The sequence below is a fragment of the Lepisma saccharinum genome, chromosome 6, assembly GCF_977018435.1.
Source record: "Lepisma saccharinum chromosome 6, izLepSacc3.1, whole genome shotgun sequence".
NCBI classification, from domain to species: domain Eukaryota; kingdom Metazoa; phylum Arthropoda; class Insecta; order Zygentoma; family Lepismatidae; genus Lepisma; species Lepisma saccharinum.
Window position 1 is genome coordinate 40,783,419 of NC_139234.1, and position 72,089 is coordinate 40,855,507.

At 37.4% G+C, this 72,089-nt stretch overlaps 5 protein-coding genes across 6 annotated transcripts; 3 read left to right on the top strand and 2 right to left on the bottom strand.

Annotated features, from left to right (window-relative positions):
• Positions 1–2,971: 2,971 nt before the first annotated feature.
• LOC145989351 (uncharacterized) lies at positions 2,972–11,238 on the top strand. The gene is made up of 3 exons (XM_083124684.1): positions 2,972–3,328; positions 7,966–8,267; positions 10,953–11,238. Exons 1-2 carry the CDS (start codon positions 2,986–2,988, stop codon positions 8,250–8,252), a joined length of 630 nt encoding a protein of 209 aa, XP_082980810.1. The 5' UTR covers positions 2,972–2,985; the 3' UTR covers positions 8,253–8,267; positions 10,953–11,238.
• Positions 11,239–17,116: 5,878 nt separating this feature from the next.
• On the top strand, positions 17,117–27,216 carry LOC145989352 (uncharacterized). Its single transcript, XM_083124685.1, has 3 exons — positions 17,117–17,455; positions 18,387–18,653; positions 27,190–27,216. Exons 1-2 carry the CDS (start codon positions 17,137–17,139, stop codon positions 18,635–18,637), a joined length of 570 nt encoding a protein of 189 aa, XP_082980811.1. The 5' UTR covers positions 17,117–17,136; the 3' UTR covers positions 18,638–18,653; positions 27,190–27,216.
• A 6,088-nt stretch (positions 27,217–33,304) lies between these two features.
• On the top strand, positions 33,305–37,236 carry LOC145989353 (uncharacterized). Its single transcript, XM_083124686.1, has 3 exons — positions 33,305–33,671; positions 34,800–35,069; positions 37,054–37,236. Exons 1-2 carry the CDS (start codon positions 33,320–33,322, stop codon positions 35,027–35,029), a joined length of 582 nt encoding a protein of 193 aa, XP_082980812.1. The 5' UTR covers positions 33,305–33,319; the 3' UTR covers positions 35,030–35,069; positions 37,054–37,236.
• Positions 37,237–37,503: 267 nt separating this feature from the next.
• LOC145989354 (uncharacterized) lies at positions 37,504–59,689 on the bottom strand. 2 transcript variants are annotated; one of them, XM_083124688.1, is made up of 3 exons: positions 59,324–59,689; positions 57,936–58,225; positions 37,504–37,718 (listed from the first exon to the last, which is right to left on the bottom strand). In XM_083124688.1, the coding sequence occupies exons 1-2, from the start codon at positions 59,676–59,678 to the stop codon at positions 57,978–57,980; spliced, it is 603 nt and encodes a 200-aa protein (XP_082980814.1). In that variant the 5' UTR covers positions 59,679–59,689; the 3' UTR covers positions 37,504–37,718; positions 57,936–57,977. The 2 variants fall into 2 exon arrangements, with proteins under 2 accessions (XP_082980814.1, XP_082980813.1); XM_083124687.1 differs by lacking the exon at positions 37,504–37,718 and adding an exon at positions 56,761–57,078.
• Positions 59,690–61,346: 1,657 nt separating this feature from the next.
• On the bottom strand, positions 61,347–61,802 carry LOC145989053 (protein GVQW3-like). Its single transcript, XM_083124351.1, has one exon. The coding sequence runs from the start codon at positions 61,800–61,802 to the stop codon at positions 61,347–61,349; it is 456 nt and encodes a 151-aa protein (XP_082980477.1).
• Between the last annotated feature and the right edge of the window lie 10,287 nt (positions 61,803–72,089).

Consider the following 72,089-nt stretch of genomic DNA (forward strand, 5'->3'; position numbering starts at 1 on the left):
TGGCTCTGTTTGACCGCAAGATCCTTTGTAGGTAAGCCCGGCAACTGAGGGTCACTGCCATAAAGGCGGTCCCCGCGCCAGGAGATATCACGATTTCACTGTAAATCTAATCCCAGAAATGTTCTGGTGTCCAAATTAAGCGTGAAAGAAGGCCACAATGATTGAATGATTGATTTATTTTACTTCGCTTTTGTTCCACTTCTGGAAAATCGTAAAGATGAGAAATAATAGAGATGAAACTGAAGATTGATTGATTGATTGATTGAGTTAGCGTTTTAAGTCCACTTGATGCACATTAAGGCTAATCGGGACTGGACCCACAGTTTAAAATGCGATCCGAACCACTATCTGGCTCCACCGGGTATCGAACCCGGGACTCCTCGATTACAAGACGACGACGCTACCACTGCGCCATCGGCGAGGCACTATTAAACTGAAAAACGACTATCTCGAACACATATGAATATAACACAACACAAGCTCCAAGGAGGATATGGTACATGTGCTGTGAGTCCAGACGACAGAGCCTCATTACTCTGCAAAAAGCAGCCATTGGACGTGAGGTTGAGTTTTTAGTGCCCTCCGAGCAAGTCGCCCCTTACTCTCGAAAAAATGTCCGGTTAATGAAGTCCAGTTGAACTCCCCATATTAATCTCTGAATGGCTTTTAATGCCCTAATGTCTACATTAGGTCTAGTTCAAGTCCAGATCTTACCTTATTCACAATATATTTGAACGAAATAGAAATATCCAGATGTCGTTACTTTTATGTTCAAACATATTATTATATATCCAGAATGTTAATCGATCTAAATACGAACTCAATGGATATCTCTATGGATAGATATCCAAAAGGTATGAAGTAGTTGTCCACTTAATATTTCCGAATATCTGATGGATATCTAGAACTTCCACATGAATATCTAAGCCTAATAGATATTTTGTTTTAAATACTTTGTACAATTGTACTAAATATATGTTTTACATGTCCTACTAATTAACCAATTCCTCTTGTGTTGTATTCATAATTGTAATGGGACCACTTTCGGCTACATTTAATTTTAATTTTCTTTCTTATTCGAAAATCAACTTTGACTAAATTACGATATGATGTTGAACGTTAAAAGGTCTCAATGTAGTGCGAATTTCAGATTTTTTTTCTATATCCCTCCTCCAATTTGTGTTACAGAGCGTCAAGCTTTCGATTTTTTATTTTTTTTTTATTTTCGAGCGCTTACAGAAAAATATGTTTAAAAATTTTGCGGACTTACCTGTGACCTCACTCATAGCTATCATTAGAATGATTATTGAGGTGCTTTTTCACCTTCGTGATTATTTTGTGGCGATGTGGTTAGCTCGGCGAGCTACGACGCCAGGGGTCCCTGTTCAATTCCCGACATGAGAATGGGTGTTCTTGGTGAGCGTACTTTCATCGATTTCATCATGTCATCACCAGAGATGTCCAGTCTCAGTTTCAGCCTCGGCCTCCAGGAGCCTTGCGAGGCTGAGGCCGTGTGAGGCCGATGCCCAGTTGAAGTTCGGAGGCCGACCTTGAGCTTGGATGAAGAGGCTGTGTTGGAGCTCGGAGGCTGAGATGTAGTTCAGAGGCTGAGGCCGAGATGGAGTTCGGAGACTGAGGCCGACCTTGAGCTTGGAGGCTGCGGTCCTGTGAGGCAGGAGGCCGAGTTGTACGTCGGAGGCTGAGATGTAGTTCAGAGGGTGAGGGCGACCTTGAGCTTGGTGGCTGAGACCCTGTGAGGCCAGAGGCTGAGTTGGAGGTCGGAGGCTGAGATGTAGTTCAGAGAGTGAGGCCGAGATGGAGTTCGGAGGCTGAGGCCTACCTTGATCTTGGAGGCTGAGGTCTACCTTGATCTTGGAGGCTGAGGCCCTGCGAGGTCGGAGGCTGAGTTGGAGGTCGGAGGCTGAGTTGGAGGTCGGAGGCTGAGGCCGACCTTGAGCTTGGAGGTTGAGACCCTGTGAGCCCGGAGGCCGACCTTAAACTCGGAGGCCGGCCCTCGCGAGGCCGAAGACAAATGGCCATATCTGGTCATCACCCACCCTCGTCGTCGTCACGCTTAGCCAAAGTAGACAGAAAAGCGACGCTGAATAACATTTTTTGTTAATATAAATATTTTGTGCCCCAAAGATGAACAATTATAGGTAATAAAAGAAGGTAAAGGTAGTCTTGTGCATGTGCACACATCCCATGACGCCATATGGGGTGATCTGGAGGTAGAGCTCGTCATATTCTTGATCTCGGCCATAGTTGAGATGATGTGATCAGCATCACCTTTAATCTCAGGTGCTTAATGATAAAAGGCTGGGTGGGCTAAGAGCCACGCAGAAACAGAGAAATGACTGGAAAAGATGAACAATTTTGAAAAAAATATTCATCTGATTCATTTTAATATATCTTTGAAGTTACTAATCTGCGAGAAAAAGTGGTGATAAAAAATGTGACAAAGCTACAAAAAACCTTTGTCGAGATCACAGTTTGAGGGAATTGAACGCACACTCAACCGAATGCGAATCCGTAGCTTCAACCACTCATCCGGTGTCTAGATGCTAATGAATGCAGTTCCGTTGAATACCCAAAAGGTAAACATGTGAATAATTAGTGCATAATTTACATTTATATGTGTCTTATGAATTATTTCCCGTTATTTCCAAAGAACATCCAAGATTACGCTGTCCTTCAGACACTTGCCCTCGTGAACTAAATCCGTTAAATCAGGTTTATAAGCTTCTTAATTCACTTCTATGTTTAGAATCGAGGACAACAGCCTGAAATAAGCATGTACTATCGTCCAAGATTGTAGAAGGCATAACTACAACACGGAGTCCATATTTTATATTTAAACGACTTGAACCTTTTTTTGATGTAGATTGTCGCACATGGTTGGACATTAGAAAGGAATATCATTGAACTATAAAAAGACAAGTTGAATAAACGCTAGCATCATTCAATTCACAGCCACCAGCAAGTATGTTTCGCATGAAGGTCTTGGTAGCGTTCTCGGCGCTTGCAGTGGCAATTGCAAATGGCGGAAGTGTGGGAGACAAAATGGCGTCTTCCGGAAGGCAACTCACAGACTGCTTGGCCGATGGCGATTTGACTTGCATGCAGGATAGTTTCTTCAGCGGCCTTCGCACGCTGTTGCAGAAGAAGTCCTTGGATGTGGTGAAGGGTGTGAGGGTGGAGTACACTGGTGACGAGACTACAAAGAATGAAGTTGCTAAAGCTCTTGAGAAGAAAGACTGGAAGAGCTTGCTCTCCGATGTTTTCCCGAAGCTTGTGAACAAGGTTGCTCTGAGCCTTGCACTTGGACGTAAGTATTATGCCTTGCACTTTAAACTTCTGTGAAGTTCTTGATCTGTTGAGCACAGTTTCGTCTACTCTATCCCGGAAATCTATGGAGTAAGTGAACGATTGGATTGGATTGGATTGATTTGGTGTTTAAAGTCCACTTTATGCGCAGTAAGGCTAATCGGGACTGGGCCTACAGTTTAAAGTGGGATCCGAACCACTATGTGCACAGGTAACGAACCCAGGACCCCTTCTCTGCGGAAGTAGTGACTTGAGAGGGCTGGACCAATGAATGCATAAGAGGCAGTGGCGGCGATTGGTTCCAAAACTGAGGGGGAGCAAAGACAGTTTACTTTCCCTCGTAGATAAAGTTTATCATAGTGCGGGGGCAAAAGTGGGAAAACGTGGGGGCAACTGCCCCCCTAACCCGCTCTAATCGCCGACACTGATGCACTGAAGTAAGTGCATGAAGAGGAAAATGTGGCTGCAGCTAGCAGCTGTTACCGTACTGCTTAACCCCACCCACTCGCTTTCTCCCCTTCTCTCCCGTTATACGCAGCCTTTCTCCACAGACTCCCTGGACAGAATATAACATTAGGGTGGTATTTCCGGGGGGCATGAGGGGGTATTACTCCGTCTTTTTCAACATCCCGAAACATCACACTGAGATTATATTACTTGTACTGCATTGCTTACAAGTGGGCCACCCAGGAAGGTTATATGAGAAGGGACCTTATCAGTGGCGAAGCAAAGTTTTCTGTGCACGCTTTCCCCTCAAGTAAAATATCCACGTGAAAAAGAATGAAGGATACTATAACATCGAGATGCCAGAAAGGAATACAGACGCGCAATCGTTAGATACTCCCTCTCCCCAAGCCACAACGGACAAGACATTAACTTTTACCTCAATACGATACATCCTGCCTCCCCCTATAAGATTGCCTGAATACATTAGTCACTTCTAGTATTAGTAGTCGAATGTGAATGACTTTACATTGAATCTTTTTGTGACGTATTTGGGATAAAACCCCACCCAACTCTAATTCGAAAACAGGATTGTTTACTATTCTTTCAACAACTTCCCAAAATAAAAGTTTTTGAATAAATGTAACTTCTTCTTCCTCTTGCAAGTCTGGGTAATCAAAGCCCGTCCTGCGATTACAAACATTGATCATTCTATCGCCGATATGGTCTTCCTAAATTTCTTTTTCCTTTTAGCCTGTAATTTAATAATTTTCAAGGCAAAGGGCTATCTGGCATACTCAGAACATGTTGATTCCACTTTGATATTTTTTTTAATTTCTTACACCGTTGCTTCAACCTTCCATTTATTCCGGATTTCTCTACTTCTGATATTGTCTGCTAAGGTTACTCCACTTAAAACCGACAAAAATGTCATTTCTGATTTATTGTAGTTTTATCATGTTGACGAAGAGTCAACTTAAATGCTTTAAAAAACACGTGGATATAGATGCACACGTAAATTTTAGTAATCAGATGTAGATTGCAGTACAAGGTGAAGTACAGCCGGCTGTTACTATAGTGGAACCAGGAGCAAAACAACCTGCGCAGACCCGCGACTGCTGTGCACCGTACTCCCGCGAGTAAGGGTGGGGGAGAGTGGACCATGCTTCCTTATGGCCAGAGGTGGAGGGAAGAAGGGAAAGTTGCGCGGGGACTTTTCGTCCCAAGGTTTTTTCCTTGTGGTCGATCTATACAACGTGGTTTCAGTGGCTAAGCATGTGCACTTTAGTAAGCAAAAAATACAATATATCATGCACGGAATATTTGGCCGCATGAAATAAAGAATCCTGGCTGCTTCATTGGTAGTACAGTATTTCCAATATCCTCTTCTAGATATTTATCTGAGAGATTAATATCACTCTGATTTAGTTTCCAGAAGATACCTCCGAAACATACCATATAAGTTAGTATACAAGTCTATATCCAAATATGGGGAGACAAGGTGACAAGGTATTTGGGGTGGAAGTTAATATCTTGTCCTTTGTGGCTGTAAATTTTCAATTAACGTATAGTTGGTACTCACTGTTTCTGATTGTTATGTACAGTTTCATTTTAATTGTAATAATTATGAAATTTCATGCGAAACAAATAGCTTTAAATGGCAATTTCAAGTTAAGAGGGGTAAAAATTAAAACAATAGGATTATCCAGCTCCCGAAGGAAATAAGACGCTCCTAATTTCTAACCAAATTGTCCAAGTGTATATAACGACATGATTTTGTATTTTTATAGGAATTATACCGTTATAGAAGAGCTATGATAGACAGGTATTCAGAACAACTCAAATTCTGATCCTCAAACTACTTCCTATTCGATATGTGTAAAATAATAAAATGTTTAAAATTTGAAGAAATATCACTGAAAAAAATACTAGAAAAATAGATAATATCTATGTTGAACACCTTCAGAATATGAAGCTCCACCTATTGGGTACAAAAGTGAAAAATGTTCATTTTCAGTGCACCAAGTACAGAAGTATAATATACTTTAGTGATAGTGAAGTGTGAAGTAGAGTATTTAACGGAGGACTATGAGGACTATGTGGTAAATATCCACCCAGAGAAATACTAATAAGGATAGGGCACTTGGGAAATGAAGTTTGGGATGAGACTTCGTGTAGTGGCAGCGTACCCTATAGGCATTGATATTTCAAGGTAGTAGCACGCACTAGTCAGCTATTTCCGAGAAGAAGGGCTTCAAAGTTTCGAAAGTTTACAATCAGCACGATCACAAGATCATAAGATGGCAAGTTTTTAAAGATAAAAATTATGGAAGAAATTGGAAAGAAAGATCTATCGAAAGACAATCCGATCGAGTACAAAACTAAATGATTCGTAATATTATAAATTCCTCTGGCCATCTTTATCAGCAGTGCCTGGAAGAGAATGACCATTACTTCGAACACTTAGGTAAAGGTAAAGTTCTCCGGGTTCGTTCCGCCGTGCCATGAAGACACATATGGGAGAGGGTCCAAGGTAGGTTCACACGCATTCACAATCTCGGTGACTTACGGAGACGATGCGATCAGTACCGCGCTTCGACCGCCTTTACCTCCAGGTTTGATCACAGGTAACCTTTCTATTAGAGGCTCGGCAAACAACCAGACAGGCATTGTGTGGATCACCACCTACCGGTAATCGAACGCTGGTCTCCTGTGTGACAGTCAAATACCATACCGATCTACATTTTTTTTTAAAAAAAGGTTAACGAAACATGCTCCTTTCATTACCTGATGGTGGGCCTCCCAGATGACGGAGTGTCTTAGCCTTGTAATCAAGGGGTCCCGGCTTCGATACCCGGTGAAGGCACATAGTGGTTCGGATTCCACTTTAAACTGTAGGTCCAGTCCCGATTAGCCTTACTGTGCATAAAGTGGACTTAAAACACCAATTCATCAATATCATCATCATTTCCTGATGGTAAGAGACCAGTGGGAAGGTCAAGACGAAGATGGAGGGATAACGTTGAAATGGACCTAAAGGAGTTGTGAGTTGGTGTTTTAAGTTCCCTTTATGTACAGTAAGGCTAATCGCGACTGGACTTACAGTTTAAAGTGGGATCCGAACCACTATGTGCCTCCACCGAGAATCGAACCCAGGATCCCTTGATTAAAAGGCGACTACGCTACCACTCCGCCATCGGGGAGGCCATGGACCTAAATGAAATCGGTAAGATTGGAAAAGAGTGAATAGATCTCGCTCAGGATAGGGACAGATGCAAGACCTGTGTTGCTGCAGCCATAAACCTTCGCTAGAGAATTACTTAACACCTTTCATTACAATTTGCGAACACCGTATGCACAATGTGTGTTATTATAAACATATATTGATGAATGAACTTTTCTTGTTTAACTCGTAGTGAAGATCCGTTTCCTTGACTTCTATCTGGATTGCTGGTTCTTGTAATAGCGTATGGCTGTGGTTGTGTCCTTGATTACTTCTGCAAACTGTCGCCTGAAGTTCGGTCTGAGTTGGTGGTTCGGTACAGAACCGGTGTGTTGGTCCTGAAAAGGGCCGACTTGGGGTTTTGATCATGTAAAGGGCTCTTTTGCTGTAACAATTTGAATTGTTAACTTTGTCTGTAATGTTATGTCTTTGTCTCTCTAGATTAGTCATGCTTCGATGACATTGGCGTTGAAGTTTCTTGATGTTGTACTGTCACACCTTAATATATATATTTACACACACATAATTTGCGAGATTTCGAAGTAAGAGAACCTGAGAGGGCACCTTATTATGGGGTCCTCTTATTTTGCCATGTACGTAGTTTTCAAGCCATGTATTGTTTGAAATCCATGCAATATAATTTCATAATGAGCTGGGTTCACACATTTCTAGCAAATCTAACACACGTACATTTGTGCTGCCATCTGTAATGCTTGATGGGATCTAATTCACACACTGTTTATGATCATTTTCAACTCTTCGGGGAACTTTCAAGAGCTGACTCAAAATTATCCCAGGGCATTTTCTTTCATAATTTATACTGCATTTTGGATGATTTTTTTGTCGGAGACTCGAGGAACGTTTATCAGAGTGAAAAGGCGTGTATTCTAACGTAGTTCTCCGATACGACCATTCTGTCAACACACATATACAGGCTGTTTATGTATTAATATCTTTGTATTTCCTTGCAGGTGGTCACAAGGAGAGATTGATTCTTCCCTTGCTGGCTTTCGGAGGAATGTTCGCCTTCCTGATCACCCTTGGTGTGATCGCCGCCAAATTCCTCGCTTTCAAAGCCCTCTTGGTTGGCAAAATCTCACTGGTTCTGGCAGCCATCACTGGTCTTGCAAAGGTGTTCAACCAAAACAAAGGTGTGCCAGGGGGTTACGCCCGCATCGACAACTTCGGAGGTGCAGACCATCCGATGTACAACTACATCTCCAATGCCAAGAGAAGACGCTCGTGGGTTCCCGCTTGAAGCTGAAATAATTAGGTATGTTTTCAATGGAAATTTTAATGTGAAGTCTAAACTTATAAGGTTCCTTGGTGTAGTATAATATGGCGAAGAGGTCGTCTTAGATTAAGGACTAGGTAAGTTCTAGGTAGGGATGTTACCTTTAGGAGCTTTCGTCACTGTCATCTCATCTTCAGTACTGAAGTGGTGAAAGGTTTTTCGGGATAAGAATTACATTAATTCTGGAGAAGATTTTGAAGTTTCTAGAGTGAAGGTCACTCTCATCTTCAGTAATGAAGTGAAGATGACGACTAGGTGAGTTTTGAAGGGGAATATGAGCTTTAGGGACTTACGTCACTCTGATCTTCAGGAATATGTGAAGAAGGGGTTCCTTTGGGATGACAATTAGGTGAGTTCTAGGTAGTAATGTGATCTTTAGAGAGCTTACGTTACTCCAATCCTTAGGAATGAGGTCAAGAAGAGGGTATTTCGGAGACGATTTTAAACTTTCTGGAGTGTCACCCTCATCTTCAGGAACGAAATGAGGAAGATGCTCTTTCGGGAAGTCGACTACGTAAGTTTTGAAGAAAAATGAGATATTTCAGGAGCTAACTTCAACCTCATTTTCAGGAAAGAAGTGAAGAAGTCTGCTGATATAAGGACCAGGTGTGTTCAGGTGAAGATCGAAAGCTTTTGAGAGTTGACGTAACTATCGTCTTTGGGATAGAAAAGTTGTAGGGGAAGTCACTAGAACGATAAATAATATCAAGTTCATCAATAGAAACTAGACAAAATAAGTGACGCTAGATTTAGAATGTTTTAAGTAACTCTTCAGAATTTAGCTGCAGAGCTTCTTCGTCTTATTTGACCTGTTACTCAACAATTCCATTATTGTGTGCCTGATATATTGAATTATCTTGTAATCAAGAGTCACGTGTTTTGATTCATGCTGAAGGGCCGTTTTAATCCTTCAGACCACATCTACGAACTTAGCCCGCCTATTCATTAAAATTGTCCCACACCGTGGTCGTGGGTTCGAGTCTCCTTGAGGAAGCGTAACAACTTCTCTCCTGAGATTTCAGCCTGTGAATGGGAGTGTAAGTAGAATCACCCAGTTATGGAAACCTACATCAACGACTGAGGGGTTCGTCGTGCTGACCACATGTCACCCGGTAACTGGTTCTATGATCGCCCACCTCTGCTGAGCCATGTGCAAGTGAGGCAGGCAGTCTGTAGGTAGGGCCTTGCATCAAGGGTTATTTATTTATTTTTTCACGTTCAAATTATACAATGTTTGATTCGTATTAGGTTTAGGCAATATGTTAATGGGTGCGAATAGCGTCAGTGCTAAGGCACCCAATATTATAATTTCAATCAATGATTCGATTCGTGAGTAACAGTGCAGTGTGATATTGTAATCGTGGTAGAAGGAACAGGTATGTGCTTCCATGAATGGAAGGTTGCCTTCTCCTCTCTCAACGCAGCAGCTTAACAACTCCTGCTCTGCTGCTTGCCCTTGACGTGTAGTATGCAGCAGGGATGATCGCACAGTGGTAAGCGCAACACGGAAGCTAGTTGCCCAAGTCTGGTGTAGTTATATCCGCGACAAATGAAGCTGCTAGCTTGGAAAAAGAGAATGTATAAGATATCAACCATTAGCTTATCAGCTCTGCGCGTAGTTACGTTTGAACAATTAACAAAATATAAGATTACGCCCCCCACCCCCACCTGTTCTCTCGATATCGACGCTTATGCTATTAACCCTGTGTGCTAATAGTGATTCCAATCAAAGCTAGATCTGCGTGCACAACAATGAGACAAGTTCTTAACAATTAAGTCTTGGAAAAAACAATGAATTAGTTCATCTTTCCCCTTTCATAACTACTTATAAACTTATTTAATAATTTTAATTAACATTCCATAATATTCCTACAAAACTGAAAGAAGAAGGAAAAACTGATATACTGGTTACGAATCAAGTTTTCAAATTTATATAAATTTGAGCCGAAAACTGGTTCGTCTTACGATGATGCTGGATAGAATTCTAGAAGTACAGTATTTGACTGTGAAGTTAATGTAGTAATCATTATGTAATACCTATGATTATGAAATCCTATTCAATCCACAAATATTATCGTATAATTTGCATTTGAATTTTCATAATTGATTACAAATTTATCTACGTTTATGAAGGAAAACAGCTCCATTATACAAGTAGTAGTTTTCTTAATTCTTTTAGAATAACTAAATGTACATTTCTGCCTTTCAGATATACGTTATTACTGTACTTTATAAAGTTATAAACACAAATTTGACAGAATAACCACAAAATATGACGTAGACAAAAATTCTTACGTCTTTTTAATTAATCTCTATCATTTTGAGTAAGATATAAAAAAAACAAAAGTAAAAACATATTACGTAAGTATGTGTCTGCCATCTAGTGACTCAATTTCTATCACCTCTCTACATAGCCCGTTCTGTTTAAGTTGTAAATAGAAGTGCTGAACGTTAATTAGTATTTGTTAATAATTATATTTCTTTCGTTTTGCCTCAAAATATTATAAAACAGAGACTTGATCATTTTTCAATTACATTACGTACATTTGTTTTGTTACAGTTTCAAAGTATTAAATAGGTAATTTATCACTATACAAGCGAGATATAAATGTTATCATATTTATAATGAATATTATAATATTTTCAACTTTTTCTCTGTTCCAGGTTATGTGCCAAATCAATTTTAACGAGCAGTGAATAGAAGAATAGAATTTCTAGTGCTTTTCAGAGTACTACAAGTTCAGTACAATAGAATACGCTACTAGTGCTTTCACACATGTTTTTAATTTATTACTATACTGCCTTGTAAAATTACTTCTCTGTCGTAAACAGGCATGTACAATGTCAATCAAAACCATGCAATAGTAAGTGTCGGTATTGATTCTTTGTGTGGTTATGTGATGTTATGTTACGCTACAATGTATATTACGTATTGAAGTAAATAATAAAACCTATATATTTTCTAGAAGTGTGTATCTCATTTTTACCACACAGGGTGTTTCGAAATTTCTATTACGGACTCCTGGGCTTGTAGAGAACATTGAACAGAAACTACTGTCCGAAAACGCGCTAGGTAACAAGTACAACAAAAATCAAATCAAGTGATAAGAAAGAAAATAAATAGAAAGAACAATTCATGCGTATGCAGTGTGAAAGATTCATGACATCCTTGTACAAACAAATGTTTCAAGGTTGCCTGTATGGTAGACACTCTACTCGACCCTTCGTGAGGGGCCACATGAAGAGCCTTCTTTACAATAATCCTGTAGAGTCAGAATAAGAATTGCTTCCATGAATTCTGGCCGTGGTTGAAGGTGTGTACCAGAACATACGCTGGTGGTTGACAGAATGAATGGGAATAAGACGCCATATTGGATTTTTTGCACCGGTTAGTTTCAAACCAGATATCTCAACTAAAATACACCAAATTGCACCATTTTTAAAACTATTGTACCTTTATGTTGCAGTCCGATGTTGGAATATATTTTCGAGGAATATACCTAAATAAAAGTAAATATTGAAAAGGAATTTTTTTAAAGACAGTAATTGTTGCAATGGAGTTTGAACAAAAATGGCTGATATTAGGAAGCTAATATTCCATTTCTTTTAAAGGCTAATTCAACATGACATGACGTCTGCCTCTGAGCTGGTTATTATATGTATGAAATCTGTGTAATTCTGCCGGCCATGGGTATCACAAAAATCATGTTATACGATTCGATCTTCAATTTCGTGATTTTTTCCTCAATTATAAGCATAAAATGAATCAAATTAGAACAATTTATTAAAATTTTGTTTATTCTTACTATTTAAGTAGACAATAACCTGTCTCTTATAAATCTATTGATATAGCTGTAAATACCAAATTGACTTGCAGTGCAATTGAGCTTTACGTTTAGAAGTGATCTATATATGGCTACTATAAATGATTCAGTCGATTTCAAAACACTGTATTTTCCAAAGTATTGCATATACAGCTATGAATGATACATGAACATAATCTACAAATGTTCTATATGTGCCCCTCTGGCCACACGACACACATGCAAGCGGTATTCGAGTTCCACCCACACATTTTGTAGCAATCCAGTGTCCTTAAACTGCCGATACCATCGCAAAATGCTCTGTTTACATGGTGGATCTCTTTTGTACTCTCTTCTGAATGCACGCTGCACTGCAATAACAGATGAACATCTCGCATATTCCAACACACAGAAACTCTTTTCTCGGTTTGTCGCCATTTTGTACAGGCACTCGTGTTGCCAAATGGTGTGTCACGATGCAAACTTGGTGAGTTTACAGTTATTTTAATGTATCATTCATATCTGTATGTGCAATACTTTGGAAAATACAGTGTTTTGAAATCGAATGAATCATTTATAGTAGCCCTGTATTATTATAACACTAAAAGTGCTTCTTTTTTACCTTTTAACTAAAATAATTTTCATGATAGAAAGGGTATTTTATAATATACAGAATGTAGTCTTATAGTTTCTAATAACGTTTCTTGTATTGTTGAAAACATAGCAATAGAATTCAAGCCTACTATTGACACTCCCCCACATTTTGTTTCAGGATACGCCCTTGAGCAATAACTCTTTAATAAATTAGGAAATTGAAAAATATATATTAAAAATTAACGCTTCTAGACAATGGTGATGTAGAACAATAGTATAGCAGCAAATAACGTTTTCTATTAATCATAATATTTCAAATACTGGAAAAGATTTTCTTTACACATAGAATGTGAGATAAGGGTTCAAAGTGGCCTTAAGTGTCGACGAACCCAAAACTTTTAATTCAATCAATCAATCATACATACCCCAATTTTTTTTTATTTTTAATACACCCTTGAGCAAAATATATGGCCCATATTGTTAATAAATTAATAATTTTTTAAACGTTAAACACTTCTGAACACGAGCAGAACGAAGAATAGTATGCATTTCAAGCAGGGAAATAGGGAACTTACTTACTTACCAGAAATTTAAATTCAACTTTGGATATAATGTCTACAAGCACGTTTAAACGACAATATTGTAGAATAATGCAACCCGATAATAAGCATTTGCAAAGCCTCATCATTTATAAAGCTTACACTAAACAATAAAACGTTTCGTTGCAAAGGCAAGTAGTTTATCACGTGATAAAAACAATATCGTTAACACTAATAACAATTCGGTAAAACCGCCCTTACCCCAAAAATCCCAGAGTTGCCAGGACTTTGCACAGTTTTTCCAAAGAAAACTAAAACCGTCCAGCTAAACATCTTAATATACATGTATAATACACTGGCTACTTGAAAATAAAAAATTGCCATGGTTCTTCTGATGGACACATTCAAATAATTTAAATTAGTAATGAATGTGACGGATTCGTAACCAGGAAGACAGAGACTCAACACGTCCCTGTTGGCTGTTGTCACTGACATTTTATGTTGTTGAGTTGAAACTCTATGTGGTCCTTTTTTCCCTGACCATTCTTCCGTTTCGCGATTACTAACTAACTAACTCTCTAGCCTTCTTAAACCCGAAGGTTCATGGCTGGAGCAACACAGGTCTCCATCTGTCCCCATCTTGAGCAAGATCTGTATACTCTTTTCCATCCCTACCGATATCCTTTAGTTCCATCTCAACGTTATCACTCCATCTTCAGGTCTCTTACCATCAGGTTTCCCAACAACAATCCTGTAAATAAACTCTTCTATCCTCTTCCATTCGTGCCACATGACCTGCCCACCTAAGTCTTCTTCATTTAATAATTCTAATAATATCTAGACATGAATACAAATTATGTAACCTTCTCCACTCACCTGTCTCTTCACCCCTTTTAGGTCCAAATATTTTCCTAAGGATCTTATTTTCAAATACTCTCAATTTATGTTCTTCTTTCAATGTAAGGGACCAAGTTTCGCATCCATCCCTTTCGCGATTAACTTAACTTAATTTTTAACCTGGACTATTTGTAAATTTACAATATTGTACCTCCTATACTAACAACCTTTAAACATGTTAACCTATCTACGTTATATATCCCTATTATGTGAACATACGAGAATGTATTTTTCACATTATGGTACTTGCCTTTGCATTTTATATCTTACTAACTTGTAACATGTTGCACCGGAGTGTACGTACACTACTTACCAAAAGTAGTTGCGAATGTTGGTTACTTACGTTTATGTTAACATTTCAGTAATAAATTAACTAACATCACTACAGTATCACCAACAGAAATTGTGCCGGAGAACTGGAACAATCACGATATCAACAAAACTGTATGGGTGTATACACAGTACATACATGTAAATTTTTAAAAAAGAAAACATGTTAATGTTAAGTTAACTGATCAACAAATCTAACAAAAGTATCACCCACTGTCAAGTGTCATAGCTACCGGTGCTTTCAGTAATGTATTTAATCCTCTTTACGTATAACTATTCTACTATATTACTGTATTATACACTATTATTATTATATACTATTCAGTTCTGTATTATGTATATCATGTTTACAAATCGCAATATATATTTACAATAACACACGCATTAAATGTAAAACGTAAGACAAAATGTAAACCGAAATTGTACCGGAGCACCGGAACAATCAAGGAATGAAATATAATTGTAATGTATGCATGTAAAAACCTTTTTTTCTTTCTTTGAAAATAAATATACTACTTGCAAAGTAAAATCGGGGAACCAATATTCGGAGCATAACACGTCCTGGTTTGACTTAAGGCACCAGGACCTAAGCGCATAGCCTCGAATGTATGTGGGTGGCGATGGGCTGCATCGGGGGTGCTCCCCCCTTTTATATTAACTTAACTTTGGAACCATAAATATAATTTACTGCTTATCAATACAGCAAGGACATTCATTTCTTAATTGGTTGAGGAACGAAGTTCATTTCTTTCTCGCTCTCTTCACCCCCCCCACACACACAGAGAGAGACAGAGAGAGAGAGAGAGAGAGAGAGAGAGAGAGAGAGAAAGAGAGAGCCGTTAAGATAATGCCATAGAGAAGAAAATTAAAAATAGGAGCAGAGAGATAAAGAAAAAAATGTAGAGGAAGAAGTAGATCAAGTAAAAAAAGGAATGGTAGGAAACAGATAAACAAAGAAAAAGACGAAGAAACAGGGAAAGAAAGAGCGATAGGGCAGTACAGAGAAAGAATGAAAGGAAATGCGACAAACAGAGAAACAAAAGAAGAGAGATAGGAAAACACAGAGAGAAAGAAAAATAGGAAAAGAGAAACAAACGAACAAAGAGGGAAAGGGAGACAGAGAAATCGAGATGGAGAGAAAGATAGGGAAAGCGATAAACAGGGGAACAAAGGGAAAAGAGTATAAGAAAGAGAAACAGAGAGAGAAGGAGAGAATGCTAAGAAAAGTGATAAACAGAGAGACGAAATGGAAAAATAAACATATAACAAAATAATAAAATAAATGAAAGGATAATAATGATATGAAAGAAGAGAAAAATTTGGCGGAAGAGTAAAAGAGAACAAGGAAAGAAAAAGAATGAAGGAAAGTAGAAAGAAGGAGAAAACTTGAAACACTGAAAATGAAAACATAATTTTACCAATGGAAGATATTTTGTCTCGAGCACATTATGAAGATCACAGTTTTAAACCATATTAAACAATGGTTACGTTGTTATGCTACGTGCATTATCGTAAATAATGAAGAGTGTAAATTTAAGAAAAAAACTGATAGGGTCAAAGAAGAAGAAGAAGAAGATATCTGAAATGATTGCTTTATATCAACTTTTCTCAACTTTATTCGTAATTCAATTTCAAATTCACGGCATATGGTCAATATAGAAATTTTTGTGTAAAATTGGACAATATGGCACTTTCACTACAATTCGCAAACAGTGCTTAAGAAGAAATGCACTAAATATGTATGAGTCTGAATGAATTAAATCACTTGATACCATGACTACGGTGACACGAGAAATTATATGTTATCATTTGATTATTTTAGTATCAATAACGACACGCTTGAGAAAAGCGAAAATAAATTTCTCCCAACGTAAAAGACCTGAATGGATCTAACACCAGAATCATTGCATTTAACTCAACAATAAGAAAATGTAACAATGTCGACCATGAGGCCATTTCTCGTGTTATCGTGCATGGTGATTATTTCAGTTAGCGTTGAAGGTGTGATTGTTATTGATGAACCAAACGTTGTGGAGTCTTCAAGAAGTTTAACGGATTGTTTGAGTGATAGTGATATATCGAGCATCAAACAAACAGTTTTAAAGGATTTGTACGGTTTGATTCAGAAGAAATCGTTACAGATAATGGAAGGAATTTGGATACAGTATTCCGGGAATGAAGAATCCCAATCAGCAGTAAAGAGAGCTATTGAAAATGGAGATTGGCGAACACTGTTGTTCAATGATTTTCCTAATATGGTTGAAGACACTTCTCTTGCTTTTCAAAAAGGACGTAAGCTATTTTTAATTCTTATTAAAATGATCGTTATTTTTTTGAAATATTGGTTTAAATTTTAAATTTCATGTTTAATCGTAGAGAGTTCAAAGGAAACTTTTAAAATAAAGTAGTGTTCTATTTTTAAAAAGAAATGCACTAAATATGTATGAGTCTGAATGAATTAAATCACTTGATACCATGACTACGGTGACACGAGAAGTTAATGTTCTGTAGACGTTATTATTTCATTCTTTTAGTATCAGTAACGACACGCTTGAGAAATGCGTAAAGAAATTTCTCCCAATATAAAAGACCCGAATGAAGCTAACACCAGAATCATTGCGTGTAACTCAACAATAAGAAAATGTAACAATGTCGACCATGAGGCCATTTCTTCTGTTATCGTACATGGTGTTTATTTCAGTTAACGTTGAAGGTGTGATTGTTAATGATGAACCAAACGTTGTGGAGTCTTCAAGAAGTTTAATGGATTGTTTAAGTGATAGTAACATAACGTGCATCAAACAAACAGTTTTAAAGGATTTGTACAGTTTGATTCAGAAGAAATCGTTGCAGATAATGCAAGGAATTTGGATACAGTATTCTGGAAATGAAGAATCCCAATTAGCAGTAAAGAGAGCTATTGAGGATAGTGATTGGCGGACACTGTTGTTCAACGTTTTTCCTAATGTGGTTGAAGACACTTCTCTTGCCTTTCAAGAAGGACGTAAGCTATTTTTATTTCTTATTCAAATTATCGTTATTTCTTCAAACATTCGTTTAAATTTCATCTTTTGTATAAGATGAGAAGAGATGAAATAATATTAGTTTGTTTGTAAGTAGAGTTCAAAGTAAATTTTTAAAATAAAGTAGTATTCTATTTTGTTAATTGCAATTAAGCTATCTATCGCTTCTATTTAGGAACAATTTTTAACATGATTCAATTAGGTCATTGTATGTATTTTTTATTTACAGTTCTATGTGTACAGTGATATCTATCTTTGTTCTCATGAGGCATAAAAAGATCCCGTGACAACTTCTGCCATCTGTACGACGTGATTCGAAATTGACTGGCTGGTTTCTCGCAGCATTCGGTAGAAAAATAAGTGAATATTAAACACGAAAATCGTTTGAAGAATAATAAGCATCATTACTGCTCTCGAACTGATGTCTAGTTCAGTATGCAGTTTATCAACTAGTGTTGGTTTATCTTAATATTCAAGATCTCGAGAAAAAAACAACAAAAAAAACAAAAGTTTTTATATTTCAATAAGTATCGTCATTAGTTAAATATATACATACGATTCCTTTATGTTTCCCTTAGAACCGCCTCTCTATCTGTGATAGTATTCGTCCCAGTTAGGTGTGACGTTCACTTTGTCACCTTTTGCGAGGCTCCTATCTCGGAAACGAAGCCTCAGTCGTAAAAATGGAACTCACACTTTTTGCTTGTTTTCGTGAGAGGAATCACCTCCCAAGCGTTGTAAACAACCTTTAGAAACACCCTGTATATCTTTTGCATGTTTGGTTCACTTCACTAGAACCTACGAATACCATTGCTCCATTTCTGACGTAAGCTGTGGAAACTGATTTCAAAACCTTTTCAATGTGTCTTTGTGCACCACGCAGCACATTTAATTATCTTTAATCTTTCTCAGGAGCTGATGGGAAAAAGCTTATTTTGCCAATTCTTACCGTCGTTGGATTCTACACCGTGATGACTACTCTGCTACTCATTGCAGCCAAGTTACTCGCCTTCAAAGCTCTGACATCTGGAAGCATATCTCTGTTGTTGGTAGCTGCTGGAATACTCCCGAAATTATTCAAGCAACACAATGAAGTGAATGTGCAAAACTACGGAGGATATTACAAAACACATCACCTTGATCATCCATTCTCCATACACTGACCGAAGAGGATCAGAAGTGAGTAAGATTTGCAAAACTTCATACATATGCTTAGGCATAATTCGTAACACGAATATGTTTAAAATAGTTATTAATTTTTATCACTAATTACTGTGATTAAGAAAATTAAAATTTCTGGAATACTATCTTCTACAAGTGAGAATTGTATTTACTAGTATTGATTGTGCCTACTCAACTGCTTCCTTTTACTGATTATGAATCTTCTCAATCCACACCATTGTTCACAACTTACTTTTCTGTAGTGTTCTGGCTGGGTTCGAAACTTTGCTTTCGAACTGGTGGAAATGTTCAAAACAGCACGATTCTGTCATCTATGGTTAAGAAGTTGAACTGATCGCAAGTGTGTGTTCACAGACAAATCTAATGACATGATTGATTGATTGATTGATTGAAATGTTGTTTTAAGTCTACTTTATGCACAGAAAGGCTAATCGGGATCGGACCTACATTTTAAAGTGGAATCCGAACCACTATGTGCCTCCACCGGGTATCGAACTCTAATGACACGAGTATTCCATCTAGTAATGATTTCTGGAATAAAGTTGATGGCGTTCAGCATTTCGGTATAAGGTACGAAAATGTCTCCCTTAAATTGTTCATCAGCGGAAAAGCAACTGATGTTTACTTTACAAAGGTTATTCAACCGAAGAAATAAGATGCGTTAAATGTGATATTTTAAGCATGTTAAATAGTTCGCAATAACTGATTCATATAATAAACTACATTTTGCGCTAATTCTTGTTTTAAAGCAACTACATAGTTAACAGAAATTATTAAACGTTACAACGGATAACAAACACGTATTTTTTAAAGTTTAACTTAACAAGTCAGATTTTACGCCCTTGGCACGGAGCATGTGGTATGTTCGGACGTAATAAGCGATTGAAATATTTTGAATTGTAACTGAGAGTAGAAGATTACTGTCCTTATTCAAGATGATATAATGTGATGTTAGACGTTTGTGTATTTACCTTTTGGTTTTGTTCAAAACGATGTATGTAATTATAGAGTATTATATTACGTAATGTTTTGAAAATACATGCAAAATCTTGTTTGTAATGGTAGTGATGTTTTAAATTGTTTTGAGGTAACGCTATGGCGACATCTATGATTTGTAACTGCACTTATCACCCAAATTTATTATCTTAATGGTGCGGGAAGTTCACACTAAAATCACAAAGGAAACACAATATTACCGAAGGCGAATAACTAATTTTTATCTTCAAGAAGAATTGTAAGAACAAATTCAAAACCCTTGTAACAGGGGCGGATCCAGGATCCAGTTTTGGGGTGGGCACCAATTTCCAAAAGTGTACACATAAATACTAATGAAGAATACAGTACTACTTTAAATTAAAATTTACCATGGTGAAACAAGTCTTTTATACTTTAACATTTCTTTAAGTACCAATTCCAGTCATCTGTACATGCGGTCAAGTTATTAAGAACAAATATATTTAAAAATTACATTGTAAAAAAAAACAGTAGCTATATTAAAAATATTCTATTCCTCGCGAACACAGAAACGCACAAGTTACAGAAGTGTTTTCATATCATAAACAGTCTGTTTTACTTAATTTCTTAATTCTTTTCTGCTTTATCATTAGTTTAATGTAGCACCTGAGTTCTTTTCAGTAACATGCATGATACATGATAAAGCTGCTAGTAATTTAGACACCAGTTTAACTTTTCAATCGTCAAATAATTGGAACTTACTAAAGACATTTAACTCACCCTACAAATACTGTAGCTGTAGTTATCGTGTTTCCTTGCAAATATGTCAATAACCTCCTCTGGTTTCACTTGGTAATTGTCTTTATGGATGTTCAGGAGAGCCAAACCAATCAATCGTTCATTACCCATTGTAGATCTAAGGTAGGTCTTGATTTTTCGCAGATTGGAGAATAAACGCTCAGCTGTAGCCGTTGTGACTGGAATCACACACAACAGGTGAAGCAAACTTCTAATGTTGGGATACAAAAAAAAAATTTGTACGCCTCTGCTGGATTATCTGGGGTAGATTTTTCCAATAACCAGAATTGTCTCCATAACTTGAGTTCCTCTTCCAATGCTAAAATAGACTGCACGTCATCTTCATAAAATTCAGCTGCCTCAATTATATCTTTAGCTGGATCATTTGCTTCAACAATGAATTTCGGGATTACTTTCTGTAGAGTGCTTAAGACTTCAATCTGGATCGCACCATCTGCATATAGTGTTGGGTAGGATAATGCGCTTTAAACCTTATTTCACGCCCTTTGATTCTTTCATGACGGAACAAAGAACAGGGAGAAACTTTACAAAGGATTTATGAAAGAAACATAGTCGATGTTCGAGAGGCACCAACTTTCAACGGCATACGGGGGCACCAACTTTCAACGATGTTCGGGGACACCAACTTGAAATGGTGTATGGTGGCACCAACTTTCAACAATGCACATGGGCACCAACTTCAAATGATGTTCGGCACTCAGCAATTTTTAACGATATAGGGGTGCACCACTTTTCAAAAGTGTACACATAATTAACAAGATTTTTTATTAATTTTGTAAATTACATATTACGAGTATAATTTGCTCGAGAATTTTGGGGGTGAACGTGCCATTGTGCCACCCTCTGGATCCGCCACTGCCTTGTAAACAGACTATCAAAGTGTATCCAGAGAATGGCATTCTTATGTGTGATAAAGTTGAAACATTGGTAACCATGAAACAAATACAATAACAAGACGAAAGAACCAAAACTAAGTTCGTGTTCTTCTCTTACTACCTCATAAGAGAATCGATCCGTTACCAAGAGTTTTGCAGTGTTATTGACGGCTAACCTCAAACACAACACAGAGCTTGGAGACTACACATGATATTATGTTCAAAAACTAAACAATGCAAGCATGTAAATGTAATGGTGGTAGAAGTATCAGAATCATTCAGATAACATGAACCTTTAAGGAGAATGTTGCTGTTGTTTTTTTTAACAGATCTAGAGTCAGGTCTGTCCCACATATCAAGGTATTAGAACATACCATCAACAGCAGGATATGAAGCTCACGGCTCAATACACGTGCCGTTAATTTTACATAAATATCTTGTCATTTGATTACTATTATTATTATTTGCATTTGTGAATCTTCGGTGTTTATAATTTTGATCTACTAATTGAGTGATAAAAAGATTACTAGGTTCATAATTCGCTAATATTTCTCAATTTTGTTAACAGTAAGTGTAAATGCAGCCTAAGGTAATATTTCAACTGTTAATTTTCGACCGAATGTCGAATTCGAAATATAAATCTGTTTTTATATCTTAAGAAAATGCTTATGATTTATATTGTCACACATCTTGTTAACAACAATGAGAAGATCAAATTTGTTATTTTCTTTCTTTAATGCATTCAATGAGGTTGAAGTTACAATGATTTGCGTTTAGTCTTTACTAATACGAGGTGAATCTTTGCCCTTGTAAAATTTCATTTTGGTTTTGCTGCAACGTTATAGAAGTTAAGTTTTGATATTGGGATTGTGAGGATAGACATTTGTGGTTGATTAGTTTCTGGAAAGGTCGCAAGATGCGCTGCGCGAATTACGTCATTCTATGACAAGTGAGCATCGACAAGAGGGTATATAAGTAGATGAAAAGCTCAGCCTGCACGCATTTCATCAGCGTCGGCTCTACGATAAACATCTCTAATAACTCTTGGGAATAAAGATGCATATATTCGCCATTTAAATTCACACTTCGGAGTTTATCATGATATATGACAACAGGTTAGGATTGGCCGAAACCCTTTCAGGTTAATGACGCCTGCCTATTGGACATGCATTTGTCACTTTTGACCCATATGTTCTCATTCTTATGGATACGTTATAATTCAAATTCTTCGAATTTTATTTTGGCCTTCTTCAAAATTTATTCAACATCGATGTACGTATGAACATGGGCAAGGAAGCTAACATAGAGAATGTAATGCAATGTCTTTCGTTTTAATAGACAATGTCATCATTGGCGGGTATATTTATGCAAAGCTCAGCCTACTAACGTTTTTCAATCCCAAGTAACCACCAAATCAACACAGATATGTGCAATTTCCAACCTGTCCATCTCCGATTTTCATCGAATTTTGGGAGTTGAAACTATGCATGGAACTTAGTAACTATGAAAATTTGACTCTCGTGCGTCTTGTAATGGCTTAATTATTCAAGGTCAAAGTTCGCATAAATTGCCCTTTTTGAGCCCGCTTAGCTATGCTAAATGTACTGTAACTCCACCCCTATTTTACTTAGGAAGCTCAAATAAAGTTTATTGCTGGCTAAAGATACGTTGGAAAAACCTTCGCCGCTTCATTTCTCGTGAAATTCTAGCCTGATTTGATATATCACATCACCCCATTTTCTTTGAAAAAAATTTTGTGTTGAATTCAATATGGCGGTCAACAATATGCCGGACCTGCACTTGACACACACAACTAGGGATCTCCCTGTGCCTAACCTATTTCTTTCATGACCAGGATAACTCCTTTACATTTTGTAGGGGGTGTTAAGGGACATTTGACTCGTCATAGTTCATGTAATGAGGCTTTTATCAGTCACATAGTTACACATATTATTTTGTATCTTCTGATTCCATTTCAGTCCCAGAATGATTTTTTGATATGTTTTAGAGTATGGCATGAGGGACCAAATACATTTTTTCACGATTTTTGGTGATGACATATTTTGAGATATTCAAGGTCAAAGGTTAAGTTCACGTGACGAAATTTAATTTTTATCCAAAGGTAAGCCGTTATATATCACTGGAAAGCTTGTTAAATTCCCTGTACAATAAGATTTATTTGAGCTTCCTAGGTGAAATAGGGGCGAAGTTACAGCACATTTAGTAAAGCTAAGCGGGCTCAAAAAGGACAATTTATGCAAACTTTGGCCTTGAATAATTAAGCAATTACAAGACGCACGAGACTCAAAATTTTCATAGTTACTAAGTTCCATGCATAGTTTCAACTCCCCAAATTTCATGAAAATCGGAGTTGGTCAGGTTGTGGGCTGTGTTGATTTCATATGGAATGAATGACTCATAAATCTTGCCCGTGCTGAAATCTAGTCATGATGCATTTTGTCGCAATACTGTAGGAAGGGGCACGTACGTAAGTTCTTGTTTGTTACTGATAGGTAGGCCGTAAGCTTCGTCTTCCGAGACAAAAACGACAGGGTTCTCTTCCCTGGTACGGCTTCCTCCTGGTGACACACACACACACACACACATATCTAGCAAGTTCCCGCACATCCATTCGAGATTTCTCTTACGACATGCAGCAAATTAGGGTTCTGGTTCATGGAATATAATTATCATAAATGTGATAGATATTCTGTATTTCAATTAAGGAAATTTCTGTATTGTAAATTGTAACTGAATGTTATATACGTTCGTATGTTTGGAAAATAAATCATCTTCTGGATAAAAAGGAAGTAACCTCCTAGAGGATGCAGTTACTTATTGCTTAATATAAAAGGCTGTTGATTTATTTCATGCATCGACAACACCTCCCTGAAGGTCTCACTATACCGCGTTTGTTAGAACCTGTCCCGTTTCCCGCGTTAGCGATCGCTCGACAGTTTCGGTGCCAATGAGAAACAAGGAAAAAATCGTCTGCTGGGCAGCGAGGAGCGAATGGAAGCCAGAAGAAAGGCGCTTACGTAGACACTGTTGAGACGTTGCGTATTTTAATTGGCTGCCTGGCTTTGACTTTCCCCAGCACGGAGAAAAGCCAGCGACCAGCTAGCGCGGGAACCGGGACAGGTTGTAACAAACGCGGTATAGTGTATTCACCGCCCTTACCTGAGAGGGGTCAGAGTATCCCATTTAGCCATCTGAGTTTTAGCAGAGGCAGAATAAAACATTAATTTATTGGAAGACAAAGCTAGTCTGAGATTATTATATTTGACAGCTGAGTTTGTTAAAGAAAGGAATATAGTAAAGAAGTGAAATAATATATAGGGTAAAAGAAGGGATGTTCGCCATGCTGGGAATTTCGCCGTACTTGTGGTTTTTGTAATCGTAGATAGAAACTATAGATTGGAAACACTCACTGATGCCTGTAAAAAATCAAGTAACATGTGTCTTGTTTCCACTAAAAACTACAGTGTGGTGACCGAACTAGCAAGCAAAGCAGTACAGTTTTGAATGCGCAGTTGCGTCTACACAGAAGACAAAGAAAGGTGCCGAATTTCAATACTACGTTGGAAATTATCATTTTGTGGCAGATAAGAATTATTTTTCTTCCTTTTAATTATTGATATCGTAACCTCAAACCTTAAGAATGTCGTGAAAAGATTTGCTTTGGAAAGCGTGCATGTACAAGTAAACATAAGTTGTTTTCTCTCGACTATGCATTTGCTGGTAAATTCGCCAGAGTAACAGAAAATGTGTCGAATTTCCCATCTTACAGGCGATCTTTCACACACAACTTGTTCACAATGCATATGAACATTTAGGCCTATGTTTCTTAAACATGTTTGTATTGTATCTCTTTAAGCAGTTTTGTATTGTCGTTTGTAGGTCTTTTACAATTTTTTGTCTGAGTTATTGGCAACAACTTGGTATTTCATACACTTAAACTGACGATAAAATGAAAAAGTAAGTAATATGGCGAATTTCCCAGCACGTGGCGGAAATTTCGCCATTTTTTCTTATTTTAGTATTTTTAATATTACGTCATAAGTATAAGTAACACAGTATTTATGTTATATTCCTCATAATCCACAATGACTACTTTTTGTATCGTATAAATGTTGTCCTCCTCCCCCAATTCGTTTAGAAGGAAAAAAATGAAAAGCATTTTGGTGGCGAACTTCCCTTCCTTTACCCTATATATATATATCTGTGTGTGTAAAGAAGGGGAGGTTGACAGTAGCGTCGAGACGCCAGTCGCATTCACTCAGTAGCTGCCCTGCGACCGGAGCGGTTGCGTATCGCCTAGACGTCCGAGATTGGCTTAATAATTGATTGTCATTGTTGATTTGATATCGCCGGTTGTTGTTGCCAAGAAGTTAGACTAGTGGAATTGATTACTGCTCCTTTTCCATCCACTCGTTGGTCTCGTTGCAATTTGTACCTCGTTCGCCTATCCGTTGCAAGCAAATTATTATACAAATGCAACAGTCAGTCCCAATGTGTGAAATAATCGAACTGAAGATCGACATTTGCCATAAATGTGTACTATATCAGGCAATGTAGCCTAGTTGGATTGTAATCTGCATAGACAGTTATCTGTGAACAGTGACAGAGGATTAGAGAAACATATTTTTGCTAAAATAATATGGAATTATACAATAATTTAATTAGTATGTCTGTTTTAAAGAATGTATTGCAGAGATATTATGTCTAAATTTATGATGTCCATAATCTATCTAACTTTTATATATTTAAAAATGCATGTATCTGTGTGTGTTTGTTCCGGCATAACTCTCGAACGCCTGGAGAAATTTCAACCAAACTTGGTACACGTATTACTTGTAATTTTGAAAGAAATACTGTGGGGTAAGACGACCCTAATACCCCTAGGGATGGGGGTTGGAAGGGGACATAAAATAGCATTCTGTCGCGTGGCATTTTCGTGGCATATCCTGCAAGTTATGCTTCCCGCTACACAGCACGGCGAAGTTGGTTGCCTACACAGAAAGTGCGATATTGCTATCCTGAAGTAATTTCAACCAAACTTGATGCACATATCGCTTACAATCTGGAAAGAATACTGTGGGGGTAAGACACCCCTAGCACCCTAAGGGTGGGGGTGGGAAGGGGGTGACATGTAAAAATAATCGAAAACGATCGATATTAGTGTGGAATCAATAGTTTTCGGGGTCACTAAGATGAATAGTGACACTCCCAATGCCGTTCAACTCAAAGTTCATTTTACACTATAGTTAGAATTCATTATATTCCTGTCTAATAGAAGATTAGGATAAATAAATACCCGGGCAACGCCGGACAATCAGCTAGTTGAGTTAGAAAAAAGGTCTGATATTCTTTATGCAGAAAACGTAAAGTGTTCGTCAAATTCTACAAATTGCAAAAAAATTCGTTCCCCTAATTTAGTAAAGAGCCACTTTCGCCTCTGTTATAGGACAAGAGGTTTGCATCTGGTCCCTAGTGTAATGAAATTAAACTTAATTTAATTGTAGTGGTCTAAGTTTAAAAAATTCACAGTTGACCATGTAGTGAATTCATATCTGTTAAGATATTCTTCCATGTATAGCAGTAATATATAAGATTCTGATAACAAAACTAAAGTAGATCAATAAAAAAACAATAAGCATAAGTTCTTCGATTTATATCATGAGTAAAAAATATGGAGACTATTCATTCCATTAAGCAATAAGCACCATATAATGAGTACCTACATGTACAGTGTACATATTTTACCATTTTTTGTCAAGTTCATAATTACAAGGTTACTCCAAATAGACCATTGTGTGCTACATGTATGAGATAATAATTAACAAGAGCCTGCCTAATATATTTTGTATATTTTATTCTTTCAGAGAAGAAAGGAACTGATGGATTTCCAAATTATAATTACAGAAGAAGAAAATATCAAATTAAGAGCTACACGGAAACAGAATTAAAAATAATGCTTTCGTCATGTATCCCTAAAACCAGTTTTATGTATTAATTTATTATCAACATTTAAAAATTATCTTGAAATATGTATTTTGCTAATAAATATTAATTTGTTGTACAAGCAATCGTTTTCTTAATACAGTAAAATCTCGTTAATCCGGACTAATAGGGGGGGGGGATAAGTTAACCGGTTTAACGAAAGTCCGGATTAATTTAAATAACCTAAAAGAACAGTAGAAAGTGCATTAAAACTCCGTTTATAGCAACAAAACACGTTTATTATGGTGTATTTAAAGGGCATAGGCCTAAATACACTATACAGTACAGTACAAAGTTTGCGGGAAAGAGAATTTCATCAGTGGTTGACTGCCTTTTCTTTAGGAAGTTCTCTTGTTGACTTCTAGCCACACTTAAAAAACCTGGCATTCTGCTTTTTTTTTTTGGCCTGTCCGGATTAAGCGAAGTCCGGCTGATCGGGGTCCGAATTAACGAGGTTTTACTGTAGTACTAAGATATATCGGTCGTAAAGTTTGCATCTTTTGTAATTGGGCGCGGCTTCTCTGCCACTTTTGGCTAATTGCAAAGATGAGAATGAAATTGATGATGATGAGGGACACCCATGCCCATTCCGGGATTCGAACCCAGGACCCCTGGCATTGTAATGAGCTGTACTAACCGAAGGTCTGTCGTTAGCGTGAAGGCGTGAATGTGTATCATAATTATTCATCTTCATTGTCGCTCGCGCAAAATTATTTTCTTATTGTGTTTGTTCTAAGTTTATTCCAGAGTAATTAGAAACATGGCATTAGAGTAGAAAAATGAAAAGCCATATAATTACGAGAAAGGAATTGTATTAACCAAAATGCACTAAAGTCAGTGAGTACCCTAACGATATCAGTCCTTGGAAGGAAATACCTCTAGAATTTTAATTTAACATTCTTGGAATTTCGATGAATCAGCCACGGAGAAAGAGCACCATTGACCGGAACACTGGTAGTAAGATATAACAAGATTTGGAGAGTATGCTGGGTGATGTAAGAAGTAGATTTCCTAGTTTAACTTAGGTTGACTATGTTGCGTGCGGCGATACGTTGTGCTACTTCACCAGTACTCGCTCTATGTTGACCAAAATTGTGCACTTTTGGATTGCTGAAAAATATCCATTTCTTATTACAGGCTAAATTTATTTCCATTAGACGATAATCTATGGCGGATTCAGCATCTCATTATAGGCATCAAAACTCCTGCGGACCTGACCAATTGCCCTTTAATGAGACACAACTTCTACAACAGTTCCTATTGAGCTTACCAACTTCAACTTCCATTTGAGGTCAACATAATCTAGTTTGAATCCCTTACGAAAAAATATTTAATCATGTTGTAGATATATTTTGTTTCTACTGTATGTATAATGATTTTAATAAAGCGTTTGCGCCTATGAAGTAAATAGAAATGGAAAAGAAGCAAGCATTTTTAATATGCCATCAACACTTGAAAGCCAAATAAAACTATAATCTAAATGCTATTGAATTATTGCATGACAATGCAGAAATATATTTCTTACTGATCTTGTGCCATCTGTTGACAGAGTAAGAACTGTATTGGACATTCCCACGAGCGGCTAGCGACAGCCTTAGCAACTTGAAAATGCAAGCTAAGAGCACCAAACCTAACGCGCCTAACCTATCCACGTAGACATATAATAGCAAAAATAAGCATATAAATAGGTGAGACGGGTTAAGTATATGCATTCGTGGATAGGTTAGGCAGGTTAGGTTGAATTTTCAAGTTGCTAAGGCTGTCTCTAGCCGCTAGTGAAGTTCCCTTCCTACTTCCAAAATTCCAAACTTGCAATACAGAAGCAGAAAGAAGCACTCAATGAAATATTCAGCGTCTTCAAGTTATGCTCCTCGTCCCCAGATCACATGGATCAAAATAGTGTTAGAGGCAGAAATCTAAAAGGGGGTATCTGCCTGATTCCATTCGGAGGGATTGAATCTCTTCTATACTACAATAGTTATAGGTCTTTTCTACTGTTACGGCGGTCGATCCTCATGCTGGCAAGGGAAGTGGGGAGCAGGGAAGCGACCAATCCAGCGCGATAAGCCTGTAGAACGAGGTTCACGTAGTTCTTATTTCCGCCACGTCGTATCTATCGGCGCCACCGCTATTGTCTGGCTGACCTGCGGCGTATTCCCTTGCCAGCGCCCGCCAGCTTTCGATATTAATAATAATATTATACATGACATATTAAGTGACAAAATTGCACACAGTATCTTGAAAAGAATTACGACACCACAAGTAAAGGCCGCGCGCCCAAATTCTCCTGATTTTGATCATATTTCGAAATCTTTTCCGTTGCTGTTTCCTTGCTGTCCTAGACAACTCTGGAAGCAGTTAAAAAATATGTTGTTATCTGCTTCCCGAGTGAAGATTCCCGTTTTTGGCTGTTAGCTACATCTCCTGTGAGTGTTACCGCAGATGAAAGAAGATTCTCAACTACCCGACGTCTCAAAAATTGGATAATAACCCGCAAGATTGATGAACGGCTCACAGAACTGGATCTACTGTACATTCATTTTGATATAATTTGAAGTGTTGTCAAAATAAAACGGAGGTTTCCAATGGACATAAAGAAAACATTAGACTCCCTACTGTAGATGCAAGACTGCGTTTTGTAAAGGTAATATTATCTCTTTGTGAGTCATAATTTGCAAGATCTCAATTCTTGCTAATGTTAATTAAAAGGTTATTTCAACTTTGTAATTAACTGTAGTAATCAAATGGGCTTTAAAAATTTGAAAGATATCTCTTGTCTCAATCTCGTTACTCTCTATCGAATCGCCCTCCTCCAGAAACTCAGATCTAGGTCCGCCTCTGGTACAACACCGGCAGTCTTTCAGATAGTACAGAGGACATCAAGTCGAACATTTTAACCCGCCGTAACGTTTTGCTCCAAAATTAAATTCTTCCACGTTGGGATAATCCTTCAAAAGAAAAGTAAAAATGGCCAAGTTCCTGAGGTAACTGACAGTGAACCACTAGTAATCGTGTAAAGTTTGAATCGGAGCATTTAAATGTTCCTCCACGCGAAATCGAACCAGACAGCGACAGAAAAATGTAAACCGCGATTATTCTCTGTTCCACGAATCTGTGAAGCAAGGGCGCGCACAACCGTAGAGAAGGGGAGAAAGCGAGTAGGAGGTGCAAACGACTGGTAACAGCCTCACGTTTCCTTCTCACGCGTTCATTCTAGCACCCTTGAGTCACTACTTGCGCAGAAGACTCATTTTCGTTCGCTTGCTCCACAGATTCCTTAGGCAGAGTGTAGGTGCAACTTCTGGGGGGAGGGTACTGTTACGGATTCTCACACTTTCAAACACTAAATTATCGAGATTGATTGATTGATTTGGTGTTTAAGTCCACTCTATGTACAGAAAGACAAATCGGGACTGTACCTACAGCTTAAAGTGGAATCCGAACCACTATGTGCTTCCACCGGGTAAATTACCGAGAACGGCTTTCGAAGCATAATTATGGGGATAAGAGGTAGAGTTCGATAGGTTATATCAGCACTTTTATTTTCTGTAACATAAATATTTGTCTTTCATACAAAAAACTCTTATAAAATTAATTTTAAGAAATACAGACGTAACGTAGTTCTGCGTAATTCTGTTTTATACGTAAATTTCTGTAAGTCCCGGCAAAATATAATTTAAAAACGTGTTAATTAAACCTTATTAGTACGTAATGCATTTTATACGTAATTTGGTGTTATACAAATTTCATAAAATACAGTTGAGGTACGTAACCAAGCTACAACAATGTCAGGATAATGAGAGTTTTGAGTTTCTACTGGTCGGCTATAGAGAACGGAAAGAGGAAAAGTTAAACGCTTAACCAGAAAGTAAAGTTTATCCACATAAAACTAAATCTGAAATAGCTGCAGATTAAGGCATCACTTATATCATCACACTTTTCATAGTCATTAGTAAAAGAACTGCTATTTTAAACGACTTTTTTAAAAATTGGGTAGTAAAACTATAGTGTCTACTATAGTACTTCAGTATCAAAGTGTTCACTAATAAAGTGGCAAATGTAATGTATTTAAAAATCAAACTTTTAGATTCGTTAATTTACCACTTTATGACAGAAATAACCCGTATTATGTATATCTTGTTCCTCAAAATAGATACAATTACAGGATTTTAATAATGATATGACTAGTTATACAAATCTGATTTGTAAGTACATATTTCTTAGTTATACGTATTATTTTCTCTTCACCTTGACTTACGTATAACTCAGGATTAACTGTATTTGGATAAGATACCTTTGTAACACGAAAAAATATGTTCTCATAACTATATATGTTGACAGTTTCCCCAATTTGCAATCCACAAATCATATTTATGAATAAAACATTAAGTTAGTTGTGTGATCAGGAAATGTTGACGAAGGTTGTAAACCATCATATTTGCTCAAAATATGCTACATTTACAAAATTATCGGTAAATTGAAAACATGGTAGCATAAGGTTTCCATACATCCCGGGATTCGGTTAATAACTAGTAATATTATTAAATCTATACGTTGAAGCGGAATAATTTGAATTATGGAGGAAACAAAACAAAATGTCTTCACCATTGGTCTTCACTGCTACTTCGAATCCCATGGTTACTATTTTCTCTATTGGAACGGATATAGAGAAAACACATGATTAATTTAGTTTTATTTTACTTCGGTTTTCCGCCACTTTTGGCTAATCGCGAAGATGAGGATGAGTGATGATATAATGAAACTGATGAAGGAACACTCACAAAGAACACCCATGCTCAGACCGGGATTCGAACCCTGGAGCGTCGTAGTGCGTTGTGCACAATGCATATCAGAAATTTGATTTGACGTGCTCGCGAGTTCGTGTGTGTGAGGTTACACAAGGAGGGGAAAATTGTACAAAAATAGAAATAATAAGACGTACAACAGCAAAGAGACGCAGAGAAAGAAATATAAAGGATGTGGGGAGAGATAGCAAGGGGAGAGAGAATATTTGTTTGCGAAACTCACAAATTTATCAACATATGGCTCCTACGCACGCGGTCAAAATTTTCTGGCTTCACATGTCCATTTGGTGAGCAAAAGCACATCAGGCTTCCAGTCAGCGGTGTGCCGGATTTTCATTTGTGAAATATTAGCAACCATACGGTATCATATTTCCAATTAAGCATAGGCCTATAGATTAATTCAAATGGCCTGATTGTTATTCCCTGGGAAATAGTCAAGCCATACTTATGAAATTTCTGAGCTGTATTAAAATTTATCATATAAACATCCATAATCAAATTCTTCATTATGTGTTTTAGTTCAAAGTAGTTTCTCCCAAAACACAAATAATCTAGTTACACTAGAATCATACAAAGAAAAAGTACAAAACATGGTAAATGCCCACAGATAAATGTCGATACGACATTGGGACATTAATGCATACATGTAAGCCTCCACAATGCTGCCATCTATTGAGGGTTGCGGCAAGCTAATGATGAGATGTAGAAAGAGGGCATGGTATGGTGATTTATGTTAATATTAATGATTTCTTTTAAAAATAATAAATAGAAAACCTCTTCTATTGTAAACCGTCGATTTATCACCTATATTTAGAGCAATGTATTCAAACTTTACAAAGGTATTTTTCGTTTAGTGGAAGAGTTACATTCCTCCACTCGAGGTTTAGCATAATCCCTAATCAGGAGTGTTAAATATCCAGGAGTATTAGCGCTGAATATGCAATCTAAAGCTCCTAGGTAAAAGTGCGTACGGCATGAAAGCAAATACAAATGTGTTCTAATTATCCTTCAGCTCATAGTCGTTATCAAACGTAGCTTTCCAGGAACATGAAACACCAATATACTCTCGTTTTTATGCCACAGACGACATACTTTCTCCTCCACATAAAAATCAGAATGAAAGTATAAACATTCCTATGTCCACACGTATAAAAAGATCAGCGAGCAAAAAGACAGCATCAGTCGAATCGGATCGGCACACCTAACAATGGCGTCCATGAAGTCTCTGCTGGTTTTGTCAATTGTCGTCTTCATTTCAGGAAATGCTATTGGTGCTAGCATCAAAGAACCGTCCAGCGAGACTTCTGGAGGGCATTTGTGGGGTTGTTTGATGAATGGAGACTTGACTTGCGTGAAGGATAAGGTCTTGGACAACTTCCACAGTCTTGTTGAGAAGAAATCTCTGGAAATCTTCCACGGTGTCGACCTGGTGTACACTGGTGACGACAATGACAAAGAAGCAGCAGAGAAGGCCATCAAAGAGCAGAACTGGAGAAGTCTTCTCTTCGGAATCTTCCCAAGAGTAGTCGAGAACCTGTTCTTCGGTCTACAAGAAGGACGTAAGTTGATGTTTCACACTTGAACAGTTTCTTACAAACGTTCATGTAAAGAACGGCGGACTAATACAAACAGTTTTACTGCAGTTTTAAAATGGGAAACACATACACACAAAGCAAACCCAATTAAATATCACCTTCATTCCACTATTTAATGAAAATCTCCCTATAGTTCGAACTGAAACACATTTAGTAGTGTCTGCCTGGTGATGAAAGATAAGTTACAATTTTCTTCATTTAGATTGAATTATCACTGTCAACTTTAAATATTATAGATATTCCAAAACAATATTTAATGTTAGCTCTTTCAGAGCTAAACACTATGGTTTTATTCGTGTACAGGTTATTCAATAAGATTTCAAGTGTTTCATGTTTTGAGTACAATTATAGCTTTTTAATATTACTGCCATCTATTAAGAGTTGTGTGAAGCTGATGTTTGTGTGTATGTATGTAGTACACAAATGAAAATACTTGACCCTCGCTAGGAAATTTTGTGAATTGAGAAATCTAAGTGTGTATGTCGGTTCAGTGTGTGACAACCGGTGCTCCTTCCCCCTCATTGGTTCTTATCCTGCTTTTTGCTGAATTACTACATAAGTTCATATTATACAATGCATATTCCTTTCGTCGCAAGAACAATGGCGTTAGCCATACAATACATCTCTTATTCAAGAGATTTACTTAGTTGTGCCGAAAATGACAATGACATATTGCCACAAGTGGAGTTGTTCAATTCGATCGACTTCTTCTTGTTGCGATTTTTAGGGACTAATATTTTCACGAATTTGAGACCGTTCAGACTATGTCTGTCACCTCGAGATCTGAGGCAATGTGTAACCAAACTATCAACAGAGAAAATACACAAAAAGTATGGTACCTCGTGAAAGTATTAAATTAATAATATTCTCAGTTTGCAAAGGAAGTGCTTTGAAACATTTTTTCTTTGTTTTGCTCACAATAATATATTTTGTGAAAAGCACTTTTTCCGTTATTCTAGACGATTTTCGCCATTCTGTACGTGCATTTACATAATTATTAACATAAATTGGTGTTCCCCATTTAATGTTTTCATAATTAATCAACGCTTTTACTTGTTAATATTAATATGCAATGGTTTATATTTCTCTTAGGTGGACACAGCCAAAGATTCCTTCTCCCAGCTCTTGCTGCCGGTGGATTCTACGCTTTGCTGTTGACCCTAGGACTTGTTGCTGCCAAGTTCCTTGCGTTCAAATCTCTATTGGTGGGAAAAATATCTCTGGTTCTGGCAGCAGTGACTGGGCTGTCCAAACTAGCCAATAAGAGCAACAACAAGGTGTATGTTGTCGAGCAGTATGGCCACTACGACCATCACCCTTGAAAATGATTCTTAGTATCCTTTGGACCATCAGAGCAGACAGGTCAGTATCTTCAAAATTCTTTACACATTCTATTTCTTCTTATTAGGTATTATACAAACGACATATTTAATTTTGTAGGAATTATACAGTGACCTGGCGAAGACGGTAATACAATGTAGCCAGCTAAACCAAAAGCACAGTACATTTCTAACTGTTTGGCATGTAGGAGACGTAAATTCAGATGGATGTAAGGCAGATGGCAATATTGAGACATTTGGGATAGGTGCATTCACAAAGTATCATTTGGGCCGCCCAGATGGCGCACTAGTAACGTCTTCAGCTTCTAATGAAGGGGTTCGTGGTTCGATATCTGATCCGATTAACTTATTTGTACTTAAAGTGAACATAAACCAGAAGCTTAAAAACTCCGAGAGCAACATTATCTGATAGTTACGTGTTAAGATACTGTATTGTGTTGAGTTGTCTATCAGTGATGAGAGTACGGACTCCTATTTGTGGTAGGTTCAATTCCGGCAACCCCTCACCCTCTCTTTTGCATTTCCACATCCATTCCAAGTGACTGCTGTGATGGTAGAACAGACTTTTCCTTCCACTACCTTGTCCAATTCTTTCCACCATATTGTCACTGTGTATGTTTTTTTGTTTGCATAACTCTAGGTTAATAAAGGGCATTGAATGATGGACTCTTAATGTCCCTACAGAATATTCCGGGTTCAAGTAGTGATCTGGACGTGGGAGTTAATTTGTGCCTGTCTGTTCAGTCATGTGTTATTCTCATCGTCACAACTACAGTGACGCAAAATAGCAAGAACAAGAATGGTGAATTTATGAATGGATGAAGCAACCAGCGCACTGAAAATGTCAGGCTTTACTTAAGTTCTAACCTGGAACCTCTGCTCTTGCGGTGCACTACGCAATCCACTCCGCCCTGAAGCTGGAATCATCTTCTGACTTCCTCCAAATTACCAGAACGTAATCTCTGGAATCAACTTGCCTATGCTAATATGTTTAACATTTTTAACCAGTGTTATATCTCAGACGGTTTAATCTGGCACAATTCCCGCCAATGGATAGTCTGCTGAAAGACCTAGGAAGATATCACGTGACTGCTTCCGTCCACTGACAGCATCGCTGGTGACATCACGTGCATTGCTCTCTGCCAGTCAGAGCTCGCTGTTCGACTTGCGAGGGAAATTTGAACACTTCACCTAGTTGCCACATTCACAGTGGTAGGGAGGGGAAGGCAACCTAGATCAGGGAGCAGGCATTTCAGATGGCGAGAGGGAAAGAATTTGCTCATGGTCAATCAGCATATTTTCTTGAAGCATACGTCTGGCGACAACAAACCACTCAGTAACCGGAACTGTGCCAGAATATATAGGGTGCCGTATGAATGAAAGGACATATAGAGCAATCTATTTGACATGATCATAACATAAAATATTTTATATCTTAACATCCATACATCGTGAAAAGAACATATGGAGGTACATCCTCTATGTGTCATCATGGCATCAAATAATAAACAACGGATAGAACTTACTTTAAAGAACCTGCGCAGAACTGCGTGCCGTATGTACCTTACTCGCGCATGGAGGGGAGGGATAGAATGTAACAGTCTTCACCGCGGGCTCAGCTGATGCGCGAAGGCTCTTTTGTTTGTGGTCACTCTATACTTTCAAAAGCCAAGAAAGAAAATACTCGCGAGATGTCACTCCAATAATCACTTTTTCTTTCTATTTTGTTTGTGAAATCAAGAATGCTTTCACTTTAAAGAACGCATTTTTTGCTTCCGATATTTCAATGAAATCCTCCTTTCTGTTCTTTTGGTTATGTACTACAACGACTGCTTTTTACTGTCCAGTAATACACAAGCTCTCGTGATGATAAAACTATACTACAAAGATACAAAGTAGTATGCATGCCAAACGTTGAGATTAGCATGTAACGTTCAGATTGGCGGGAGATTAGCATGTAACGTTGAGCTTAGCATGTAACTAAACTCCACTTCTACTCTTTACAGATTACGAGAGAGGCCAGTTACCCTGGAAAAATGAAGAAAATTAATTCTGGCACCATATTGAGATGATATGAACAATCTACAATCATTCAATATTATATAGTGTAGTAGTCAAGACTGAATTTTGTATTAAAATTATTTATTTACATGCATTGTTAAAACTTTTGTTTCACAAATAAACATTGTTTTCCCAAATGAGGCTTTACTTTTGTTCACCTCTTCTCTTGGAATGGTCACCTCGTATGACCATTTTTCACTCTTCGAAGCATATGAGGAAAAATCATCTGATCTAAAACCCTTACCTTAAAGTTAAGGATGTAAAGAGTTCCTTGAGAATGGTTAAAAGTGCAATGTTGTAAAGAGATCTGCACAGGGCATACACAGCAGATTGAAAGGTAGTGAGCATCCTCAGAAAATTCCTCAGAAACAGTGTAATAAGCGTGCTCTTTGCAAAAGGCTAAAAACATTTGTTGAAACACTTTACTGATTTTCCTCGGAATCATAGAAAAGATGTAAATGACTTTATTCTTGATTAGCAATGACCATTCTTGAGAATGAAGAATTCTATTTAATGTTCGGCCTAGTCTTCTAGAGAAAGAATTGATTTATTTTTCTGCCACTTCTGGCTAATCGCGAAGGCGAGAATGAGTGATGAGTGACAGTTTCACCTAGAAGAACCAAAATAACCTTTATTAATTTCGATTTACACGATGACTTATCAGACTAGTTTAAGTTTCCGTCACAAAACACCCTCTCCCATACCAAGCCTACCGCCTGGTAATCAGAGGAACAGATTTCGAGCTGTCCGCGAGTTAAAACACGTTGCTGGAATCAGAAAGTAAAAACCGCATCCGACTTCGGCTATTTCCGTATCCACTCGGACGCCCGAAGATAGCCAGCATCTCCACCACGTAAAGTTCCTCAATGGAACTTGGATCGAACCTGGGTAGTGTAGCTCATTCATCACTCATCCTCAAATAATGGCGTACTCGCTATTCATGGAGAGCTTAATGGTATCGTGCGAGAGGCGATAAATAGACACATGATGGCAAAACACAACACTTGAGTTTTATACCCTTGAAGAAAGGATCAGCATAGTAAAGTGGAATGATATACCTATCTCTGCCTGGAGATGGAAGTTCGGCGGTGAGCGATTATGGTCGTGACCGTACAGTATTTTAAGAGTTTGACTTGCAACTCACTCCAACGTTTCCTCGCTCAATCCTCGTTCTGCCTCTCTCAACGTTCGCTCTAAAACTGCCTAATGACCTCTTGTCCAAGATATTTATTGTCATAAATTTTGCCAGTTACATGTATTATCTTCCTGAGTTTCACCTGTTTACATGTTTACGCCGTTGGCGACCCAGTAAAGCTTAGGTAATATCTGACACCGCATTCCTTATTGTCGAGTTCCTGTCTGGAAAATGATGGTCCGTGTCTGGGATTTTGTGCTGTTTTAATATAATGCATTTTCAATATTTGAGCATTAGAGGATGAAATTGATGAAGGGACATTCATGAAGAACACCCATGCCGAAGCCGGGTTTCGAACCCGGATGGGAGGGCCGGCGCAACAGGAACGTCATGCTTGTTCCCCTTTACCTCACCCCCACTTGCATTCTCCAAGTCACTGGCTGGCAGAAGGTGGACAAGAGCATCTCCATCTGGGGAGTCTGGAATTCCTGTTATAGTGCAGCGAATCCTTCGAAGGCTCCTGTCCTTATCTGCCAATGCTGAGGTCCGCTTCTGTTGGGTCCCCAGTCACGTGAGGAACAACGCAGCCGATCAGCTGGTCAGGTTTGTTAATAATGGATTTCGAATTCCGTCAAACCAGTGGCGGAGTGGTTACGTTGTCCCCCTTTTGACACTTGCCATGAAGAGAGATTCAAATCAGGAGCGTATATTCCAGGCTTACCTAGCCTACCTGCGAAGCCTGAAGCCTAGAAAGTAAAATACTGAAGAGAAATCTCTTAGAAACTGTGTGAATTAAGCTGATTTGAAAAAGAAGATAATGGCGATTCTGAAGTTGGCAACCTGAATTCTTAGGAGTTGGCAACCCGAATTCATAGGAGTTGGCAACCTGAATTCTTAGGTATTGGCAATCTGGATTCTTAGGAGTTGGCAACCTGAATTCTGTCACGTGCCAGTTTTAGACGACACAATGAATGTTGCAAGGAGGAATGGTTTCTCGGAATCGACAAGAGATGGCAGCACGCTATGTAAAGAGGAGTGAAGAAAATTATAAAAAACTTCAAGCGGAGAAGAGGGATGATATATATTATAGTAAATTGGGAAATATATAAAAGAAGAGTTCAAATACTATAATAGAAGTAAATAGAATAATGTATGTAGTAATTTAAAAGAATTAAGAATATGGCCGCATACGAAACGTTTAGGAAAGTCATTAAGCGAGCAAATGAATTCAGAAATGTATCTCAATTTCTTTTTGATTCTCTGACGAGGAGAACATCGTCAGCTTTTGCATTTGTCCGTTCCCCGGTGGCGCTGTGGTCAATTAGACGCCCCGAAGCACTTTACGGTTGCGCTTCTTTTTAGTCGCACTGAGCCATTGGCAGCGCTTGTTATTAGCGATCCTGGTTATTCCCCTTTGGTCGTCAAATAGGAGGTGGCGCTATTGTCAGTTTAGTCGACCCTACTCTTTCTACAAGTATAGCTTGTATTGTTTGACAAAGAAGCGGGGGGAAAGCGAGCACATAAATAAGATTACGCTTTAAAGGAAGATAATAAATTAAACGAAGAAAACAAGAAGAAGCCTTTTCGATTATCAAAGAAGAAGAAGCCTTTTGATAATAAAAGAAGAAGAAGCCGTTTCCATAATAAAAGAAGAAGCTTTTTTCCATATTTAAAGAAGAAGAAGCCTTTTAGAAGAAGAAGAAGCCTTTTAAAAGAAGAAGAAGCCGTTTTCCATATAAAAAGAAGAAGAAGCCTTTTAGAAGAAGAAGAAGAAGAAGCCTTTTAAAAGAAGAAGAAGCCGTTTCCATAATAAAAGAAAAAGAAGCCTTTTCGATTAAACATATATATATATATATATTTTCTCTGTATTTTGTCAAGTTCTCAGAATATAGATCCGCATTTTACTATATCCTCTTGGCTATAAAACGCTTTCTTATTTGGAATTCTCAAACAAAGAACCTATCCCCCTGAGATTAAGATATCTGTAGCCGTGGTAAATAACATGTAAGTACGTACCCACAAGGGGCGTAGCATTAGTGGCGACCAACGTTGCGGCTAGCAGAATTGTGACTAAGAAAGCGAAAAAGGAAGAAAGCCAAAATGGAGGAAGAAAATAAAATTGAAGGCGAGAACAGAGAAACTATAATGGAGGAAATGGAAGACAGAAAGGAAATATTAAACTGTTGTGGAAAAGAGGGAAATAAGGAAGAAACTATCCTATGCAGCTCATGCAAAGAAATGAAACATTGGCTATGTGAGAAGATAAGAAGGGAAAAGTACATAGGAATAAGTGAAAAAGGAGATTACGTATGCAAAAATTGCAAGGAAGAAAGGATAAATGAAAAGGAAGAGAAGAAAAGGGAAAAGGAAGAAGTGAAAATGAAGGAAAAACCAAAGAAGACAGAAGAGGTGAACATGATAGAAATGTTCCAGAAGTTATCGATGCAGATAGAAGAAAGTAATAAAAAGAATAGCAGAGAAGCAAAAGAAAATAGCAGAAGATTAGAAAAAGAATTAAAAACACAGATGGAAGAGAATAATAGAAGACTCGAAGAAAAGATAGATGAAAGTAGGAGAGAATTAAAAGAGAATAGTAGAAAGTTAGAAGAAAGTAATAAAAAGATGGAAGAAAGGCTCGAGGAAAACAGCAGGAAATTGGAAGCATCGAGGTCCGAAACCCATGAGATGTTCTTGAGATTGAATGAAACGTGTGAAGGAAATAGAAAGTCGTTGGAAAGAAAGATAGAAGAAACAACGTCTTTAATCGAAAGTATAAGTTTAGATACAAATAGAAGAATAGAAGAGGAGGTTTCGAATCTCAGAGAGGAAAATAAACAAAGAAACGAATATTTGGAGAGAAAGTTGGTCGAAAGTAAATCTCAAATAGAATTAGCCGTTTCAAGAATAGAAGAAAACGAAAGCAAGATAGAGGAAGCTAAGCTCCTGATAGAAGATAGAAGTTTGGAAATGAATAATAGAATTGAAAGGGAAGTTCTAAAACTCAGAGAAGAATACTCGCGTGGACTTCTAGAAGCTCAAGAAAAAACTCTGAGTATAGAAAAGGAGATTGTGGAAAATCGAGCCAAAATGAATGCAGCAGATAAGAGAGGAAAGGAAATGGATAGAAAAATAAACGGAACAGTATCCAGGATGGATAAGACAGAGAAGAGAATCGAAGAAGTGGAAAAAAGATTAGGGAATATATCAGTAAGATAAAGGAACGCTAGATCAAGTTTTCGATGCAGCGAGGAAGATACTTATATAAAAAAAGAGATAAAAGAAGAAAGCTCTAGCGATGAGTCTACAACAGAAGAAGAAAGGAAAAAAGATTATGGGAGAAAGGAGAAAGAGAAAGTAGAAGAGTAGTGAAGAAGGAAGCAACAATGAGAAATTTTTAGATACGCTAGAAGAAGAATACAAAGGCTGTGAAAGATATAAATCAAGGATACCTAGACCACAGGAATTACACCATATGCCTAAATTCAATGGAAATATATCCGAAAAATATCCAAGGAAATTCCTGAAGGAGCTAACCACGAATATACGTTTAATGAGAATTCCAGATCACATGACTCTTAGTCTCATTGACACGTGTTTCGAACAGTCAGCAGCCGGGTGGTACCAATTAAACCAACACAAATTCAAAGAATTTCGAGAATTCAGTAGAAAGTTTTTAGATTACTATTGTAGCAAAGACATCAAGGAAAGGCAATTGGAAGCCCTAAAACGAAAACACATCGACTGGTCAAAAATAGAAAGTCTGGAGGAACGTACATGGGAAACCTTGAGAAGTTTTAAGAATTTGAAAGAAGGATGCAGTGAAGAGGAATTAGTGAAACAAGTAATCCAAACGCTACCAGTAAGAATCCAAAGAGCTATAGCGGCAGTGAAAATAAAGAAAGTGGATGATTTAATAGAATACCTAAGGACAGAAGATATGTTGAAGAAAACTCAAAACTCTTGGGATAGAGAGAGGAATGACAGGAGTGATCGACCTTATTCAAGGAGACGTTATGATGACGAAGATAATAGTAACAGGCAAAAGTTCCGAAGACAAGAGCTCGAGGTTAGAAATCTGGATTTGAGAGGTCAGGACCAGGATAGAGGAAGAGGAACCAACTTGAGAAATAGGAACGATTACGTCAGGAATCAAGAGTTTGTTGGAGATGGAAGATGCCAGGGATATGATAGGACATATAGAGGCAGAAATAGATTCCAAAGATATGGCAGAAGGGGAAGTCCTAGATGGAGAGAGGAAAGAGAAGAAAGACAGCAGAATGGACGAGCATCCAATGATGAAACTGAGAGAAGAAATATATCTCAGGACGAAGAGAGAAACGAGGCAATGGAGCTAACAAGAAGCTATTGTACTGATGGAAGAAGGTTCCAAGAAAGATCGCACGGAGGAGAACATTTGGAGAACACCCAGAATATTCGAGCGTCAAACATGTAATGCTCTTGCAGCAATCCCCAGGTGTGAGAGCTAATGAAAAGGAACATGAAATGAGGGGAGAAACAATAGAGAAACCCAGCGATAGTTTAGAATTATGTTTAGTAGGAGAACCAGACTTTGGAAGACTAAAACCTGGGAGAACGTTTTATGTTTAAGCTAAAATAATAGAACTGGAAGTTAAATGTTTGGTATATCGTGGAAGTGTAGTGGAAGTCATGAGTTACGAATGCTGGAAGAAAATAAGAGAGAAGTACCCGCAAGCTAGATTAGATAGATGCGAGAAAGACAGGATTAGATTGGTCATGGCAGCCGGCAAGGATGAATACAAGATACAGGGATCAATAAAAATCATGATGAATATTCAAGGTGAAAATTTCTCAGTAAATTTCTTAGTGGTGAAAGGATTACGGTGTGAGATTATTTTAGGAGTGTCTTTCCTAGAAAAGTATGATGGGCATATTCATGTCAAAGAGAAAAGGCTAAATGTGGAATTGGAAGAGTTGTGTAGACTTGATATTCCTATGGAGACAATGTGTGACGAGTCGACAAAAGAAATGTGTGTTCGAAAACAAGGTCTTGTGGTTAATAAAAGGGACGTTATGAATAAAGAAAGTGAATACGACGAATACAAATATAGCGAAATAAAGGAAAAAGAAAATGAATATGTAGCGTCTGTTAAAGAAATACAAGATAAAGTGAGCGAATGCACAGAAATCTCTGAAAACGAGAGAAGAGAATTGAGATGTGTACTTGTCAAGCATAGGAACCTATTTAGCCAGCGACCTGGACTTACGGATGTGTATTCATATGAAATAGAGGTCGACACAAATCAGCCCATAGTATCTAGGCAATATTCTATACCATTCACCAAGAGGAAAGCTGTTGAAGAAGAACTACAGAAATGGCTAGACTGGGATATCATAGAAGATTCAAATAGTATTCACATAAGCCCCATGCACGTAGTGGACAAGCCAAACGGTGGCGTGAGACCTGTTTTGGACCTGAGAGAGCTAAATAAGCATGTATTACTACCACGAAATCAAGTAGAAAAAATCAATGAGCTGTTGCATTCATTTGCGGGAAGCAAGTACTTCACATCTTTTGATTTAACGCTAGGATACTTCCAGGTGGAGATTGAAGAAAGATCTAGAAAATACACAGCATTTAGGTATGGGTCCAGGTTATTCCAATTTAGGAGACTACCTTACGGACTAAATTCATCGGTGTCGGCGTTTACAACGGCACTAAACAGAATATTTGGTCTGGAAACAAGGTCATGGTTAGCAATATACGTAGATGATATGATATACATTCAAAGGACTGGATGGATCATATAAGCAAAATAGACTGGGTTTTATGTAAATTGAAAGAAGCAGGACTTACCGTTAAGTTAGAGAAATGTTCTTTTGCAAAGAAAGAAATCAAGTTCCTAGGGCATATAGTATCTGGAGGAAACGTAAGACTTTGCAGCGATAAAAATGAGGCTATAAAATGTTTTCCAAAGCCTACAACCAGGAAACAATTGCAAGGATTCTTAGGGATATGCAATTGGAGGAGCAAATTTATTAGGAATTTCGCTTCAAAGGCCAAGCCTTTATACGATCTTTTGAGAAAGGAGGTGAAATGGAAATGGGCACAAGAGGAGGAAAAGGCTTTTAATGTACTAAAAGAAGACCTGACATCTAGTCCAGCTATAGGCCAGCCAGATTTTGAAAGACTTTTCATCATAGGAACAGACGCATCGAATATAGGTCTAGGGGCCTATCTCTTCCAGAAAACCGAGGATGGAGAAGATGTTGTAATTCAATATGCGAGTCGTGCACTGAAAGCGTTTGAAAGGGCGTATACGATTAGCGAACTGGAATGTTTGGCTATCATATTCGGTATTGAAAAGTTTGCAGTTTACTTAAAAGGAAGAAAATTTGAAATTCCTTGCGACCATAAGAGCCTTATATGGTTAAACTCTGCAAGGCAATGGAATCCTCGCTTGACAAGATGGGCATTACTTCTCCAGGAATACAGTTTCGAAATAGTGGATATTAAAGGAAAGGACAATAAAATTGCAGATGCCCTAAGTAGATCCCCTCTACATATGCCGCAGGAACCAGAAGAAGTGTTGAAGTTATCCATAAATGCAATCATGGATGAAGAACTCGGGAACATATCCAGACAGGAATGGATAGAAAGCATGAAGAAAGATGAAGAATTAAGTGGCATCTTAAATGTCCTGAATGGAGATAGAAATGAAAATGGAAAGAAAATGAGACGTGCAAAGATACAAGGAAAATATGTACTTAAGGAAGGAATGATTTTTAGAGTAAGCATAGAGAAATCTAATCAAGTGCAACTCTTCGTACCTGGAGCACTAATTAAAAAAGTACTCGCAGAAGTGCATGAGAAGTCTGGACATTTCGGGATTGATAAAACATTGAGACTTGCCCGGAGATTTTTCTTCTGGAAGTGTATGAAGAGAGACGTGGTGGATCATGTAAGAAACTGTATGTTATGTATAAAAACTAAACCTTCAAAATTAAAAATGGAAAGAGAAGAGTTACACGTAACTGCAAAAAATCCTATAGATATGATATCTATTGATCTGATTGGACCTCTCCCAAGATCGCGAGGATTTACATATATTCTCACATGCGTCGACGTGTGCAGTAAGTTTGTAATATGTTATAACCTCAAGAAGGCTACAGCAAAGGAAATAGTAAAATATTTAGAAGAAGGATTTGTCAAACACTATGGAGTTCCATTAAAAATTCTAACGGATAATGGTACACAATTTGTATCGGAATACTTTAAGGATTACATGAAGTTTAAAGGAATTAAGATGATAAACGTTACTAGGTATCATCCAAGTTCGAACCCGATAGAGAGATATAACGGGGAAATAGTAAGAATTCTAAGAATGTTATGTCATGACAATCATACGAAGTGGTCTACAGCAGTTAACAGAGCCATACGATGGATAAATAACTCTATATCTGAGGAAACAAAGAAGAGTGCGGCTGAATTGTTTCTGGGATATATGGAAGAACCCGGAATCTTCAAGGAATTTGATTGGTCGAGGGAAGTAATATCCAAAGAAGAGACTAAAGAAGTATTACTAGACATATACGTTAAGAGAATGAAAAAAATGAACAGGAAAGCAGAGAATGGTATGAAAATAAAATTAAAAAAGGGAGACTTAGTATTTTGCAAAACACACCCAATGAGCAAGGCATCAGAGAAAGCAATCAAGAAATTGTTCTTCATATATGAAGGTCCATACGAAGTCATGAATTTGTTTCGGAACACAGCGGTAGTAAAGCATACAGAAACAAAGATAGAGAGAAGGGAGAACCCCAAGAATATATAAGGAGATACAACTTCACTCAGGAAGTAAAAAAGAGCTTAGTTAATGAATAATTGAAACAGTAAGAGAAGTCACATAGAACGAGGGAAAAATTTATAAATTTACAAATGAACTTTCCAATATATAAATTTTTCATCCTCAAGGAGGGGGATATTGTGTCACGTGCCAGTTTTAGACGACACAATGAATGTTGCAAGGAGGAATGGTTTCTCGGAATCGACAAGAGATGGCAGCACGCTATGTAAAGAGGAGTGAAGAAAATTATAAAAAACTTCAAGCGGAGAAGAGGGATGATATATATTATAGTAAATTGGGAAATATATAAAAGAAGAGTTCAAATACTATAATAGAAGTAAATAGAATAATGTATGTAGTAATTTAAAAGAATTAAGAATATGGCCGCATACGAAACGTTTAGGAAAGTCATTAAGCGAGCAAATGAATTCAGAAATGTATCTCAATTTCTTTTTGATTCTCTGACGAGGAGAACATCGTCAGCTTTTGCATTTGTCCGTTCCCCGGTGGCGCTGTGGTCAATTAGACGCCCCGAAGCACTTTACGGTTGCGCTTCTTTTTAGTCGCACTGAGCCATTGGCAGCGCTTGTTATTAGCGATCCTGGTTATTCCCCTTTGGTCGTCAAATAGGAGGTGGCGCTATTGTCAGTTTAGTCGACCCTACTCTTTCTACAAGTATAGCTTGTATTGTTTGACAAAGAAGCGGGGGGAAAGCGAGCACATAAATAAGATTACGCTTTAAAGGAAGATAATAAATTAAACGAAGAAAACAAGAAGAAGCCTTTTCGATTATCAAAGAAGAAGAAGCCTTTTGATAATAAAAGAAGAAGAAGCCGTTTCCATAATAAAAGAAGAAGCTTTTTTCCATATTTAAAGAAGAAGAAGCCTTTTAGAAGAAGAAGAAGCCTTTTAAAAGAAGAAGAAGCCGTTTTCCATATAAAAAGAAGAAGAAGCCTTTTAGAAGAAGAAGAAGAAGAAGCCTTTTAAAAGAAGAAGAAGCCGTTTCCATAATAAAAGAAAAAGAAGCCTTTTCGATTAAACATATATATATATATATATATTTTCTCTGTATTTTGTCAAGTTCTCAGATATAGATCCGCATTTTACTATATCCTCTTGGCTATAAAACGCTTTCTTATTTGGAATTCTCAAACAAAGAACCTATCCCCCTGAGATTAAGATATCTGTAGCCGTGGTAAATAACATGTAAGTACGTACCCACAAGGGGCGTAGCAATTCTTAGGAGTTGGCAACCTGAATTCCTAGGAGTTGGCAACCTGAATTCCTATGAGTTGGCAAATTTAATTCCTAGGAGTTGGCAACCTGAATTCCTAGGAGTTGGCAACCTGAATTCTTAGGAGTTGGCAACCTGAATTCTTAGGAGTTGGCAACCTGAATTCTTAGGATTTGGCAACCTGAATTCTTAGGATTTGGCAACCTGAATTCCTAGGAGTTGGCAACCTGAATTCTTAGGAGTTGGCAACCTGAATTCTTAGGAGTTCGCAACCTGAATTCCTAGGAGTTGGCAACCTGAATTCTTAGGAGTTCGCAACCTGAATTCCTAGGAGTTGGAAACCTGAATTCTTATCAGTTTGCAACCTGACTACCGTTGGGATCGCAATGTGGCTTTCTTGAAGACGTCAAGAATGAGTCTTCTCTTCTCCCTTCCTCCACAGCCTAGGACCAGGTGTCATAGTGAGATAACCCATGTCTTAAACTCAGCATACGCCACTGAGTCAAATGTTTTTAGTTTTTTCCAAGGAGCACGCCTCTTACACTATTTTTGTGGAAGTCTCTCATTACCAGAGCCCGGATTTTGATGACATGTCATCTTTTTTCCCTTATGTAGTATGCACTGCTCTAAGTACTAAAATCCTGAATACGAATCTGGTTATAAAAACATCAATTTCATTGTGCCTTTTTTTCCCTCACATAAGTATTTTTTTGGTCAATTTTTGTTCTTTACGTCTGTTTTTCGTTCTCACTCATTTTTAGCCGGGAACTGACATTTATCGCTTTGATGTTGGTAACAACGAAAACAAGACTTCTCTCGCCATGCGATTGTAGAAACAAAGCAACATGCCGCACCACATTACCCACAGCAATGATTCTGAATAAAGTAAGCTTTTTAGATTTTTATGCTGAAAATTCACACACACCTTGTAATTTCAGTCCTAACGTTACAGAGGTAAGAACTGTGACGTACCCTCATACTCTCATGTAAGAAACAAAATTTTTAAATCAGTTTTATGACATTTTACAAATCATTTTTTAGATATTTTTAGGTCATCAAAATCCTGGCCCTGCTCATTATCTTTTAATCTGTTCTGTATGCCCTGTGCAGTTCACTTGACAACCTTGCACTTTCAGAGTTTTTCAATGGGCTCTTTACATACATTTTTTAACTTTAAGGCAAGGCTTGAACATAAGAGTATCGTTTCCCAAATGTGGCTATACTGTTTCCACCTATTCTTTTGGAATCAGTGCAAATAAATATTATAAAAGGGACATTTCATACGCGGCGACAAGGTGTAGAACGGCAGTGATGCACCCTTCTTGGTTTCAAGTCAATATCTCCAATTCTCATCTCAATGGTGATTGCTTTTCCTCGATGATATAGATACGGCACCTCTTTTTGCAAACTCACCCCTAGTGTCCTTCTTTTCAAAGATCGCATCTTTGTTAAATACTAACATCAGAGTTGTCAGGTATTTGGATTCTTGTGGCTAAAATATTTATTTTACTGAAAGTACCTTCAATAGTTCTAACTCCCGTTTCTTTAAAATCTTCAAAAATTCAATAACTATTCTGAACTTAAATACGTGCAGATTGACTAGGGATCTCAATATCGATTCTTTGCTTTGTAATCCAGGGATTACCTTAATCATACACTTATATAGTTTATTTCTCCACGATTAACGACATTCATTTTATGGTTTCGTTAAGTACAACTCCTCCTTTGCATTCAGTGCTCTACGTCATACAATCACGTGTAATTATCAATTACGTTCAGTACAACCACTCCTTTGCACTCACGTGTAATTATCCATTACGTGGCATAATAAAAATGTATGTTCAAAATAATTACGATAAGTCTCCTAATCTTATGCTTACAAATGAGTTCTGTTTGTAATTGACACGATAAACTTAGCATTCATTAGTACCATTATTACTTATTATTATTGTTGTTATCCATGTCTCATCCTAGAAAAAAACAACATTTCAAAACTTGATATAAGTAATATAAGCACTAATAGCGCACTCTCTCTTACAACTTTTAAGATTGGCTTTGAGGAATTGTAAGACAATTTATCAGCTTTTAACTGACACTAAACATTTTAAAGATGCTAATATAATGGTGGATATCAGTGAGGTGGCGTGCTATTCTCGCAAATGCAAACAGTCCTAGTAACAACTCCATTATTGAAAAGTGCCTATTCAGTAACTTTACTAAATTATAATTTTCACAAAAGTCTACATTGAAGATACAATAGTATGTATCTTAATCCATATTTTCCGTAGCATGTACTACTTGCACAATCAGTTCTAAGGTAATTACTGATATACGAGTATTTTAAATTATTACAATTACTTTTACATTTTTTGAAAACTTTGCTCATCATTATCATAATCATACTCTTGGAAAATGTTTAAATTCAAGCAGAGAAGGATTATGCAAAACTAAAAATAATTCTTTACTCAGAATCTCAACATTTTTCTTAATCTTCTTCTAATATATCAAACATTTATGGATAATGTTAGGTTAGAATAAAGCTCTAATCTAGTTAACAAGACGAGGGGTATATTATTTGGCTGACGCAACGCTGTCAGCAGTAAGGAAGCGATATTTCACCTTCAGCTTGTGTCGCGATCTTTGAGCTAAAGCCTTATCTTCGCCATGATAAACAAGACGTAATAAATAAGTAAATAAAGAATTTCTACTGGAGCAAAATTATATGAGGCAGAATAAATAGTTAACAAAGAAAGCAAAACATGTTGTTTCATACTTTGAAGATCGTCTTCCGCAAAACTATTAAAGACAAGAAAAGTGCTTAATATTAATATAAAGGATCCGATTGAGATATATTGGATGCACTGCTTCCTAATATTTTGGTTTCGATTTTTCATATCTAAGTTTGTAGTGCTTTACTGGTAGAATTATTTCGTACTATGAGATTAAGGGGGAAGGGAACGCAACAAATTTTTTGGACAAAGAAGTCATTATAACACAAAATTAGAAATATATGATGTAGAAGATAATTGTTTGTGAATAAGTGTTTTCAATGTGAAAATGTTAAAAAAAAAATCCAAGTACACGTCAGTGCCACCTCGTGATTTGAAATACTTTCTATTACTAATATTGTCCTTTCTACTATTTGTACTTGAACATATATTTATCAATTATCTACTTATGTCTTTGTTTTCATATCTATCGGAATTTAGAACTGAGCACGCTCTTAAAGACAATAGTACCTTTTACCAGCAGGAATTCGGATGATTTGCTTGCAGTTAACTGGAGGAACCGCCTCACCCAGAAAGTTGTGAGAAAATGAGCGTTTCTATCACGACAATAAGACATTGAAATGTCAAGTACTTTTGAAACCATAAGTGTCTACTTCTTTTTTCAATGTTTTGAGTCCAGGTATTACGTTGAAGCTAAAAGTGCGTGTACAGAGAACATGGCATGTCGAAGATACCTACCTAAATTCAAAGAAATCAAATTCATGTAATTTGGGAGGGAAGCAATTGTTGACAAAACACACACACGCAGATATATACACCTATATATTTGTAGGCAAAGCGGAGGGTCAACTCGCCCGAGGCACGCGCTTTAGAGGGCTCCTCGCCAGTTAAAAACAATTATTTGCGCACGGTTTATTACGAGTTATAGGAAGCGGGTGGTTTCAATTAAGAAACTAGTCTGATTTTTTGACATACTTAAAAATATCAAAAATTACTGAAATTATATTCTTAACAAATACCAATCACGTTAAAATACTTCAATCAAAAATAGTTAATATATACTATTCACTTAATTATAAAATGAAATCAAGAAGTGAAAATATAATTTAATATGAAATAATATAAATTCAGTACTCACAAGGCAGGTTATCTAAGCGTCCCCCTCCGATTTCCATGAAACTTGCCAGGTGTATAGAGGAGCCCAAAGGAAGAAATACGTGTTTTTGAGTTTCAGCTAAAAAACTGTTTTAGGGGGCAAAACCTCGCCTCAAATGTCACGATGAGGACAAATTGAAGTGGGAATCTGACCCCGAAACCACGTAAATATGGCATAGGAAGAACACGCACATATAATCGGAACACACACAGCACAGACCTGTGTTTGCCAGTGATATGCACTTCATATCTCAAGTGTCCCACTTGTGTATCTGCCAGTACTATTAGCACAGAACTTCAACCACCATCGTCCTTCACGATAGCACTTGCGTTTGGTACCGACAATCCTACAGTTCTGTGCTGTGTGTGTTCCAAATATATGTGCGTGTTCTTTGCAAGTGTCGAAAAATATCGAGAACTGATTCAATCACAATGGTGTAAAGCATTTCCGCATCCTTTTCGGTAGTAATGCCTATGTTTCGCCTTTCCAAAAGATTTGCCAAAGTTACAACTGCGAATTTTTAGTGCCTTCTAAACCGTTGACAACGACTTGCTGTCTCGTGCATAGCAAGTACTTGACCTTTTCCGCTTTACACGTGGTTTCCATTAAAGTTGTACCGTTCATTTTGAATTATCCTATATATACACTATGTGGAAGAAAGTCATTGGACACCACATGTCAGCGGATACCATCAGTTTTCTTGCAATCAATAGGAGGTCGGTCCGCCTTTGGCAGTGATAACAGCAGCCACTCGTCGTGGTAAACTGGCCACAAGGTCGTGTAGTACACCGAGTGGGATATTCCGCCATTCCTCCTGCAGTACAGCCACCAACCCTGGAAGTGTAGAAAGGCGAGGCGATCGCGACCTCAATCGGTGCTCCAGTTCGTCCCATAGATGTTCGATACGGTTGAAGTCAGGGCTCTGAGGAGGCCAATCCAGTCGGGTGACATTATTTTCTGCATACAACTCCATGGTAGCCCTGGAAACATGACAAGTCGCATTATCGTCCTGGAACACACATCCTTCGTTTCCATAGAAACGCCACAACGTGGGGAGCATGAAGTTGTCGAGAATATCTCGGTAGGATGCAGACGTCATGTGGCCATACACCGGTACCAGTGGACCCACACGATGCCAGCTGAAACAACCCCAGAACATGATGCCCCACCACCATATTTCACTGTGGGCAATACACACTCGGGTAACAGACGTTCTCCGGGTAATCGCCATACCCAATCTCTCACATCTGATCGAAACAGTGTGAAGCATGATTCATCGCTCCATAGTACCTTCCGCCATTGCTCCACCGTCCAGTTTCTCCGCTTTTTACACCTGCGTAGTCTCTGCCGTTTATTGTTTTTTGTTATCAGGGGTTTGTGGGCAGCGGCTCGACCATAATAACCGAGCGCATGGGCCTCCTTGCGAAGCGTCTTGGTCTAAACGGTCAAATTGGTCGCACTTTGAAACTCTTTTGCAATCGAATGCATCGGACGGGTCCTGTTTTTACGAATCTTCCTCTTCAGCACTCTCACTCGTCCAATTTCGTGGGTCTTCCACTTCATGGTGCATTGCTGCAGTGTCGCTTTTCCTTCCACTTCTTCATGACAAAGGCTGCAGTTGTTTTAGGGACTCATGCCTCCTATGGAGCAGCCTACTATGATCCCTCTTTCAAACATGTTGAGCTCTTTCCTGTCCGTCATTTTATCATCGAATGATCTGAGAAGCCTCCTGCTGCCATATATATATACCCGTCTGTACTCTCTTTTTTTAAATGTCCCCTGGTCAATTTCATGTAATCACCAGTCATGCGCATCGTCGCACTTAGTCGAATGGGGTAGGAAAGTGACGTTATATAGCAAAAAGTACAAAAAATAATCATTGGAGGATCTAGCGCGAGGGGCACGTGCCCTCACAAAAGGAATAACTAAGCCTTATAAAAAGTATTGAATTGCATTATATTAGAACAAAGATCGTTCGAGCAATCCTTTAGTAAGAGAATAAATCAAAGTTAAGCACAAATACATTACAAATTTTTCTAGCTGGTGGATAACATCCCCCATTCCAGCTATGCTTACAGCATATTCTGTACATAAAATTGACTTAAAATCAATCAATCCATCATAGCAATCTTGCAAAGTATTTTGCATAAAAAATGCAGGACTTGATCCTGCAGTCACATAAATGTTTACCTACTTATTCGATCCCACCTTGTATCAACTGGATTGTTTACAGTAATTTAGGGAATTGCTTTCATTCTTCATGTATTGCACCAGATCAGAATAATTACTTAAATTTATTACCAGGGCTGTTAAATGATCATTACTTTTTCTGACAACATAACTTTTCTCTTAATTTTGACGATCTCTCTAACATGTATCCCATTCGCTTGCCCCATCATTAATGCCAGTCTTCAAAGACATGATAGGTCCTTTAGAACTGCCTACACAGCTTTCACTACTGCTTATGATGATGAAAAAATGAATCCCGTGAAGGTTTTTCTACAAATTGGGGGAGGGGTCGCATGGAGCTAGGTCTGGACTATAGGGTGGGTGGTACCCAATTAATTTTTGTTTTTCTGATAGTACTCTGAACGTTAAAAGAGCGATGACAATCAGGTCCGGTTCCACCTTCCTTTGAAATTGATTGTCTTCCCTCTTTTAACATATTAAACCACCTTCAAGCTGCGTCACAGGGAAGACAAGACTCTCCACAGGCCTCCTGTAGCATAGCATAGACCTTAGCTGACGATTTGTTGATAAAACATGCAACATTTCAACGCAGCGTATTGCTCGTCACGTGTTACCTCCATTATTGCCGTAGGTGAAACTAAACATGTCTCAACGTATACGGTTGTAACAGGCGCCTGACTCCGTGGCGGAGGAGTTAGCAGATCGAGCTACGAAGCCAGGGGTCGCGGGTTCGCATTCAGGCCTGGGCATGGATGTTTGTGAGTGTCGATTTTATCAATTTCATCATATCATTACTAGACCTTGGATTTTAGGTTTTAACCATTTTTTTCCTTTACAGGTATGTAAGAAATAATAAGTTATGTCAGCGTTTCGTTAAAAAACGAAACGACTGATGAAGTTTTATAGTCCCTAAAAATAACTATTTTGCTTGTTAGAACCTATTTTAGGTTTATGCGCCTAAATCTAGCCTTTTTAGGTTTTTATATATATTTAAAAGATTTTACAGGATTTTTATGTCACACAGAGGCATTTGGATTGTTTGATCACGAAAAATTCAATCACGAATTTGTTTAGAACATACTCTCTGTCGATTTCCCTTCCTCCAAGTCCATGGTAATTTTTCAAAGCTCTAAACAAAGCAAAATATCTGGTGCCACTGTTACCTGTACAGTCAAAAGCGCAATCTCCTGATCTTTATTGTCCTGATCATTTCGCGTCCCTTTGGTCGTTTGTGGCATTGAAGTTTGTTGACCAGGGGCACCGACTTGTCAAAATTACTGGGAGGGGGGCTCTGATCACTGAAATAAATTAATGAATGACTCACTCTCTCCCTTTTTTTAAGTTTTGGCCTCAGTGTTCGGAATCTCATAAAAGCCCATGAATTCCTTAAAATATCAAAATTTTTATTCACAGTTCGAATGCAGAATATTAATTGTCCACGGATGGATATGTCACAAGTTTCATCAACCATAATAGCAAAATATTCCAGACTTTTAATATCTGCTACCATGGAGCGCAAAACAGATCTCCCTAATATATGAATGATCTCGTTCTGAATGTCATGTGAGAGCCATTTCTAGCCCAAACGTCCACTCTCCTAATTCATGCACATAGTCTTTTGAAACTCTTTTAGTAAAAATTTTAACAATACTCATAATTACAGTAATAAGTCATGTGTTTTACTGTCTCTGGTCATAGCCCCCCCCCCCCCGCCCCAAGTTGATGGTTCAGCGGTCTCAGCCCCCCAAAGTTGATGTCTAGATTCTAGAACATTTCAAATGTGTATTTAAAGTTAAGTTCCTGTGGCACAATTCAGAGTAAACTTTACAAGAGATGCAAAATAATACATTAGGTCCTCTTAAGCAAAATTATTTTGGGGCTCGAGCCCCCCAAGCCCCATGGAGTCGGCGCCTATGCCATTGATTATGTTTTTGTTGAAAGATTATTTTCAGAATATAAGATGATCCTCACAGACAAAATTGCGGAGACTGTGGATGACTGGAAAAACGATTGTTGCCTAACTATACGTCGAAGAGTAGATTTTCATAGAAAATGTTCAAGGGTTAGTTCTGCCATCGTCGTAAGGTTAGGCAACACACATAACGTTATGCAAGACAGTGCGTATTTCAGGATATGTATGGCCCATTGTCATTGCCAGTGACTGTACCTTGATACACATTGTTTATTTTGGCCATATGTAATGTTTTATTTGTTTTCTGTTAATTTCACAGACATCTGTTTGATATGTTTGTTAGTTTCAATACTGTTGTTTGTGTTGATTTAAATTTGTAATTTTTGCTGTATATTTGTTACACGCAATATCGGAAGCGGAAGTCATTTCCGGTTTATAAACATTTGTAGAACTGTCCAATCTTTTATTGATTCCGTTGCCGGGACAACAGTGCGGGAAATGGAAAAAGTAAGTTGAGTTGCGTGAGATGATGTTAATTTTGTGAAGAACACTGTTATAAAGGAAAAGCCGCAGCTTAATTGAAATGTGATTGTGTTTGTGAATATTGTTGTTATTTTGCAGTGATTGCTTAAAGGTAAAATGTGTTATTAAATTTGTAAAATGGCATAAAGCAATTTCTTTTTCAAATCGTTACGTCCTGCGAATGCTCATTGTAGCATAATATTAAGGAGAGTCACATAACTCCGCCGCACAGGGAGATTGGGTAGCTACCGTGACGTAGTGATTCAGTGGCGAACACCAGAAAGGAACATCACAACCTAATCAGTATTTTTTAAATTTATTTTAAGTTCTTTTGAACCTACTTCAGGATATCTTGAGCCTAACTTAAGATTTTTAGTTACTAGTTTAGGATTTTTAGAGCCTATTTTAGGAACCTTAAAGCACACTTTTTAAAACTAAAAATCCGAGGTCTAATCATCACTCATCCCCATCTTTACAAATTAGCCAAAAGGCCACAAAAGGCGAAGTAAAGTAAAGCAAATCAATCAATCAAGTAACTAGTACCGCGTGTACATAAAAAAATTAAGGAACATAAAATTAAATTTTAGCGCGGGAAATTATGTGAATAAAATATAATGATCATTCTTTATTGAACAGCCCACGTATTAACTTACTCTCAGCTTCCTAATTATTGTAGTCAAAGATTTTGTTGTTTATTAAGTCCTCTTTATGCATAGAAAGGCTAATTTAGACTGGACCTACAGTTTAAGTGGGATCCGAATAACTTGTGCCTGCACCGGGTATCCAATCCGGTACCCCTTGATTACCAGGCAACGACGTTACCACTACGCCATCGGGGAGGCCTGTAGTCAAAGAAATGGGATATTAACACCAATATTACGTCTGTGAAGAAGTACCATGAAATATACGTATTATGTGGAATTGGTATAGAAATAATAGAAATTATGAAAAATATTTATTTAAGGTTTCATTAACAATACAGGGTTCAACACGATTATAAAAATACAATACTGTCTCTACGTCAACATTGGTATTGTGTTCTTCGTTTATAGATTGAGCAATAAATTAATCTGTCCACAGCGCTCTGCTTACGTCATTTTGTCATTTCCATTTGTAGATCAGTCATTTCTCCTATTATGAAAATTTATTTTTTTCCGACTTGAGAGGAGAATCGTCATAAACGGTCCATAAATAAATTACGCTGGAATCCTTTCTCACATGAAAGTTCTTCAATGAAAAGTAATTATCCATCAGTCACTAAGTAATCTAAAAAAAAAAGACAAATTATAGTAATAATAATTCCGATATTGGAAGTTGAAGATAATGGTTACTGATTGTGCAGGAACTATTTGAGAAGAAAGAACAAAACAAATATTCAGAGTGTTATATGCAACTTCTCAAATGGCATGATACGTGTTATACCCAAGCTGTACAGGAACTATTTGTAACATATTGCTCGTGTTTTACCAAATTTAATAGCTTAACTCGAGAACTACCTCCTCCCTTTTACGTCCAAAAGAAAGGTTTGTGCTTAAGTTTGTAGCTAGTACCATCTATTATCTCGTATTAAAACTAGAGATTATATTCTATCAAATTAGGTTCGGCAACTAAATTATATCCTAAAGCTCCTGCGAATTTTGTTTCTTAAATCCCAAAATGTAGTATGTAAAGAGATATCAAAATAGCACTCTTGCAAAAATAGGGAAAATGGATTCTTTGGTCTGTCAACGTAAAACGCTTCAAATGTACCTAGCTATTTCGTTATGCTACAATGCTGTATATGGGCATAAATTATAGTGATCACAAGATATATTATGATTTACTCGCTTTTAGCACCACATTCCTGCGAAAGAGCAAACAAAATATTTTACAAGTTTTATGGCCAATTTGTAGCCAAAAGATTCCCTAACATCCCTGTGAGTTTCGTCTTTAAAGTTAAAAATTACAATCCCCCACAGTTACTTCAAAATGTCATGTGAAAATTGGACGCAAGCTAATGCAGGTATTTTAAACAGCATATTCATTTACTGCAAATTGGGCCTAGATTCGAAAAAAACTAACCCTATCCCTATTGTGAGAACACCCTGTATAATGAAACGCGCCACATATGTTGTTAATCTTACCTCTTATGCTGCCAGTCAGCATTGTAATCTCTCGTAAGCTTCTCAGTATCTTGGATGCTCGATGAAGTTCCTGTCATACGCGCCGTAGCTCTCAATGCGTGTGTAACCTTGGTTCTTTTGTTCGAAAATCTTCGCAAGGCCAGTAATGGCGGCCAAAACCAGGGAGATTTTTCCCACCAAGAGAGCCTTGAATGCCAGGAACTTGGCGGCGATAACTCCAATAGTGATCAGCAGAGTGTAGAATCCTCCAGCGGCAGCGATTGGGAGAATGATCCTATCCTTGATGCCACCTGGATAAGAAAGCGCAAAGAATATAAAACATAATTCCTCAGTAGAAATTCACCATAATCGTAACTTCTATATTGATAGTTTATTTTTACTGAAAGATTGGTTGATGATGTGAACCCCGCATAAAAGTTTACACAATGGAATTATATTATGCCACATCATTGGTCAAATATTGCAATATATTTATCAACATGATAACATTTTTTTGTGTTATTGCTCCGTGCAAAATAAGAGGAAATACAAAATTATTACGGCAATGAAGACACAATTTTCCTGAAACGAGTGGTCAACAAGTCATAAATTCTGCGTCATCGATTTTGAAACATTGTGTAACATAAATTTAAAGAGGAATACGTAAGTATTTATGAAATATATCTCTACATTTACCAATGAATAATTAATTGGTGAAATGTAGGAGGGTACATAGAGAAATAACCCTGTTTTCTAGGCAGGACTAGGATCCCTAACTTTGCATTTCTAATTATACAAACAGTTGTTTTGCCAGATAATGTTTAGGATGTGTTAATTTTACTCTGTATTTATGATATCGGGGAAATAACGATGCTTAATTTTATTACTTTAACGAAGTCGTGTTTCAGCAATTAGATTTATACTTATGTTATTAATAACAATTCTTCACAAGATTAGTTTTAAGACCATTTTTGTGCTCGGGTTGACTTATCGAGACAGTGCAAGAACAAAGTTAAGTGTAACAGCATTCGAATCCGGGGTCCCTCGATTACGATGCAAACAGCTTTGATCGTTATCCTTTCTGGGAGACAATAATTGTAAGTATGTAGCCTAATAATAGTGTAAACGCATGAAATGTGTAATCGAAAGAATTTCAGTGTCGCATTACGAAATTTAAACTGCTCATTGTGGAGGATTTTAGGCAAAATAATTGAAAGATGTAATTAAGGCTGTTGCAATATTTGTGCTTGCACTCTTACATGTGCATATTAAGGCAACCAACAACATGCTTTTCTTTAGTGTTTTTCACCATGTATCAATGCTTGCAGCATTGACATAGCATGGATACGAAATGTACTACTATGTGAATCTATCTATTGAGGCATGAAGATTAAGTGGACAATACTTACGAGCTTCCTGCAGGCTGAAGGACACGCTCTGAAGCAACTTAGGGAAGACATCGGACAGCAAAGCGGTCCAATCTTGCTGCATGACTGCTCTTGCAGTGGCCACCCTGGTGTCGTCATCCCCAGTGAACTCCAAACGAACGCTCTTGGTCAACTCAACGTTCTTCTTCTGAACCAGGTTGTACACGTTCTTCAGGACCTTGTACTTGATGCACGTGAAATCACCATCTCCCAAACAGTCAGTCCACTTCCTTCCAGAAACCTGATCGTGATCCTCGTCTTTGACTATGGTGGCGCTGGAAACAGCGACGACGCAGGCAACAATGGAGGCAACAATGAACACCTTTGTCGAACCCATGTTTCTTGTTCTTGTGACCAAGAGCGAATGACGATACTACTCGCATTACATCCGGCTTTTTATATATATGCAAAAAAAACGTCCAACCTACTTTTTTCAGGATCTTAGTAAAAGTGGAGCGTGCCACAATGATAAAAATGGAAAATAATGTTTGCTTTCCATTAATGTTTACACAAGTACTGCATTCCACTGCCTTGAAAATGTTAATTGTGTATTCATATGCCCATATTTATGGCCGTACCAAGCTATTTGCCCATTTAAGCAAAGTATGTAATAATAATAATAATTGGAAGTCCAGAAAGCGATGCAGTTTATACCGGTCGTGAACAATTAATGTGATTCTCTAACATCAACACCTACAAGAATAAGAAGCTTCAAACCTACTTTATTTATCATAATGCTCAGTCAATAATGTGAAGCAAGTCGAATGTTTTATGGAGCGAGTCGTAGCGCACGTAGTTCGGGCCGAGGTACTCTACAACACACAGTGTTAGCCATACATCTCTATGTACTTTGTATACGAGGGCTGGAAGGAAAGTACTGGCAACATATTTATATATAGGGTGTCCCTGGAACCCTAGATTGTATTACATAGTGCATATTGCTCCTCGATACATATATTTGACATATTTATTTATTATAACATATGTATATATTTATTTGCATTACAATATACTTGCGAACTCTACATTACGTTACAGCATATCGTTTGCCTAGTGCGTTGTCCTTCTCGCACATACATACACACACACACACACACGTCACTAGCCGTTCCTCAGCATTGTAAACATGCCTCCCACATTATCTATAGCTCATAGGCGTAGCTACGGGGTGTGCCAGGTGTGCCTAGGCACACCCTAATGGGCTGCTTTATCAAAGAGAATTAAAGACAGATATTTCAATAAGAGAGAAAATAAGCGACAGTTTGTAAGAAGTTGAAAATGTCATTACTTGGTACAAACGTGTGCATTATCGCTGATGAAACGAGTGTCTATAGATTTTCGATTTTTTTATGTCATTGGAGAAAGAAGATATTTACGAGGGGTGATTGAAAAGTTCTCGGCCTACCCATGAGGGTTGCCAGGGGCTCAATCGTTCATGGCTATTTTTCAACACAGTCCCCTTTCAGCGCCACACACTTTTACCACCGGTGCTGTAGGCCCATGATACCTTCCTTGTAGAACGTTTCATCCTGCACTGCAAAAAAGTCCTCCACCGCAGCCATGATGTCATCATCTGATGGAAAATGGATTTCACTGAGGTGTTGCTTGAGTTTAGGGAACAGATGAAAGTCTGAGGGAGCCAGTTCTGGCGAATAGGTAGGGTGTCGAAGCAGTTCGAAGCCGCAGGACTCGATGGCGGACATTGCAATGGTGGACGTGTGCGCGGGTGCATTGTCTTGGTGGAAAAGGACGCGCTTCTTCAACATTCCACGACGTTTCACCTTGATGGCCTATCTCAAACGTTTCAGTTGACCTTTTTTTTAGATACTCAGCCAGGATGACACTCCTCGCATCCCAAAAAACAGAGACCATCACCTTGCGAGCTGATTTCACTGACTTGAACTTTTTGGGGGGTGGGGGAGGAGGGGTATTTCCACTGTTTTGAATGCACTTTGGACTCTGGCTGAAAGTGGTGGACCCATGCTTCGTCCATGGTTACAAAACGTTATAGAAATGTCTTAGGATCAGCCTGAAGGAGGGTCAAGTTTGCTGCAGACAAGAAGTGTCTCTGACGTTTGTTCTCAGCACTCAACATTTTCGGGACCCATCGACATGACACCTTGTGCATGTCCAGCACAACTGTTAGTATGTGTCCAACGCGTTCCTGGGACATCCCCACTTTCTCTGCGATGTAACGTTCTGACACTCGCCGGTCTGCCATAACAAGATCCTGTATTGCTGTGATGTTTTCTTCAGTACAGGCCGTTGGCAGCCTTACACTGCGAGGTGCATCTTGGACAGAGGTGCTCCCCCTCTTGAATTCCGCCACCCACTTTTTCACAGTAGAATACGATGGGGCATCCTCCCCCAATGTTTCCATAATGTCCTTGTGGATGTCCTGTCCACTCATGCCTTTTTTCAGGAGGTATTGTATAACCGCACGAATGCTCACTTTATCCATTTTTCAGAAAATGCTCACCATCTTCACTTCAAACATCAAAATATGAAAAACAAAAGAAGATAGTACTATGAAATTTGGTATGGGGCTTTGCAAAGGCATATATTATGATTAGCTAAAGTAACATTCAGCTACGATAAATGCATCATGGGTAGGCCAAGAACTTTTCAGTCACCCCTCGTACTGGATTCTACTCTGTACTACAGCGATTTTCTTCTATAACTGTCAAAAGCTGCACGTCAGAGAGAGGGAGCTTTCTCCAAGCTTACCCAAGTTAAAACTCAGAAGCAGGATAGTAGTTGTATTTGTCCTATTACCAGCTCAGGAAAGTATGAACCCCCCTCAAGCAGAATTGTCTATACTTAAAACAAGCTCAACATGCCTATATGAGTTTTTTGCTCAAGTGTGGAACTCTGTCTAATCCAAGATTTTTGTAAAAAAGCCCTCATGGACTCCATGAGAAAGTATGACCCCCCTCAGATTGATTTGCTTATACTTACAAAAGGCACTTCTCTGAGATTGTTGTCCATAAACTTGTCAAAAATATGCCCCTCTTGATATTTTTTTGACTACACATAAAAGTAGGCCAAGACACACACACACACATATTTACTTCAGGTTTAAGTTCAATTGGATACCAGGCTCAATTTGTATATCACCCACCTACATACACACCCACACCCACCCACACCCACCCACACACACATATTTACTTCCGGTCCACTTCCGGTCTACTTCCGGTCCACTTCCGGTCCACTTCCGGTTTACTTCCGGTTTACTTCCGGTCCACTTCCGGTCCACTTCCTGTCCACTTCCTGTCCACTTCCGGTCCACTTCGGGTTTGCCTACTTCCGGTCCACTTGTGGCCAAGTTGTGGCCTATTTCTGGTTTATTTATATTGCATCATGCTGTGCAACAAATTATTATCCAATATAGAGTTTTGATTTGAACCCCAAGAAATTTTATATAAATACCAAAGCCAAAAATATTAACACACATACACACATACACACACACATATACACACACAGCACAGTGCTGAACCCAACTGATATTTTTATTAAGTATAAAGTTTTGAATTGAAGCCCAGGAAATATATATAATAAACCAATAACAAAAATGCCAAATCAAAAATATTGTAATCAATGCAATAAAATATAGATACCTGAACATGCAAACATATTTTGAAAGAAGAAACATTGCAAGATATATAAAATCAGACCACCTGTTGGATTGTTTTAGGGAAAAATTTGAAAATCTATCAGAGTATGATTTTTTTAAAGTGCAAAATGAAACAGAGGCAAGATGGGTACTTAACAGTGATGTTGGGTTTGGCTATGTGAGCATAGAATTGGGTTCTGAATATGATGATTTTGAATCCAATACATACTGGCATAGAATTGATGCATACCTGTTGCATTGTTATTGGGGAAAATATGTTGCTTTTTTTACAAAAAGTACTTCAAGTTTAGAAAAATTTAGGTTTTACAAATTTTTTCATGATCATAAAATTTATACAAACAGCAGGTGGCCTGTTGATGACATATCATGGGACACAACAATTTCCATACTTGATGAGGCAGGAAAATTGGATGTAAATTCTGGTTTATATTTTAATGAGTTGATTATGTACCTGCTTAAAAAAAATATCAATTCTGGCTTATTCAATACAAGATGGACTTAAATAATTACACAAAATACAAAGCTCTGTTTCAATACAAATATTATATCTCACATTATCTTGCTCTGCTTCTGATTTTGGGTGAGTATTTTAATTTGCTCATCACACTTGACAGATAGGATAGGAAAATTGCACAGAGACGTGCTAACAACTAACAATTTCAAGTTCCTTGAGTGGGAATATGTTGTTTCTAAGATCAGCATTGATTCTGTAGTACAGCATTGCTGTGGAACATGTTAAGTCCTTGGATTCTGTCACACCTATTCTAATACAATTAATATCACAAGGCACGCACCGCATAAAATCATAATTCCAAGCGATGGCATGGAGTTCCACGATTTCATATCATACATACTGCACTTGGAGCTTCAGCAGTTCGGGACTGTGCAATATATTGTCTACAAATGTAGGAAAAATAATATTGTACGGGTTGCAAACAAAACTCCCAAAGCTTATGTGTTTCAGGTTTCTTAAATTTGAAACAGAATCCAAACTGTCTGGAAGTTCATAAAAGTGAAGCCATTCTACAAGCGGGTCTATCTCAGCTTCTGCATGATATATTTGAACAAGAGGTGATGTGTTTATAATATTTGTTGGGTTGTAATATGTTATTCCATAATTTGACCTATACTGGTGATACCTGGGAATGGATATAATTTTGCCTGAATGAAAATATATCAATGTTCTGTGTGAAGTCTTTCAATTCTCTAAATTGATCCAATCTTGTGCTTATAATTGTTGCCCTTACAAGTTTTGGATATTTTATTTACAATCTGTGCAAACATCTTAAACCTAATAGGACCTAGCTCCATTATATCATAGGTTAAAACATCCAATGCGAGCAGGGATTCAACATTGTTTTTAGCAATAAATATGCTCTCTTCTATATCCATCATGTCCATAATTGATAAGGAGACACAAATTTACAACTATTGTAATTGATTGAAGCAATGCGGTGAAACTTGATATTGTATTGATTATATATTTGTTCTGATCATGGCACATCCAGATTGAATGGCTGCATATATTAAGTATAAGCCAAGAAAAACAAGAAAATGCACTGTATTAAACACAGACACCATATGTTCCATAATCCTCTGCTGTAATGCCGAGACTCATGGCCTCATGGTTGATGTCATCATGTACAAATTTACACCTAGATCCTTCAAATTTTTACAGAAATCTGGAATATCTTCTGGTGAGCACAAGCTGTGATACACAGTGACATATTTTAAATTTGGAAATTTCTCTCTGAGGATTTTCCTATCCTCATCTGTGGGGATACTATCAAAATGGATCCATGTGACTGTTTCTGTGTTTGGGATCATGTCATAATATGGGGAGAGGAGAAAAGTGTGACCCACATTTGTTACATATTGCAGGAATTTCTCACCGTACAAATTTAATTTGTATGCATTTTGATATTGTTTCACAACGGGCCTCCCATATTTTATTGAGAGCTTTTTTTTTAATTCTGGCTTGAGTTGAGACCTGAGTTTCTCAATATCAATTTTGTCGTCAAAATAGAGATCAAATTTTTTATGAAAGGGGTATATCTGAATTTTCTTCTATTTTTTTCTAGATGCTCCAATCTCAACAAATTTTATGGACTGTGGTGGATCCTCCATTGCTTGAAAAGGCAAAACATACAAATTAAAAACTAAAAAATTGAACTACAGGCTCGTTGATATTATAGATGTTATATAAAATTGGATGTATTATCTTTTAATAGAGCATGAGTCTCAACTGATCCCTAAGGCTCACATGTATTTTCCTATTATTCCCCCCCAACAAACTGAACAAAGTGCAGGTTTTTAAATACCCTTTTGAATTGCCTGCTTTCTGAAAAATCTGTATCTTGTAAAAGCTACTTGACCTTTGCACTTTCAGTTTTGGATCCCCCAATAGTGTCCAGATATTTATATGAGTATGCATATACAAATTGCTTGTCTGGTGAGGAATAATTGCGTTTGTAATCAGATCTGTCCCAGTACAAGTGATCACCCCTAAACATTTTCTTAAACCTATCCATAACATCTTGTTTTGCAGACAGATTACATATGCACACCAGATTTATGTTTGATATAAATTCCAGATCCTCCAGGGTTGTGTGAGGCATCATTTGACAGATTTTATTTCCAATGAAATGGTCCTGTACTTCATATGGCACAAATTTAAACACTGTGGCCTGGACTGTGTGGGAAGAATCATGGAGTGGGGATTTTTTAATGTGAGATGCAGATGCGGCATGCAAATTTGTGACTCAGAGTTGTCCTAATTTCAGATGCAAACATATTTTGATAGAAGATGCCTATCCCGATTTATTAGATCCAAGTGATGATATCATGCCCAGATTCCACCAAATTACAGAGTTTGATTTGTTTTGTGTGAGAAATAAAACAGAGATTTAATGGGTTCTAGACTGTGGGAAGCAATTTAAATATTTGAGTCTGGGGGACATCACCCTATTTGAGGAATATCAATATATAAAGGGGGGAAGAATCAATGGATTTTTTATTTTCTTCGATGTGGATTATACAAGAAGGTGGTACTCAAATTATATGATTTCCGGATTCAAATTCAGTTTGCACCGATACGACATAACAGATAGAAACTATTTCAATGTATTAGAATTTCACCAGGAGGATGACAATCTTATGTACAGGGGTAGTGATTTCAACCCTGAAACCTTTTACAATTTTGATAAGAATCTTATATCTATGAACGAACTATCTATGTTTTTTATATGCAGAAAATTTCAAAAATGCAATGCCTCTTGCCTAGTGATTGTTCTGCAAAACGGCATATTTTATTCCCAGTGCAGTTGCGGGAAGCAGTTGTGTTAGACAGATCTCAAATCTATGCGTGAAGATTTAACAATTAGGAACAACATCTGATAACAATATAGAATCTATAAGATGCCAATTTAATTGTGACCCAATCAGTTGTTAATATGTATGAGTGCAGGTATGAATGTATTGATTCTGTTTTGGGGATATGCTATGTAAATTAATTTGGCATTTTGTTTTTATAGGGTGCCAAAATGCAAACATATTTTGACAGAAGAAACATTGCACGGTATATTAAATCTGACATTCTTGTTGATTCTATAAGGCATGAATTTTCAACTCTATCAGAGTATGATTTTTTTGCAGTTAGGAATGAGATAGAGTTTAGGTGGTTGCTTGACAGGGATCATAGTTTTGGGTATGTAAGCATAGGGCTGGGTGATTGCATACATTACCATGAATTACAGGTATATCACTATAGAATAGATGCATTCATGCTTCACTGCTATTACAGATCCTATGTAATATGCTTCAGCAAGGCACAGGTTCTGCCCACAAAACTCATATTGTGTTCAAGCAAAATCTCTACACACTGATGTGATAGGGGTGTAACACCATGGTCAAGACCTAGAATCTTATTCTTGCTGTGAATAGTGTTTTTGGAATTTTGAATGGAATCAACTATAAATGGTTGCCCTTCCTCATTAAATACAATAAAATATTTTTTATACTCGGACAATGGGCCCGTGTAGACATATGGTCCATAAAATGAATTATAATCAGGTGGGGGCGCCATATCTAAAAAAATTATCAATACATTACTTTGCATGCAATAGGTATTTCTATGTTAATAGCATATAATTCTACACACTAAGCATGTACATGAGTAACTTATTAAAACATGCAGCATAAGAAGAATTGTTGAATTTTACATTCATGAGGCATTTGCCCCCATCATATATATTCTCCTCCCCATCTGTTATAATGTCTGCACTATTAAATCTAAACCAACCCCCTATTATTTATATGAAGTTGGGGTATGTAGAAAAATACAAAAAATTTATTGTGCAATTCAGCAGATGCCTTGCTGAACCATATTACATAGGATCTGTAATAGCAGAGAAGCATGAATGCATCTATTCTATAGTGATATACCTGTGATTCATGGTAATGTAAGCATGGGGACTAGGTGATTGTTGAAACGTTTATATAGGAACAATGGGCATTGTGATTTGAAAAGTGGCAAGCATATGTTTAACATATGTTGAAACGTTTATATAGGAACAATTGGCATTGATTGCCACTTTTCAAATCACAATGCCCATTGTTCCTATATAAACGTTTCAACAATCACCTAGTCCCCATGCTTACATTACCATGAATCACAGGTATATCACTATAGAATAGATGCATTCATGCTTCTCTGCTATTACAGATCCTATGTAATATGGTTCAGCAAGACATCTGCTGAATTGCACAATAAATTTTTTGTATTTTTCTACATACCCCAACTTCATATAAATAATAGGGGGTTGGTTTAGATTTAATAGTGCAGACATTATAACAGATGGGGAGGAGAATATATATGATGGGGGCAAATGCCTCATGAATGTAAAATTCAACAATTCTTCTTATGCTGCATGTTTTAATAAGTTACTCATGTACATGCTTAGTGTGTAGAATTATATGCTATTAACATAGAAATACCTATTGCATGCAAAGTAATGTATTGATAATTTTTTTAGATATGGCGCCCCCACCTGATTATAATTCATTTTATGGACCATATGTCTACACGGGCCCATTGTCCGAGTATAAAAAATATTTTATTGTATTTAATGAGGAAGGGCAACCATTTATAGTTGATTCCATTCAAAATTCCAAAAACACTATTCACAGCAAGAATAAGATTCTAGGTCTTGACCATGGTGTTACACCCCTATCACATCAGTGTGTAGAGATTTTGCTTGAACACAATATGAGTTTTGTGGGCAGAACCTGTGCCTTGCTGAAGCATATTACATAGGATCTGTAATAGCAGTGAAGCATGAATGCATCTATTCTATAGTGATATACCTGTAATTCATGGTAATGTATGCAATCACCCAGCCCTATGCTTACATACCCAAAACTATGATCCCTGTCAAGCAACCACCTAAACTCTATCTCATTCCTAACTGCAAAAAAATCATACTCTGATAGAGTTGAAAATTCATGCCTTATAGAATCAACAAGAATGTCAGATTTAATATACCGTGCAATGTTTCTTCTGTCAAAATATGTTTGCATTTTGGCACCCTATAAAAACAAAATGCCAAATTAATTTACATAGCATATCCCCAAAACAGAATCAATACATTCATACCTGCACTCATACATATTAACAACTGATTGGGTCACAATTAAATTGGCATCTTATAGATTCTATATTGTTATCAGATGTTGTTCCTAATTGTTAAATCTTCACGCATAGATTTGAGATCTGTCTAACACAACTGCTTCCCGCAACTGCACTGGGAATAAAATATGCCGTTTTGCAGAACAATCACTAGGCAAGAGGCATTGCATTTTTGAAATTTTCTGCATATAAAACACATAGATAGTTCGTTCATAGATATAAGATTCTTATCAAAATTGTAAAAGGTTTCAGGGTTGAAATCACTACCCCTGTACATAAGATTGTCATCCTCCTGGTGAAATTCTAATACATTGAAATAGTTTCTATCTGTTATGTCGTATCGGTGCAAACTGAATTTGAATCCGGAAATCATATAATTTGAGTACCACCTTCTTGTATAATCCACATCGAAGAAAATAAAAAAATCCATTGATTCTTCCCCCCTTTATATATTGATATTCCTCAAATAGGGTGATGTCCCCCAGACTCAAATATTTAAATTGCTTCCCACAGTCTAGAACCCATTAAATCTCTGTTTTATTTCTCACACAAAACAAATCAAACTCTGTAATTTGGTGGAATCTGGGCATGATATCATCACTTGGATCTAATAAATCGGGATAGGCATCTTCTATCAAAATATGTTTGCATCTGAAATTAGGACAACTCTGAGTCACAAATTTGCATGCCGCATCTGCATCTCACATTAAAAAATCCCCACTCCATGATTCTTCCCACACAGTCCAGGCCACAGTGTTTAAATTTGTGCCATATGAAGTACAGGACCATTTCATTGGAAATAAAATCTGTCAAATGATGCCTCACACAACCCTGGAGGATCTGGAATTTATATCAAACATAAATCTGGTGTGCATATGTAATCTGTCTGCAAAACAAGATGTTATGGATAGGTTTAAGAAAATGTTTAGGGGTGATCACTTGTACTGGGACAGATCTGATTACAAACGCAATTATTCCTCACCAGACAAGCAATTTGTATATGCATACTCATATAAATATCTGGACACTATTGGGGGATCCAAAACTGAAAGTGCAAAGGTCAAGTAGCTTTTACAAGATACAGATTTTTCAGAAAGCAGGCAATTCAAAAGGGTATTTAAAAACCTGCACTTTGTTCAGTTTGTTGGGGGGGAATAATAGGAAAATACATGTGAGCCTTAGGGATCAGTTGAGACTCATGCTCTATTAGAAGATAATACATCCAATTTTATATAACATCTATAATATCAACGAGCCTGTAGTTCAATTTTTTAGTTTTTAATTTGTATGTTTTGCCTTTTCAAGCAATGGAGGATCCACCACAGTCCATAAAATTTGTTGAGATTGGAGCATCTAGAAAAAAATAGAAGAAAATTCAGATATACCCCTTTCATAAAAAATTTGATCTCTATTTTGACGACAAAATTGATATTGAGAAACTCAGGTCTCAACTCAAGCCAGAATTGAAAAAAAAGCTCTCAATAAAATATGGGAGGCCCGTTGTGAAACAATATCAAAATGCATACAAATTAAATTTGTACGGTGAGAAATTCCTGCAATATGTAACAAATGTGGGTCACACTTTTCTCCTCTCCCCATATTATGACATGATCCCAAACACAGAAACAGTCACATGGATCCATTTTGATAGTATCCCCACAGATGAGGATAGGAAAATCCTCAGAGAGAAATTTCCAAATTTAAAATATGTCACTGTGTATCACAGCTTGTGCTCACCAGAAGATATTCCAGATTTCTGTAAAAATTTGAAGGATCTAGGTGTAAATTTGTACATGATGACATCAACCATGAGGCCATGAGTCTCGGCATTACAGCAGAGGATTATGGAACATATGGTGTCTGTGTTTAATACAGTGCATTTTCTTGTTTTTCTTGGCTTATACTTAATATATGCAGCCATTCAATCTGGATGTGCCATGATCAGAACAAATATATAATCAATACAATATCAAGTTTCACCGCATTGCTTCAATCAATTACAATAGTTGTAAATTTGTGTCTCCTTATCAATTATGGACATGATGGATATAGAAGAGAGCATATTTATTGCTAAAAACAATGTTGAATCCCTGCTCGCATTGGATGTTTTAACCTATGATATAATGGAGCTAGGTCCTATTAGGTTTAAGATGTTTGCACAGATTGTAAATAAAATATCCAAAACTTGTAAGGGCAACAATTATAAGCACAAGATTGGATCAATTTAGAGAATTGAAAGACTTCACACAGAACATTGATATATTTTCATTCAGGCAAAATTATATCCATTCCCAGGTATCACCAGTATAGGTCAAATTATGGAATAACATATTACAACCCAACAAATATTATAAACACATCACCTCTTGTTCAAATATATCATGCAGAAGCTGAGATAGACCCGCTTGTAGAATGGCTTCACTTTTATGAACTTCCAGACAGTTTGGATTCTGTTTCAAATTTAAGAAACCTGAAACACATAAGCTTTGGGAGTTTTGTTTGCAACCCGTACAATATTATTTTTCCTACATTTGTAGACAATATATTGCACAGTCCCGAACTGCTGAAGCTCCAAGTGCAGTATGTATGATATGAAATCGTGGAACTCCATGCCATCGCTTGGAATTATGATTTTATGCGGTGCGTGCCTTGTGATATTAATTGTATTAGAATAGGTGTGACAGAATCCAAGGACTTAACATGTTCCACAGCAATGCTGTACTACAGAATCAATGCTGATCTTAGAAACAACATATTCCCACTCAAGGAACTTGAAATTGTTAGTTGTTAGCACGTCTCTGTGCAATTTTCCTATCCTATCTGTCAAGTGTGATGAGCAAATTAAAATACTCACCCAAAATCAGAAGCAGAGCAAGGTAATGTGAGATATAATATTTGTATTGAAACAGAGCTTTGTATTTTGTGTAATTATTTAAATTCATCTTGTATTGAATAAGCCAGAATTGATATTGTTTTTAAGCAGGTACATAATCAACTCATTAAAATATAAACCAGAATTTACATCCAATTTTCCTGCCTCATCAAGTATGGAAATTGTTGTGTCCCATGATATGTCATCAACAGGCCACCTGCTGTTTGTATAAATTTTATGATCATGAAAAAATTTGTAAAACCTAAATTTTTCTAAACTTGAAGTACTTTTTGTAAAAAAAGCAACATATTTTCCCCAATAACAATGCAACAGGTATGCATCAATTCTATGCCAGTATGTATTGGATTCAAAATCATCATATTCAGAACCTAATTCTATGCTCACATAGCCAAACCCAACATCACTGTTAAGTACCCATCTTGCCTCTGTTTCATTTTGCACTTTAAAAAAATCATACTCTGATAGATTTTCAAATTTTTCCCTAAAACAATCCAACAGGTGGTCTGATTTTATATATCTTGCAATGTTT

Bases quoted from the DNA above. Each gene is read 5' to 3' on its own strand.
- LOC145989352 (XM_083124685.1), top strand. From the start codon at position 17,137: ATGGTGTTTATTTCAGTTAACGTTGAAGGTGTGATTGTTAATGATGAA. The intron at 17,456-18,386 runs GTAAGCTATTTT...AATCTTTCTCAG, and splicing joins TCTTGCCTTTCAAGAAGGAC to GAGCTGATGGGAAAAAGCTT.
- LOC145989053 (XM_083124351.1), bottom strand. From the start codon at position 61,802: ATGGATAAAGTGAGCATTCGTGCGGTTATACAATACCTCCTGAAAAAA.
- LOC145989351 (XM_083124684.1), top strand. From the start codon at position 2,986: ATGTTTCGCATGAAGGTCTTGGTAGCGTTCTCGGCGCTTGCAGTGGCA. The intron at 3,329-7,965 runs GTAAGTATTATG...ATTTCCTTGCAG, and splicing joins TCTGAGCCTTGCACTTGGAC to GTGGTCACAAGGAGAGATTG.
- LOC145989353 (XM_083124686.1), top strand. From the start codon at position 33,320: ATGGCGTCCATGAAGTCTCTGCTGGTTTTGTCAATTGTCGTCTTCATT. The intron at 33,672-34,799 runs GTAAGTTGATGT...TATTTCTCTTAG, and splicing joins CTTCGGTCTACAAGAAGGAC to GTGGACACAGCCAAAGATTC.
- LOC145989354 (XM_083124688.1), bottom strand. From the start codon at position 59,678: ATGGGTTCGACAAAGGTGTTCATTGTTGCCTCCATTGTTGCCTGCGTC. The intron at 58,226-59,323 runs GTAAGTATTGTC...TTTCTTATCCAG, and splicing joins CTTCAGCCTGCAGGAAGCTC to GTGGCATCAAGGATAGGATC.